This window comes from Camelus dromedarius, chromosome 21, assembly GCF_036321535.1.
Source record: "Camelus dromedarius isolate mCamDro1 chromosome 21, mCamDro1.pat, whole genome shotgun sequence".
Classification (NCBI taxonomy): Eukaryota; Metazoa; Chordata; class Mammalia; order Artiodactyla; family Camelidae; genus Camelus; species Camelus dromedarius.
The window spans coordinates 2,582,323-2,654,411 of NC_087456.1; positions in this window are offsets into that span (position 1 = coordinate 2,582,323).

The following is a 72,089-nucleotide window of genomic DNA, read 5'->3' on the forward strand; positions in this document are numbered from 1 at the left end:
GCTAGATGAACGAACGTCTCTCCACATGCTCAGTTCTGAGAGATAAGTGTGTGTGAAAGCCGTCCTTCACCTAGCTTGTTGGGAACACAAAGTTTCTTTTCAGTTGCAAACTCCACTCCATACATATATATGGGGAGGTACTAGCTCCAACTCGGTTTTACAGTGAAAACTGCAGGAACTTCAAACCGGCACTAGGAAACAGACTGAGAAACCAGAGTAAAAGTTTCTCCTGCAACCCGTTCCATTCGTGCTAGATGAACGAAAGTCTCTCCACATGCTCATTTCTGAGAGATATGTATGTCTGAAAGCCGTCCTTCACCTAGCTTGTTGGGAACACAAAGTTTCTTTTCAGTTGCAAACTCCACTACATACATATTTAGGAGGAGGTACTAGCTCCAACTCGGTTTTACAGTGAAAACTGCAGGAACTTCAAACCGGCACTAGGAAACAGACTGAGAAACCAGAGTAAAAGTTTCTCCTGCAACCCGTTCCCTTTGTGCTAGACGAACGAAAGTCTCTCCACATGCTCATTTCAGAGAGATAAGTACGTGTGAAAGCCGTCCTTCACCTAGCTTGTTGGGAACACAAAGTTTCTTTTCAGTTGCAAACTACACTCCTTACATATATATGGGGAGGTACTAGCTCCAACTCGGTTTTACAGTGAAAACTGCAGGAACTTCAAACCGGCACTAGGAAACAGACTGAGAAACCAGAGTAAATGTTTCTCCTGCAACCTGTTCCCTTTGTGCTAGATGAACGAACGTCTCTCCAAATGCTCAGTTCTGAGAGATAAGTGTGTGTGAAAGCCGTCCTTCACCTAGCTTGTTGGGAACACAAAGTTTCTTTTCAGTTGCAAACTCCACTCCATACATATATATGGGGAGGTACTAGCTCCAACTCGGTTTTACAGTGAAAACTGCAGGAACTTCAAACCGGCACTAGGAAACAGACTGAGAAACAAGAGTAAATGTTTCTCCTGCAACCTGTTCCCTTTGTGCTAGATGAACGAACGTCTCTCCACATGGACATTTCTGAGAGATAAGTGTGTGTGAAAGCCGTCCTTCACCTAGCTTGTTGGGAATACAAAGTTTCTCTTCAGTTGCAAACTCCACTCCATACATATATATGGGGAGGAACTAGTTCCAACTCGGTTTAATAGTGAAAACTGCAGGAACGTCAAACCGGCACTAGGAAACAGACTGAGAAACCAGAGTAAAAGTTTCTCCTGCAACCCGTTCCCTTTGTGCTACATGAACGAACGTCTCTCCACATGCTCAGTTCTGAGAGATAAGTGTGTGTGAAAGCCGTCCTTCACCTAGCTTGTTGGGAACACAAAGTTTCTTTTCAGTTGCAAACTCCACTCCATACATATATATGGGGAGGTACTAGCTCCAACTCGGTTTTACAGTGAAAACTGCAGGAACTTCAAACCGGCACTAGGAAACAGACTGAGAAACCAGAGTAAATGTTTCTCCTGCAACCTCTTCCGTTTGTGCTAGATGAACGAACGTCTCTCCACATGCTCAGTTCTGAGAGATAAGTGGGTGTGAAAGCCGTCCTTCACCTAGCTTGTTGGGAACACAAAGTTTCTTTTCAGTTGCAAACTCCACTCCATACATATATATGGGGAGGAACTAGTTCCAACTCGGTTTTATAGTGAAAACTGCAGGAACTTCAAATCGGCACTAGGAAACAGACTGAGAAACCAGAGTAACAGTTTCTCCTGCAACCCGTTCCCTTTGTGCCACATGAACGAACGTCTCTCCACATGCTCACTTCTGAGAGATAAGTGTGTGTGAAAGCCGTCCTTCACCTAGCTTTTTGGGAATACAAAGTTTCTCTTCAGTTGCAAACTCCTTCCATAAATATATATGGGGAGGAACTAGGTCCAACTCGTTTTAATAGTGAAAACTGCAGGAACTTCAAACCGGCACTATGAAACAGAATGAGAAACCAGAGGAAAAGTTTCTCCTGCAACCCGTTCCCTTTGTGCTAGATGAACGAACGTCTCTCCACATGCTCAGTTCTGAGAGATAAGTGTGTGTGAAAGCCGTCCTTCACCTAGCTTGTTGGGAACACAAAGATTCTTTTCAGTTGAAAACTCCACTCCATACATATATATGGGGAGGAACTAGTTCCAACTCGGTTTAATAGTGAAAACTGCAGGAACTTCAAACCGGCACTAGGAAACAGAATGAGAAACCAGAGTAAAAGTTTCTCCTGCAACCCTTTCCCTTTGTACTAGATGAACGAACGTCTCTCCACATGCCCAGTTCTAAGAGATAAGTGTGTGTGAAAGCCATCCTACACCTAGATTGTTGGGAACACAAAGTTTCTCTTCAGTTGCAAAGTCCAATCCATACATATATATGGGGAGGTACTAGCTCCAACTCGGTTTTACAGTGAAAACTGCAGGAACTTCAAACCGGCAATAGGAAACAGACTGAGAAACCAGAGTAAAAGTTCCTCCTGCAACCCTTTCCCTTTGTACTACATGAACGAAAGTCTCTCCACATGCTCATTTCTGAGAGATATGTATGTCTGAAAGCCGTCCTTCACCTAGCTTGTTGGGAACACAAAGTTTCTTTTCAGTTGCAAACTCCACTCCATACATATATATGGGGAGGTACTAGCTCCAACTCGGTTTAATAGTGAAAACTGCAGGAACGTCAAACCGGCACTAGGAAACAGAATGAGAAACCAGAGTAAAAGTTTCTCCTGCAACCCGTTCCCTTTGTGCTAGATGAACGAACGTCTCTCCACATGCTCAGTTCTGAGAGATAAGTGTGTGTGAAAGCCGTCCTTCACATAGCTTGTTGGGAACACAAAGTTTCTTTTCAGTTGCAAACTCCACTCCATACATATATATGGGGAGGTACTAGCTCCAACTCGGTTTTACAGTGAAAACTGCAGGAACTTCAAACCGGCACTAGGAAACAGACTGAGAAACCAGAGTAAAAGTTTCTCCTGCAACCCGTTCCATTCGTGCAAGATGAACGAAAGTCTCTCCACATGCTCATTTCTGAGAGATATGTATGTCTGAAAGCCGTCCTTCACCTAGCTTGTTGGGAACACAAAGTTTCTTTTCAGTTGCAAACTCCACTACATACATATTTAGGAGGAGGTACTAGCTCCAACTCGGTTTTACAGTGAAAACTGCAGGAACTTCAAACCGGCACTAGGAAACAGACTGAGAAACCAGAGTAAAAGTTTCTCCTGCAACCCGTTCCCTTTGTGCTAGATGAACGAACGTCTCTCCACATGCTCATTTCAGAGAGATAAGTACGTGTGAAAGCCGTCCTTCACCTAGCTTGTTGGGAACACAAAGTTTCTTTTCAGTTGCAAACTACACTCCTTACATATATATGGGGAGGTACTAGCTCAAACTCGGTTTTACAGTGAAAACCGCAGGAACTTCAAACCGGCACTAGGAAACAGACTGAGAAACCAGAGTAAAAGTTTCTCCTGCAACCCGTTCCATTTGAGCTAGATGAACGAACGTCTCTGAACATGCTCAGTTCTGAGAGATAAGTGTGTGTGAAAGCCGTCCTTCACATAGCTTGTTGGGAACACAAAGTTTCTTTTCAGTTGCAAACTCCACTCCATACATATATATAGGGAGGTACTAGCTCCAACTCGATTTTACAGTGAAAACTGCAGGAACTTCAAACCGGGACTAGGAAACAGACAGAGAAACCAGAGTAAATGTTTCTCCTGCAACCCGTTCCCTTTGTGCTAGATGAACGAACGTCTCTCCACATGCTCAGTTTTGAGAGATAAGTGTGTGTGAAAGCCGTTCTTCACCTAGCTTGTTGGGAACACAAAGTTTCTCTTCATTTGCAAACTCCAATCCATACATATATATGGGGAGGTACTAGCTCCAACTCGGTTTTACAGTGAAAACTGCAGGAACGTCAAACCGGCACTAGGAAACAGAATGAGAAACCAGAGTAAAAGTTTCTCCTGCAACCCGTTCCCTTTGTGCTAGATGAACGAACGTCTCTCCACATGCTCAGTTCTGAGAGATAAGTGTGTGTGAAAGCCGTCCTTCACATAGCTTGTTGGGAACACAAAGTTTCTTTTCAGTTGCAAACTCCACTCCATACATATATATGGGGAGGTACTAGCTCCAACTCGGTTTTACAGTGAAAACTGCAGGAACTTCAAACCGGCACTAGGAAACAGACTGAGAAACCAGAGTAAAAGTTTCTCCTGCAACCCGTTCCATTCGTGCTAGATGAACGAAAGTCTCTCCACATGCTCATTTCTGAGAGATATGTATGTCTGAAAGCCGTCCTTCACCTAGCTTGTTGGGAACACAAAGTTTCTTTTCAGTTGCAAACTCCACTACATACATATTTAGGAGGAGGTACTAGCTCCAACTCGGTTTTACAGTGAAAACTGCAGGAACTTCAAACCGGCACTAGGAAACAGACTGAGAAACCAGAGTAAAAGTTTCTCCTGCAACCCGTTCCCTTTGTGCTAGATGAACGAACGTCTCTCCACATGCTCATTTCAGAGAGATAAGTACGTGTGAAAGCCGTCCTTCACCTAGCTTGTTGGGAACACAAAGTTTCTTTTCAGTTGCAAACTACACTCCTTACATATATATGGGGAGGTACTAGCTCCAACTCGGTTTTACAGTGAAAACTGCAGGAACTTCAAACCGGGACTAGGAAACAGACAGAGAAACCAGAGTAAATGTTTCTCCTGCAACCCGTTCCCTTTGTGCTAGATGAACGAACATCTCTCCACATGCTCAGTTTTGAGAGATAAGTGTGTGTGAAAGCCGTTCTTCACCTAGCTTGTTGGGAACACAAAGTTTCTCTTCATTTGCAAACTCCAATCCATACATATATATGGGGAGGTACTAGCTCCAACTCGGTTTTACAGTGAAAACTGCAGGAACGTCAAACCGGCACTAGGAAACAGAATGAGAAACCAGAGTAAAAGTTTCTCCTGCAACCCGTTCCCTTTGTGCTAGATGAACGAACGTCTCTACACATTCTCAGTTCTGAGAGATAAGTGTGTGTGAAAGCCGTCCTTCACATAGCTTGTTGGGAACACAAAGTTTCTTTTCAGTTGCAAACTCCACTCCATACATATATATGGGGAGGTACTAGCTCCAACTCGGTTTTACAGTGAAAACTGCAGGAACTTCAAACCGGCACTAGGAAACAGACTGAGAAACCAGAGTAAAAGTTTCTCCTGCAACCCGTTCCATTCGTGCTAGATGAACGAAAGTCTCTCCACATGCTCATTTCTGAGAGATATGTATGTCTGAAAGCCGTCCTTCACCTAGCTTGTTGGGAACACAAAGTTTCTTTTCAGTTGCAAACTCCACTACATACATATTTAGGAGGAGGTACTAGCTCCAACTCGGTTTTACAGTGAAAACTGCAGGAACTTCAAACCGGCACTAGGAAACAGACTGAGAAACCAGAGTAAAAGTTTCTCCTGCAACCCGTTCCCTTTGTGCTAGATGAACGAAGGTCTCTCCACATGCTCATTTCAGAGAGATAAGTACGTGTGAAAGCCGTCCTTCACCTAGCTTGTTGGGAACACAAAGTTTCTTTTCAGTTGCAAACTACACTCCTTACATATATATGGGGAGGTACTAGCTCAAACTCGGTTTTACAGTGAAAACCGCAGGAACTTCAAACCGGCACTAGGAAACAGAATGAGAAACCAGAGTAAAAGTTTCTCCTGCAACCCGTTCCATTTGAGCTAGATGAACGAACGTCTCTGAACATGCTCAGTTCTGAGAGATAAGTGTGTGTGAAAGCCGTCCTTCACATAGCTTGTTGGGAACACAAAGTTTCTTTTCAGTTGCAAACTCCACTCCATACATATATATAGGGAGGTACTAGCTCCAACTCGGTTTTACAGTGAAAACTGCAGGAACTTCAAACCGGGACTAGGAAACAGACAGAGAAACCAGAGTAAATGTTTCTCCTGCAACCCGTTCCCTTTGTGCTAGATGAACGAACGTCTCTCCACATGCTCAGTTTTGAGAGATAAGTGTGTGTGAAAGCCGTTCTTCACCTACCTTGTTGGGAACACAAAGTTTCTCTTCAGTTGCAAAGTCCAATCCATACATATATATGGGGAGGAACTAGTTCCAACTCGGTTTTATAGTGAAAACTGCAGGAACTTCAAACCGGAACTAGGAAACAGACTGAGAAATCAGAATAACAGTTTCTCCTGCAACCCGTTCCGTTTGTGCTAGATGAACGAACGTCTCTCCACTTGCTCAGTTCTGAGAGGTAAGTGTGTGTGAAAGCCATCCTTCACCTAGCTTGTTGGGAACACAAAGTTTCTCTTCATTTGCAAACTCCAATCCATACATATATATGGGGAGGTACTAGCTCCAACTCGGTTTTACAGTGAAAACTGCAGGAACGTCAAACCGGCACTAGGAAACAGAATGAGAAACCAGAGTAAAAGTTTCTCCTGCAACCCGTTCCCTTTGTGCTAGATGAACGAACGTCTCTCCACATGCTCAGTTCTGAGAGATAAGTGTGTGTGAAAGCCGTCCTTCACCTAGCTTGTTGGGAACACAAAGTTTCTTTTCAGTTGCAAACTCCACTCCATACATATATATGGGGAGGTACTAGCTCCAACTCGGTTTTACAGTGAAAACTGCAGGAACTTCAAACCGGCACTAGGAAACAGACTGAGAAACCAGAGTAAAAGTTTCTCCTGCAACCTGTTCCCTTTGTGCTAGATGAACGAACGTCTCTCCACATGCTCAGTTCTGAGAGATAAGTGTGTGTGAAAGCCGTCCTTCACCTAGCTTGTTGGGAATACAAAGTTTCTCTTCAGTTGCAAACTCCACTCCATACATATATATGGGGAGGTACTAGCTCCAACTCGGTTTTACAGTGAAAACTGCAGGAACTTCAAACCGGCACTAGGAAACAGACTGAGAAACCAGAGTAAATGTTTCTCCTGCAACCTGTTCCGTTTGTGCTAGATGAACGAACGTCTCTCCACATGCTCAGTTCTGAGAGATAAGTGTGTGTGAAAGCCGTCCTTCACCTAGCTTGTTGGGAACACAAAGTTTCTCTTCAGTTGCAAACTCCAATCCATACATATATATGGGGAGGAACAAGTTCCAACTCGGTTTTATAGTGAAAACTGCAGGAACTTCAAACCGGCACTAGGAAACAGACTGAGAAACCAGAGTAACGTTTTCTCCTGCAACCCGTTCCCTTTTTGCTAGATGAACGAAAGTCTCTCCACATGCTCAGTTCTGAGAGATAATTGTGTGTGCAAGCCGTCCTTCACCTAGCTTGTTGGGAATACAAAGTTTCTCTTCAGTTGCAAACTACAATCAATAAATATATATGGGGAGGTACTAGCTCCAACTCGGTTTTACAGTGAAAACTGCATGAACTTCAAACCGGCACTACGAAACAGAATGAGAAACCAGAGTAAAAGTTTCTCCTGCAACCCGTTCCCTTTGTGCCACATGAACGAACGTCTCTCCTCATGCTCAGTTCTGAGATATAAGTGTGTGTGAAAGCCGTCCTTCACCTAGCTTGTTGGGAACACAAAGTTTCTTTTCAGTTGCAAACTCCACTCCATACATATATATGGGGAGGTACTAGCTCCAACTCGGTTTTACAGTGAAAACTGCAGGAACTTCAAACCGGCACTAGGAAACAGACTGAGAAACCAGAGTAAATGTTTCTCCTGCAACCTGTTCCCTTTGTGCTAGATGAACGAACGTCTCTCCACATGCTCAGTTCTGAGAGATAAGTGTGTGTGAAAGCCGTCCTTCACCTAGCTTGTTGGGAATACAAAGTTTCTCTTCAGTTGCAAACTCCACTCCATACATATATATGGGGAGGAACTAGTTCCAACTCGGTTTAATAGTGAAAACTGCAGGAACGTCAAACCGGCACTAGGAAACAGACTGAGAAACCAGAGTAAAAGTTTCTCCTGCAACCTGTTCCCTTTGTGCTAGATGAACGAACGTCTCTCCACATGCTCAGTTCTGAGAGATAAGTGTGTGTGAAAGCCGTCCTTCACCTAGCTTGTTGGGAATACAAAGTTTCTCTTCAGTTGCAAACTCCACTCCATACATATATATGGGGAGGTACTAGCTCCAACTCGGTTTTACAGTGAAAACTGCAGGAACTTCAAACCGGCACTAGGAAACAGACTGAGAAACCAGAGTAAATGTTTCTCCTGCAACCTGTTCCGTTTGTGCTAGATGAACGAACGTCTCTCCACATGCTCAGTTCTGAGAGATAAGTGTGTGTGAAAGCCGTCCTTCACCTAGCTTGTTGGGAACACAAAGTTTCTCTTCAGTTGCAAACTCCAATCCATACATATATATGGGGAGGAACAAGTTCCAACTCGGTTTTATAGTGAAAACTGCAGGAACTTCAAACCGGCACTAGGAAACAGACTGAGAAACCAGAGTAACGTTTTCTCCTGCAACCCGTTCCCTTTTTGCTAGATGAACGAAAGTCTCTCCACATGCTCAGTTCTGAGATATAAGTGTGTGTGAAAGCCGTCCTTCACCTAGCTTGTTGGGAACACAAAGTTTCTTTTCAGTTGCAAACTCCACTCCATACATATATATGGGGAGGTACTAGCTCCAACTCGGTTTTACAGTGAAAACTGCAGGAACTTCAAACCGGCACTAGGAAACAGACTGAGAAACCAGAGTAAATGTTTCTCCTGCAACCTGTTCCCTTTGTGCTAGATGAACGAACGTCTCTCCACATGCTCAGTTCTGAGAGATAAGTGTGTGTGAAAGCCGTCCTTCACCTAGCTTGTTGGGAATACAAAGTTTCTCTTCAGTTGCAAACTCCACTCCATACATATATATGGGGAGGAACTAGTTCCAACTCGGTTTAATAGTGAAAACTGCAGGAACGTCAAACCGGCACTAGGAAACAGACTGAGAAACCAGAGTAAAAGTTTCTCCTGCAACCCGTTCCCTTTGTGCTACATGAACGAACGTCTCTCCACATGCTCAGTTCTGAGAGATAAGTGTGTGTGAAAGCCGTCCTTCACCTAGCTTGTTGGGAACACAAAGTATCTTTTCAGTTGCAAACTCCAATCCATACATATATATGGGGAGGAACTAGTTCCAACTCGGTTTTATAGTGAAAACTGCAGGAACTTCAAACCGGCACTAGGAAACAGACTGAGAATCCAGAGTAAAAGTTTCTCCTGCAACCCGTTCCATTCGTGCTAGATGAACGAAAGTCTCTCCACATGCTCATTTCTGAGAGATATGTATGTCTGAAAGCCGTCCTTCATCTAGCTTGTTGGGAACACAAAGTATCTTTTCAGTTGCAAACTCCACTCCATACATATATATGGGGAGGAACTAGTTCCAACTCGGTTTAATAGTGAAAACTGCAGGAACGTCAAACCGGCAATAGGAAACAGACTGAGAAACCAGAGTAAAAGTTTCTCCTGCAACCCGTTCCCTTTGTGCTACATGAACGAACGTCTCTCCACATGCTCAGTTCTGAGAGATAAGTGTGTGTGAAAGCCGTCCTTCACCTAGCTTGTTGGGAACACAAAGTTTCTTTTCAGTTGCAAACTCCAATCCATACATATATATGGGGAGGAACTAGTTCCAACTCGGTTTTATAGTGAAAACTGCAGGAACTTCAAACCGGCACTAGGAAACAGACTGAGAAACCAGAGTAAATGTTTCTCCTGCAACCTGTTCCGTTTGTGCTAGATGAACGAACGTCTCTCCACATGCTCAGTTCTGAGAGATAAGTGGGTGTGAAAGCCGTCCTTCACCTAGCTTGTTGGGAACACAAAGTTTCTCTTCAGTTGCAAACTCCAATCCATACATATATATGGGGAGGAACAAGTTCCAACTCGGTTTTATAGTGAAAACTGCAGGAACTTCAAACCGGCACTAGGAAACAGACTGAGAATCCAGAGTAACGTTTTCTCCTGCAACCCGTTCCCTTTTTGCTAGATGAACGAAAGTCTCACCACATGCTCAGTTCTGAGAGATAATTGTGTGTGCAAGCCGTCCTTCACCTAGCTTGTTGGGAATACAAAGTTTCTCTTCAGTTGCAAACTACAATCAATAAATATATATGGGGAGGTACTAGCTCCAACTCGGTTTTACAGTGAAAACTGCATGAACTTCAAACCGGCACTACGAAACAGAATGAGAAACCAGAGTAAAAGTTTCTCCTGCAACCCGTTCCCTTTGTGCTACATGAACGAAAGTCTCTCCACATGCTCAGTTCTGAGAGATAACTGTGTGTGAAAGCCGTCCTTCATATAGCTTGTTGGGAACACAAAGTTTCTTTTCAGTTGCAAACTCCACTCCATACATATATATGGGGAGGTACTAGCTCCAACTCGGTTTTACAGTGAAAACTGCAGGAACTTCAAACCGGCACTAGGAAACAGACTGAGAAACCAGAGAAAAAGTTTCTCCTGCAACCCGTTCCCTTTGTGCTAGATGAACGAACATCTCTCCACATGCTCAGTTCTGAGAGATAAGTGTGTGTGAAAGCCGTCCTTCACCTAGCTTGTTGGGAATACAAAGTGTCTCTTCAGTTGCAAACTCCAATTTATAAATATATATGGGGAGGTACTAGCTCCAACTCGGTTTTACACTGAAAACTGCAGGAACTTCAAACCGGCACTAGGAAACAGACTGAGAATCCAGAGTAAAAGTTTCTCCTGCAACCCGTTCCATTCGTGCTAGATGAACGAAAGTCTCTCCACATGCTCATTTCTGAGAGATATGTATGTCTGAAAGCCGTCCTTCACCTAGCTTGTTGGGAACACAAAGTTTCTTTTCAGTTGCAAACTCCACTACATACATATTTAGGAGGAGGTACTAGCTCCAACTCGGTTTTACAGTGAAAACTGCAGGAACTTCAAACCGGCACTAGGAAACAGACTGAGATACCAGAGTAAAAGTTTCTCCTGCAACCCGTTCCCTTTGTGCTAGATGAACGAACGTCTCTCCACATGCTCATTTCAGAGAGATAAGTACGTGTGAAAGCCGTCCTTCACCTAGCTTGTTGGGAACACAAAGTTTCTTTTCAGTTGCAAACTACACTCCTTACATATATATGGGGAGGTACTAGCTCAAACTCGGTTTTACAGTGAAAACCGCAGGAACTTCAAACCGGCACTAGGAAACAGACTGAGAAACCAGAGTAAAAGTTTCTCCTGCAACCCGTTCCATTTGAGCTAGATGAACGAACGTCTCTGAACATGCTCAGTTCTGAGAGATAAGTGTGTGTGAAAGCCGTCCTTCACATAGCTTGTTGGGAACACAAAGTTTCTTTTCTGTTGCAAACTCCACTCCATACATATATATAGGGAGGTACTAGCTCCAACTCGGTTTTACAGTGAAAACTGCAGGAACTTCAAACCGGGTCTAGGAAACAGACAGAGAAACCAGAGTAAATGTTTCTCCTGCAACCCGTTCCCTTTGTGCTAGATGAACGAACGTCTCTGGACATGCTCAGTTCTGAGAGATAAGTGGGTGTGAAAGCCGTCCTTCACCTAGCTTGTTGGGAACACAAAGTTTCTCTTCAGTTGCAAACTCCAATCCATACATATATATGGGGAGGAACAAGTTCCAACTCGGTTTTATAGTGAAAACTGCAGGAACTTCAAACCGGCACTAGGAAACAGACTGAGAAACCAGAGTAACGTTTTCTCCTGCAACCCGTTCCCTTTTTGCTAGATGAACGAAAGTCTCTCCACATGCTCAGTTCTGAGAGATAATTGTGTGTGCAAGCCGTCCTTCACCTAGCTTGTTGGGAATACAAAGTTTCTCTTCAGTTGCAAACTACAATCAATAAATATATATGGGGAGGTACTAGCTCCAACTCGGTTTTACAGTGAAAACTGCATGAACTTCAAACCGGCACTACGAAACAGAATGAGAAACCAGAGTAAAAGTTTCTCCTGCAACCCGTTCCCTTTGTGCCACATGAACGAACGTCTCTCCTCATGCTCAGTTCTGAGATATAAGTGTGTGTGAAAGCCGTCCTTCACCTAGCTTGTTGGGAACACAAAGTTTCTTTTCAGTTGCAAACTCCACTCCATACATATATATGGGGAGGTACTAGCTCCAACTCGGTTTTACAGTGAAAACTGCAGGAACTTCAAACCGGCACTAGGAAACAGACTGAGAAACCAGAGTAAATGTTTCTCCTGCAACCTGTTCCCTTTGTGCTAGATGAACGAACGTCTCTCCACATGCTCAGTTCTGAGAGATAAGTGTGTGTGAAAGCCGTCCTTCACCTAGCTTGTTGGGAATACAAAGTTTCTCTTCAGTTGCAAACTCCACTCCATACATATATATGGGGAGGAACTAGTTCCAACTCGGTTTAATAGTGAAAACTGCAGGAACGTCAAACCGGCACTAGGAAACAGACTGAGAAACCAGAGTAAAAGTTTCTCCTGCAACCTGTTCCCTTTGTGCTAGATGAACGAACGTCTCTCCACATGCTCAGTTCTGAGAGATAAGTGTGTGTGAAAGCCGTCCTTCACCTAGCTTGTTGGGAATACAAAGTTTCTCTTCAGTTGCAAACTCCACTCCATACATATATATGGGGAGGTACTAGCTCCAACTCGGTTTTACAGTGAAAACTGCAGGAACTTCAAACCGGCACTAGGAAACAGACTGAGAAACCAGAGTAAATGTTTCTCCTGCAACCTGTTCCGTTTGTGCTAGATGAACGAACGTCTCTCCACATGCTCAGTTCTGAGAGATAAGTGTGTGTGAAAGCCGTCCTTCACCTAGCTTGTTGGGAACACAAAGTTTCTCTTCAGTTGCAAACTCCAATCCATACATATATATGGGGAGGAACAAGTTCCAACTCGGTTTTATAGTGAAAACTGCAGGAACTTCAAACCGGCACTAGGAAACAGACTGAGAAACCAGAGTAACGTTTTCTCCTGCAACCCGTTCCCTTTTTGCTAGATGAACGAAAGTCTCTCCACATGCTCAGTTCTGAGATATAAGTGTGTGTGAAAGCCGTCCTTCACCTAGCTTGTTGGGAACACAAAGTTTCTTTTCAGTTGCAAACTCCACTCCATACATATATATGGGGAGGTACTAGCTCCAACTCGGTTTTACAGTGAAAACTGCAGGAACTTCAAACCGGCACTAGGAAACAGACTGAGAAACCAGAGTAAATGTTTCTCCTGCAACCTGTTCCCTTTGTGCTAGATGAACGAACGTCTCTCCACATGCTCAGTTCTGAGAGATAAGTGTGTGTGAAAGCCGTCCTTCACCTAGCTTGTTGGGAATACAAAGTTTCTCTTCAGTTGCAAACTCCACTCCATACATATATATGGGGAGGAACTAGTTCCAACTCGGTTTAATAGTGAAAACTGCAGGAACGTCAAACCGGCACTAGGAAACAGACTGAGAAACCAGAGTAAAAGTTTCTCCTGCAACCCGTTCCCTTTGTGCTACATGAACGAACGTCTCTCCACATGCTCAGTTCTGAGAGATAAGTGTGTGTGAAAGCCGTCCTTCACCTAGCTTGTTGGGAACACAAAGTATCTTTTCAGTTGCAAACCCCAATCCATACATATATATGGGGAGGAACTAGTTCCAACTCGGTTTTATAGTGAAAACTGCAGGAACTTCAAACCGGCACTAGGAAACAGACTGAGAATCCAGAGTAAAAGTTTCTCCTGCAACCCGTTCCATTCGTGCTAGATGAACGAAAGTCTCTCCACATGCTCATTTCTGAGAGATATGTATGTCTGAAAGCCGTCCTTCATCTAGCTTGTTGGGAACACAAAGTATCTTTTCAGTTGCAAACTCCACTCCATACATATATATGGGGAGGAACTAGTTCCAACTCGGTTTAATAGTGAAAACTGCAGGAACGTCAAACCGGCAATAGGAAACAGACTGAGAAACCAGAGTAAAAGTTTCTCCTGCAACCCGTTCCCTTTGTGCTACATGAACGAACGTCTCTCCACATGCTCAGTTCTGAGAGATAAGTGTGTGTGAAAGCCGTCCTTCACCTAGCTTGTTGGGAACACAAAGTTTCTTTTCAGTTGCAAACTCCAATCCATACATATATATGGGGAGGAACTAGTTCCAACTCGGTTTTATAGTGAAAACTGCAGGAACTTCAAACCGGCACTAGGAAACAGACTGAGAAACCAGAGTAAATGTTTCTCCTGCAACCTGTTCCGTTTGTGCTAGATGAACGAACGTCTCTCCACATGCTCAGTTCTGAGAGATAAGTGGGTGTGAAAGCCGTCCTTCACCTAGCTTGTTGGGAACACAAAGTTTCTCTTCAGTTGCAAACTCCAATCCATACATATATATGGGGAGGAACAAGTTCCAACTCGGTTTTATAGTGAAAACTGCAGGAACTTCAAACCGGCACTAGGAAACAGACTGAGAATCCAGAGTAACGTTTTCTCCTGCAACCCGTTCCCTTTTTGCTAGATGAACGAAAGTCTCACCACATGCTCAGTTCTGAGAGATAATTGTGTGTGCAAGCCGTCCTTCACCTAGCTTGTTGGGAATACAAAGTTTCTCTTCAGTTGCAAACTACAATCAATAAATATATATGGGGAGGTACTAGCTCCAACTCGGTTTTACAGTGAAAACTGCATGAACTTCAAACCGGCACTACGAAACAGAATGAGAAACCAGAGTAAAAGTTTCTCCTGCAACCCGTTCCCTTTGTGCTACATGAACGAAAGTCTCTCCACATGCTCAGTTCTGAGAGATAACTGTGTGTGAAAGCCGTCCTTCATATAGCTTGTTGGGAACACAAAGTTTCTTTTCAGTTGCAAACTCCACTCCATACATATATATGGGGAGGTACTAGCTCCAACTCGGTTTTACAGTGAAAACTGCAGGAACTTCAAACCGGCACTAGGAAACAGACTGAGAAACCAGAGAAAAAGTTTCTCCTGCAACCCGTTCCGTTTGTGCTAGATGAACGAACATCTCTCCACATGCTCAGTTCTGAGAGATAAGTGTGTGTGAAAGCCGTCCTTCACCTAGCTTGTTGGGAATACAAAGTGTCTCTTCAGTTGCAAACTCCAATTTATAAATATATATGGGGAGGTACTAGCTCCAACTCGGTTTTACACTGAAAACTGCAGGAACTTCAAACCGGCACTAGGAAACAGACTGAGAATCCAGAGTAAAAGTTTCTCCTGCAACCCGTTCCATTCGTGCTAGATGAACGAAAGTCTCTCCACATGCTCATTTCTGAGAGATATGTATGTCTGAAAGCCGTCCTTCACCTAGCTTGTTGGGAACACAAAGTTTCTTTTCAGTTGCAAACTCCACTACATACATATTTAGGAGGAGGTACTAGCTCCAACTCGGTTTTACAGTGAAAACTGCAGGAACTTCAAACCGGCACTAGGAAACAGACTGAGATACCAGAGTAAAAGTTTCTCCTGCAACCCGTTCCCTTTGTGCTAGATGAACGAACGTCTCTCCACATGCTCATTTCAGAGAGATAAGTACGTGTGAAAGCCGTCCTTCACCTAGCTTGTTGGGAACACAAAGTTTCTTTTCAGTTGCAAACTACACTCCTTACATATATATGGGGAGGTACTAGCTCAAACTCGGTTTTACAGTGAAAACCGCAGGAACTTCAAACCGGCACTAGGAAACAGACTGAGAAACCAGAGTAAAAGTTTCTCCTGCAACCCGTTCCATTTGAGCTAGATGAACGAACGTCTCTGAACATGCTCAGTTCTGAGAGATAAGTGTGTGTGAAAGCCGTCCTTCACATAGCTTGTTGGGAACACAAAGTTTCTTTTCTGTTGCAAACTCCACTCCATACATATATATAGGGAGGTACTAGCTCCAACTCGGTTTTACAGTGAAAACTGCAGGAACTTCAAACCGGGACTAGGAAACAGACAGAGAAACCAGAGTAAATGTTTCTCCTGCAACCCGTTCCCTTTGTGCTAGATGAACGAACGTCTCTGAACATGCTCAGTTCTGAGAGATAAGTGGGTGTGAAAGCCGTCCTTCACCTAGCTTGTTGGGAACACAAAGTTTCTCTTCAGTTGCAAACTCCAATCCATACATATATATGGGGAGGAACAAGTTCCAACTCGGTTTTATAGTGAAAACTGCAGGAACTTCAAACCGGCACTAGGAAACAGACTGAGAATCCAGAGTAACGTTTTCTCCTGCAACCCGTTCCCTTTTTGCTAGATGAACGAAAGTCTCTCCACATGCTCAGTTCTGAGAGATAATTGTGTGTGCAAGCCGTCCTTCACCTAGCTTGTTGGGAATACAAAGTTTCTCTTCAGTTGCAAACTACAATCAATAAATATATATGGGGAGGTACTAGCTCCAACTCGGTTTTACAGTGAAAACTGCATGAACTTCAAACCGGCACTACGAAACAGAATGAGAAACCAGAGTAAAAGTTTCTCCTGCAACCCGTTCCCTTTGTGCTACATGAACGAAAGTCTCTCCACATGCTCAGTTCTGAGAGATAACTGTGTGTGAAAGCCGTCCTTCATATAGCTTGTTGGGAACACAAAGTTTCTTTTCAGTTGCAAACTCCACTCCATACATATATATGGGGAGGTACTAGCTCCAACTCGGTTTTACAGTGAAAACTGCAGGAACTTCAAACCGGCACTAGGAAACAGACTGAGAAACCAGAGAAAAAGTTTCTCCTGCAACCCGTTCCGTTTGTGCTAGATGAACGAACATCTCTCCACATGCTCAGTTCTGAGAGATAAGTGTGTGTGAAAGCCGTCCTTCACCTAGCTTGTTGGGAATACAAAGTGTCTCTTCAGTTGCAAACTCCAATTTATAAATATATATGGGGAGGTACTAGCTCCAACTCGGTTTTACACTGAAAACTGCAGGAACTTCAAACCGGCACTAGGAAACAGACTGAGAATCCAGAGTAAAAGTTTCTCCTGCAACCCGTTCCATTCGTGCTAGATGAACGAAAGTCTCTCCACATGCTCATTTCTGAGAGATATGTATGTCTGAAAGCCGTCCTTCACCTAGCTTGTTGGGAACACAAAGTTTCTTTTCAGTTGCAAACTCCACTACATACATATTTAGGAGGAGGTACTAGCTCCAACTCGGTTTTACAGTGAAAACTGCAGGAACTTCAAACCGGCACTAGGAAACAGACTGAGATACCAGAGTAAAAGTTTCTCCTGCAACCCGTTCCCTTTGTGCTAGATGAACGAACGTCTCTCCACATGCTCATTTCAGAGAGATAAGTACGTGTGAAAGCCGTCCTTCACCTAGCTTGTTGGGAACACAAAGTTTCTTTTCAGTTGCAAACTACACTCCTTACATATATATGGGGAGGTACTAGCTCAAACTCGGTTTTACAGTGAAAACCGCAGGAACTTCAAACCGGCACTAGGAAACAGACTGAGAAACCAGAGTAAAAGTTTCTCCTGCAACCCGTTCCATTTGAGCTAGATGAACGAACGTCTCTGAACATGCTCAGTTCTGAGAGATAAGTGTGTGTGAAAGCCGTCCTTCACATAGCTTGTTGGGAACACAAAGTTTCTTTTCTGTTGCAAACTCCACTCCATACATATATATAGGGAGGTACTAGCTCCAACTCGGTTTTACAGTGAAAACTGCAGGAACTTCAAACCGGGACTAGGAAACAGACAGAGAAACCAGAGTAAATGTTTCTCCTGCAACCCGTTCCCTTTGTGCTAGATGAACGAACGTCTCTGAACATGCTCAGTTCTGAGAGATAAGTGTGTGTGAAAGCCGTCCTTCACATAGCTTGTTGGGAACACAAAGTTTCTTTTCAGTTGCAAACTCCACTCCATAAATATATATAGGGAGGTACTAGCTCCAACTCGGTTTTACAGTGAAAACTGCAGGAACTTCAAACCGGGACTAGGAAACAGACAGAGAAACCAGAGTAAATGTTTCTCCTGCAACCCGTTCCCTTTGTGCTAGATGAACGAACGTCTCTCCACATGCTCAGTTTTGAGAGATAATTGTGTGTGAAAGCCGTTCTTCACCTAGCTTGTTGGGAACACAAAGTTTCTCTTCAGTTGCAAAGTCCAATCCATACATATATATGGGGAGGAACTAGTTCCAACTCGGTTTTATAGTGAAAACTGCAGGAACTTCAAACCGGGACTAGGAAATAGACAGAGAAACCAGAGTAAATGTTTCTCCTGCAACCCGTTCCCTTTGTGCTAGATGAACGAACGTCTCTGAACATGCTCAGTTCTGAGAGTTAAGTGTGTGTGAAAGCCGTCCTTCACCTAGCTTGTTGGGAACACAAAGTTTCTCTTCAGTTGCAAACTCCAATCCATACATATATATGGGGAGGAACAAGTTCCAACTCGGTTTTATAGTGAAAACTGCAGGAACTTCAAACCGGCACTAGGAAACAGACTGAGAATCCAGAGTAACGTTTTCTCCTGCAACCCGTTCCCTTTTTGCTAGATGAACGAAAGTCTCTCCACATGCTCAGTTCTGAGAGATAATTGTGTGTGCAAGCCGTCCTTCACCTAGCTTGTTGGGAATACAAAGTTTCTCTTCAGTTGCAAACTACAATCAATAAATATATATGGGGAGGTAATAGCTCCAACTCGGTTTTACAGTGAAAACTGCATGAACTTCAAACCGGCACTACGAAACAGAATGAGAATCCAGAGTAAAAGTTTCTCCTGCAACCCGTTCCCTTTGTGCTACATGAACGAAAGTCTCTCCACATGCTCAGTTCTGAGAGATAACTGTGTGTGAAAGCCGTCCTTCATATAGCTTGTTGGGAACACAAAGTTTCTTTTCAGTTGCAAACTCCACTGCATACATATATATGGGGAGGTACTAGCTCCAACTCGGTTTTACAGTGAAAACTGCAGGAACTTCAAACCGGCACTAGGAAACAGACTGAGAAACCAGAGAAAAAGTTTCTCCTGCAACCCGTTTCCTTTGTGCTAGATGAACGAACATCTCTCCACATGCTCAGTTCTGAGAGATAAGTGTGTGTGAAAGCCGTCCTTCACCTAGCTTGTTGGGAATACAAAGTGTCTCTTCAGTTGCAAACTCCAATTTATAAATATATATGGGGAGGTACTAGCTCCAACTCGGTTTTACACTGAAAACTGCAGGAACTTCAAACCGGCACTAGGAAACAGACTGAGAATCCAGAGTAAAAGTTTCTCCTGCAACCCGTTCCATTCGTGCTAGATGAACGAAAGTCTCTCCACATGCTCATTTCTGAGAGATATGTATGTCTGAAAGCCGTCCTTCACCTAGCTTGTTGGGAACACAAAGTTTCTTTTCAGTTGCAAACTCCACTACATACATATTTAGGAGGAGGTACTAGCTCCAACTCGGTTTTACAGTGAAAACTGCAGGAACTTCAAACCGGCACTAGGAAACAGACTGAGATACCAGAGTAAAAGTTTCTCCTGCAACCCGTTCCCTTTGTGCTAGATGAACGAACGTCTCTCCACATGCTCATTTCAGAGAGATAAGTACGTGTGAAAGCCGTCCTTCACCTAGCTTGTTGGGAACACAAAGTTTCTTTTCAGTTGCAAACTACACTCCTTACATATATATGGGGAGGTACTAGCTCAAACTCGGTTTTACAGTGAAAACCGCAGGAACTTCAAACCGGCACTAGGAAACAGACTGAGAAACCAGAGTAAAAGTTTCTCCTGCAACCCGTTCCATTTGAGCTAGATGAACGAACGTCTCTGAACATGCTCAGTTCTGAGAGATAAGTGTGTGTGAAAGCCGTCCTTCACATAGCTTGTTGGGAACACAAAGTTTCTTTTCTGTTGCAAACTCCACTCCATACATATATATAGGGAGGTACTAGCTCCAACTCGGTTTTACAGTGAAAACTGCAGGAACTTCAAACCGGGACTAGGAAACAGACAGAGAAACCAGAGTAAATGTTTCTCCTGCAACCCGTTCCCTTTGTGCTAGATGAACGAACGTCTCTGAACATGCTCAGTTCTGAGAGATAAGTGGGTGTGAAAGCCGTCCTTCACCTAGCTTGTTGGGAACACAAAGTTTCTCTTCAGTTGCAAACTCCAATCCATACATATATATGGGGAGGAACAAGTTCCAACTCGGTTTTATAGTGAAAACTGCAGGAACTTCAAACCGGCACTAGGAAACAGACTGAGAATCCAGAGTAACGTTTTCTCCTGCAACCCGTTCCCTTTTTGCTAGATGAACGAAAGTCTCTCCACATGCTCAGTTCTGAGAGATAATTGTGTGTGCAAGCCGTCCTTCACCTAGCTTGTTGGGAATACAAAGTTTCTCTTCAGTTGCAAACTACAATCAATAAATATATATGGGGAGGTACTAGCTCCAACTCGGTTTTACAGTGAAAACTGCATGAACTTCAAACCGGCACTACGAAACAGAATGAGAAACCAGAGTAAAAGTTTCTCCTGCAACCCGTTCCCTTTGTGCTACATGAACGAAAGTCTCTCCACATGCTCAGTTCTGAGAGATAACTGTGTGTGAAAGCCGTCCTTCATATAGCTTGTTGGGAACACAAAGTTTCTTTTCAGTTGCAAACTCCACTCCATACATATATATGGGGAGGTACTAGCTCCAACTCGGTTTTACAGTGAAAACTGCAGGAACTTCAAACCGGCACTAGGAAACAGACTGAGAAACCAGAGAAAAAGTTTCTCCTGCAACCCGTTCCGTTTGTGCTAGATGAACGAACATCTCTCCACATGCTCAGTTCTGAGAGATAAGTGTGTGTGAAAGCCGTCCTTCACCTAGCTTGTTGGGAATACAAAGTGTCTCTTCAGTTGCAAACTCCAATTTATAAATATATATGGGGAGGTACTAGCTCCAACTCGGTTTTACACTGAAAACTGCAGGAACTTCAAACCGGCACTAGGAAACAGACTGAGAATCCAGAGTAAAAGTTTCTCCTGCAACCCGTTCCATTCGTGCTAGATGAACGAAAGTCTCTCCACATGCTCATTTCTGAGAGATATGTATGTCTGAAAGCCGTCCTTCACCTAGCTTGTTGGGAACACAAAGTTTCTTTTCAGTTGCAAACTCCACTACATACATATTTAGGAGGAGGTACTAGCTCCAACTCGGTTTTACAGTGAAAACTGCAGGAACTTCAAACCGGCACTAGGAAACAGACTGAGATACCAGAGTAAAAGTTTCTCCTGCAACCCGTTCCCTTTGTGCTAGATGAACGAACGTCTCTCCACATGCTCATTTCAGAGAGATAAGTACGTGTGAAAGCCGTCCTTCACCTAGCTTGTTGGGAACACAAAGTTTCTTTTCAGTTGCAAACTACACTCCTTACATATATATGGGGAGGTACTAGCTCAAACTCGGTTTTACAGTGAAAACCGCAGGAACTTCAAACCGGCACTAGGAAACAGACTGAGAAACCAGAGTAAAAGTTTCTCCTGCAACCCGTTCCATTTGAGCTAGATGAACGAACGTCTCTGAACATGCTCAGTTCTGAGAGATAAGTGTGTGTGAAAGCCGTCCTTCACATAGCTTGTTGGGAACACAAAGTTTCTTTTCTGTTGCAAACTCCACTCCATACATATATATAGGGAGGTACTAGCTCCAACTCGGTTTTACAGTGAAAACTGCAGGAACTTCAAACCGGGACTAGGAAACAGACAGAGAAACCAGAGTAAATGTTTCTCCTGCAACCCGTTCCCTTTGTGCTAGATGAACGAACGTCTCTGAACATGCTCAGTTCTGAGAGTTAAGTGTGTGTGAAAGCCGTCCTTCACCTAGCTTGTTGGGAACACAAAGTTTCTCTTCAGTTGCAAACTCCAATCCATACATATATATGGGGAGGAACAAGTTCCAACTCGGTTTTATAGTGAAAACTGCAGGAACTTCAAACCGGCACTAGGAAACAGACTGAGAATCCAGAGTAACGTTTTCTCCTGCAACCCGTTCCCTTTTTGCTAGATGAACGAAAGTCTCTCCACATGCTCAGTTCTGAGAGATAATTGTGTGTGCAAGCCGTCCTTCACCTAGCTTGTTGGGAATACAAAGTTTCTCTTCAGTTGCAAACTACAATCAATAAATATATATGGGGAGGTAATAGCTCCAACTCGGTTTTACAGTGAAAACTGCATGAACTTCAAACCGGCACTACGAAACAGAATGAGAATCCAGAGTAAAAGTTTCTCCTGCAACCCGTTCCCTTTGTGCTACATGAACGAAAGTCTCTCCACATGCTCAGTTCTGAGAGATAACTGTGTGTGAAAGCCGTCCTTCATATAGCTTGTTGGGAACACAAAGTTTCTTTTCAGTTGCAAACTCCACTGCATACATATATATGGGGAGGTACTAGCTCCAACTCGGTTTTACAGTGAAAACTGCAGGAACTTCAAACCGGCACTAGGAAACAGACTGAGAAACCAGAGAAAAAGTTTCTCCTGCAACCCGTTTCCTTTGTGCTAGATGAACGAACATCTCTCCACATGCTCAGTTCTGAGAGATAAGTGTGTGTGAAAGCCGTCCTTCACCTAGCTTGTTGGGAATACAAAGTGTCTCTTCAGTTGCAAACTCCAATTTATAAATATATATGGGGAGGTACTAGCTCCAACTCGGTTTTACACTGAAAACTGCAGGAACTTCAAACCGGCACTAGGAAACAGACTGAGAATCCAGAGTAAAAGTTTCTCCTGCAACCCGTTCCATTCGTGCTAGATGAACGAAAGTCTCTCCACATGCTCATTTCTGAGAGATATGTATGTCTGAAAGCCGTCCTTCACCTAGCTTGTTGGGAACACAAAGTTTCTTTTCAGTTGCAAACTCCACTACATACATATTTAGGAGGAGGTACTAGCTCCAACTCGGTTTTACAGTGAAAACTGCAGGAACTTCAAACCGGCACTAGGAAACAGACTGAGATACCAGAGTAAAAGTTTCTCCTGCAACCCGTTCCCTTTGTGCTAGATGAACGAACGTCTCTCCACATGCTCATTTCAGAGAGATAAGTACGTGTGAAAGCCGTCCTTCACCTAGCTTGTTGGGAACACAAAGTTTCTTTTCAGTTGCAAACTACACTCCTTACATATATATGGGGAGGTACTAGCTCAAACTCGGTTTTACAGTGAAAACCGCAGGAACTTCAAACCGGCACTAGGAAACAGACTGAGAAACCAGAGTAAAAGTTTCTCCTGCAACCCGTTCCATTTGAGCTAGATGAACGAACGTCTCTGAACATGCTCAGTTCTGAGAGATAAGTGTGTGTGAAAGCCGTCCTTCACATAGCTTGTTGGGAACACAAAGTTTCTTTTCTGTTGCAAACTCCACTCCATACATATATATAGGAAGGTACTAGCTCCAACTCGGTTTTACAGTGAAAACTGCAGGAACTTCAAACCGGGACTAGGAAACAGACAGAGAAACCAGAGTAAATGTTTCTCCTGCAACCCGTTCCCTTTGTGCTAGATGAACGAACGTCTCTGAACATGCTCAGTTCTGAGAGATAAGTGTGTGTGAAAGCCGTCCTTCACATAGCTTGTTGGGAACACAAAGTTTCTTTTCAGTTGCAAACTCCACTCCATAAATATATATAGGGAGGTACTAGCTCCAACTCGGTTTTACAGTGAAAACTGCAGGAACTTCAAACCGGGACTAGGAAACAGACAGAGAAACCAGAGTAAATGTTTCTCCTGCAACCCGTTCCCTTTGTGCTAGATGAACGAACGTCTCTCCACATGCTCAGTTTTGAGAGATAAGTGTGTGTGAAAGCCGTTCTTCACCTAGCTTGTTGGGAACACAAAGTTTCTCTTCAGTTGCAAAGTCCAATCCATACATATATATGGGGAGGAACTAGTTCCAACTCGGTTTTATAGTGAAAACTGCAGGAACTTCAAACCGGAACTAGGAAACAGACTGAGAAATCAGAATAACAGTTTCTCCTGCAACCCGTTCCGTTTGTGCTAGATGAACGAACGTCTCTCCACTTGCTCAGTTCTGAGAGATAAGTGTGTGTGAAAGCCATCCTTCACCTAGCTTGTTGGGAACACAAAGTTTCTCTTCATTTGCAAACTCCAATCCATACATATATATGGGGAGGTACTAGCTCCAACTCGGTTTTACAGTGAAAACTGCAGGAACGTCAAACCGGCACTAGGAAACAGAATGAGAAACCAGAGTAAAAGTTTCTCCTGCAACCCGTTCCATTTGAGCTAGATGAACGAACGTCTCTGAACATGCTCAGTTCTGAGAGATAAGTGTGTGTGAAAGCCGTCCTTCACATAGCTTGTTGGGAACACAAAGTTTCTTTTCAGTTGCAAACTCCACTCCATACATATATATAGGGAGGTACTAGCTCCAACTCGGTTTTACAGTGAAAACTGCAGGAACTTCAAACCGGGACTAGGAAACAGACAGAGAAACCAGAGTAAATGTTTCTCCTGCAACCCGTTCCCTTTGTGCTAGATGAACGAACGTCTCTCCACATGCTCAGTTTTGAGAGATAAGTGTGTGTGAAAGCCGTTCTTCACCTAGCTTGTTGGGAACACAAAGTTTCTTTTCAGTTGCAAAGTCCAATCCATACATATATATGGGGAGGAACTAGTTCCAACTCGGTTTTATAGTGAAAACTGCAGGAACTTCAAACCGGAACTAGGAAACAGACTGAGAAATCAGAATAACAGTTTCTCCTGCAACCCGTTCCGTTTGTGCTAGATGAACGAACGTCTCTCCACTTGCTCAGTTCTGAGAGATAAGTGTGTGTGAAAGCCATCCTTCACTTAGCTTGTTGGGAACACAAAGTTTCTCTTCATTTGCAAACTCCAATCCATACATATATATGGGGAGGTACTAGCTCCAACTCGGTTTTACAGTGAAAACTGCAGGAACGTCAAACCGGCACTAGGAAACAGAATGAGAAACCAGAGTAAAAGTTTCTCCTGCAACCCGTTCCCTTTGTGCTAGATGAACGAACGTCTCTCCACATGCTCAGTTCTGAGAGATAAGTGTGTGTGAAAGCCGTCCTTCACCTAGCTTGTTGGGAACACAAAGTTTCTTTTCAGTTGCAAACTCCACTCCATACATATATATGGGGAGGTACTAGCTCCAACTCGGTTTTACAGTGAAAACTGCAGGAACTTCAAACCGGCACTAGGAAACAGACTGAGAAACCAGAGAAAAAGTTTCTCCTGCAACCCGTTCCCTTTGTGCTAGATGAACGAACATCTCTCCACATGCTCAGTTCTGAGAGATAAGTGTGTGTGAAAGCCGTCCTTCACCTAGCTTGTTGGGAATACAAAGTGTCTCTTCAGTTGCAAACTCCAATTTATAAATATATATGGGGAGGTACTAGCTCCAACTCGGTTTTACACTGAAAACTGCAGGAACTTCAAACCGGCACTAGGAAACAGACTGAGAATCCAGAGTAAAAGTTTCTCCTGCAACCCGTTCCATTCGTGCTAGATGAACGAAAGTCTCTCCACATGCTCATTTCTGAGAGATATGTATGTCTGAAAGCCGTCCTTCACCTAGCTTGTTGGGAACACAAAGTTTCTTTTCAGTTGCAAACTCCACTACATACATATTTAGGAGGAGGTACTAGCTCCAACTCGGTTTTACAGTGAAAACTGCAGGAACTTCAAACCGGCACTAGGAAACAGACTGAGATACCAGAGTAAAAGTTTCTCCTGCAACCCGTTCCCTTTGTGCTAGATGAACGAACGTCTCTCCACATGCTCATTTCAGAGAGATAAGTACGTGTGAAAGCCGTCCTTCACCTAGCTTGTTGGGAACACAAAGTTTCTTTTCAGTTGCAAACTACACTCCTTACATATATATGGGGAGGTACTAGCTCAAACTCGGTTTTACAGTGAAAACCGCAGGAACTTCAAACCGGCACTAGGAAACAGACTGAGAAACCAGAGTAAAAGTTTCTCCTGCAACCCGTTCCATTTGAGCTAGATGAACGAACGTCTCTGAACATGCTCAGTTCTGAGAGATAAGTGTGTGTGAAAGCCGTCCTTCACATAGCTTGTTGGGAACACAAAGTTTCTTTTCAGTTGCAAACTCCACTCCATACATATATATAGGGAGGTACTAGCTCCAACTCGGTTTTACAGTGAAAACTGCAGGAACTTCAAACCGGCACTAGGAAACAGACAGAGAAACCAGAGTAAATGTTTCTCCTGCAACCCGTTCCCTTTGTGCTAGATGAACGAACGTCTCTGAACATGCTCAGTTCTGAGAGATAAGTGTGTGTGAAAGCCGTCCTTCACATAGCTTGTTGGGAACACAAAGTTTCTTTTCAGTTGCAAACTCCACTCCATAAATATATATAGGGAGGTACTAGCTCCAACTCGGTTTTACAGTGAAAACTGCAGGAACTTCAAACCGGGACTAGGAAACAGACAGAGAAACCAGAGTAAATGTTTCTCCTGCAACCCGTTCCCTTTGTGCTAGATGAACGAACGTCTCTCCACATGCTCAGTTTTGAGAGATAAGTGTGTGTGAAAGCCGTTCTTCACCTAGCTTGTTGGGAACACAAAGTTTCTCTTCAGTTGCAAAGTCCAATCCATACATATATATGGGGAGGAACTAGTTCCAACTCGGTTTTATAGTGAAAACTGCAGGAACTTCAAACCGGAACTAGGAAACAGACTGAGAAATCAGAATAACAGTTTCTCCTGCAACCCGTTCCGTTTGTGCTAGATGAACGAACGTCTCTCCACTTGCTCAGTTCTGAGAGATAAGTGTGTGTGAAAGCCATCCTTCACCTAGCTTGTTGGGAACACAAAGTTTCTCTTCATTTGCAAACTCCAATCCATACATATATATGGGGAGGTACTAGCTCCAACTCGGTTTTACAGTGAAAACTGCAGGAACGTCAAACCGGCACTAGGAAACAGAATGAGAAACCAGAGTAAAAGTTTCTCCTGCAACCCGTTCCATTTGAGCTAGATGAACGAACGTCTCTGAACATGCTCAGTTCTGAGAGATAAGTGTGTGTGAAAGCCGTCCTTCACATAGCTTGTTGGGAACACAAAGTTTCTTTTCAGTTGCAAACTCCACTCCATACATATATATAGGGAGGTACTAGCTCCAACTCGGTTTTACAGTGAAAACTGCAGGAACTTCAAACCGGGACTAGGAAACAGACAGAGAAACCAGAGTAAATGTTTCTCCTGCAACCCGTTCCCTTTGTGCTAGATGAACGAACGTCTCTGAACATGCTCAGTTCTGAGAGATAAGTGTGTGTGAAAGCCGTCCTTCACATAGCTTGTTGGGAACACAAAGTTTCTTTTCAGTTGCAAACTCCACTCCATACATATATATAGGGAGGTACTAGCTCCAACTCGGTTTTACAGTGAAAACTGCAGGAACTTCAAACCGGGACTAGGAAACAGACAGAGAAACCAGAGTAAATGTTTCTCCTGCAACCCGTTCCCTTTGTGCTAGATGAACGAACGTCTCTCCACATGCTCAGTTTTGAGAGATAAGTGTGTGTGAAAGCCGTTCTTCACCTAGCTTGTTGGGAACACAAAGTTTCTTTTCAGTTGCAAAGTCCAATCCATACATATATATGGGGAGGAACTAGTTCCAACTCGGTTTTATAGTGAAAACTGCAGGAACTTCAAACCGGAACTAGGAAACAGACTGAGAAATCAGAATAACAGTTTCTCCTGCAACCCGTTCCGTTTGTGCTAGATGAACGAACGTCTCTCCACTTGCTCAGTTCTGAGAGATAAGTGTGTGTGAAAGCCATCCTTCACCTAGCTTGTTGGGAACACAAAGTTTCTCTTCATTTGCAAACTCCAATCCATACATATATATGGGGAGGTACTAGCTCCAACTCGGTTTTACAGTGAAAACTGCAGGAACGTCAAACCGGCACTAGGAAACAGAATGAGAAACCAGAGTAAAAGTTTCTCCTGCAACCCGTTCCCTTTGTGCTAGATGAACGAACGTCTCTCCACATGCTCAGTTCTGAGAGATAAGTGTGTGTGAAAGCCGTCCTTCACCTAGCTTGTTGGGAACACAAAGTTTCTTTTCAGTTGCAAACTCCACTCCATACATATATATGGGGAGGTACTAGCTCCAACTCGGTTTTACAGTGAAAACTGCAGGAACTTCAAACCGGCAGTAGGAAACAGACTGAGAAACCAGAGAAAAAGTTTCTCCTGCAACCCGTTCCCTTTGTGCTAGATGAACGAACATCTCTCCACATGCTCAGTTCTGAGAGATAAGTGTGTGTGAAAGCCGTCCTTCACCTAGCTTGTTGGGAATACAAAGTGTCTCTTCAGTTGCAAACTCCAATTTATAAATATATATGGGGAGGTACTAGCTCCAACTCGGTTTTACACTGAAAACTGCAGGAACTTCAAACCGGCACTAGGAAACAGACTGAGAATCCAGAGTAAAAGTTTCTCCTGCAACCCGTTCCATTCGTGCTAGATGAACGAAAGTCTCTCCACATGCTCATTTCTGAGAGATATGTATGTCTGAAAGCCGTCCTTCACCTAGCTTGTTGGGAACACAAAGTTTCTTTTCAGTTGCAAACTCCACTACATACATATTTAGGAGGAGGTACTAGCTCCAACTCGGTTTTACAGTGAAAACTGCAGGAACTTCAAACCGGCACTATGAAACAGACTGAGATACCAGAGTAAAAGTTTCTCCTGCAACCCGTTCCCTTTGTGCTAGATGAACGAACGTCTCTCCACATGCTCATTTCAGAGAGATAAGTACGTGTGAAAGCCGTCCTTCACCTAGCTTGTTGGGAACACAAAGTTTCTTTTCAGTTGCAAACTACACTCCTTACATATATATGGGGAGGTACTAGCTCAAACTCGGTTTTACAGTGAAAACCGCAGGAACTTCAAACCGGCACTAGGAAACAGACTGAGAAACCAGAGTAAAAGTTTCTCCTGCAACCCGTTCCATTTGAGCTAGATGAACGAACGTCTCTGAACATGCTCAGTTCTGAGAGATAAGTGTGTGTGAAAGCCGTCCTTCACATAGCTTGTTGGGAACACAAAGTTTCTTTTCAGTTGCAAACTCCACTCCATACATATATATAGGGAGGTACTAGCTCCAACTCGGTTTTACAGTGAAAACTGCAGGAACTTCAAACCGGGACTAGGAAACAGACAGAGAATCCAGAGTAAATGTTTCTCCTGCAACCCGTTCCCTTTGTGCTAGATGAACGAACGTCTCTCCACTTGCTCAGTTCTGAGAGATAAGTGTGTGTGAAAGCCATCCTTCACCTAGCTTGTTGGGAACACAAAGTTTCTCTTCATTTGCAAACTCCAATCCATACATATATATGGGGAGGTACTAGCTCCAACTCGGTTTTACAGTGAAAACTGCAGGAACGTCAAACCGGCACTAGGAAACAGAATGAGAAACCAGAGTAAAAGTTTCTCCTGCAACCCGTTCCATTTGAGCTAGATGAACGAACGTCTCTGAACATGCTCAGTTCTGAGAGATAAGTGTGTGTGAAAGCCGTCCTTCACATAGCTTGTTAGGAACACAAAGTTTCTTTTCAGTTGCAAACTCCACTCCATACATATATATAGGGAGGTACTAGCTCCAACTCGGTTTTACAGTGAAAACTGCAGGAACTTCAAACCGGGACTAGGAAACAGACAGAGAAACCAGAGTAAAAGTTTCTCCTGCAACCCGTTCCCTTTGTGCTAGATGAACGAACGTCTCTCCACATGCTCATTTCAGAGAGATAAGTACGTGTGAAAGCCGTCCTTCACCTAGCTTGTTGGGAACACAAAGTTTCTTTTCAGTTGCAAACTACACTCCTTACATATATATGGGGAGGTACTAGCTCAAACTCGGTTTTACAGTGAAAACCGCAGGAACTTCAAACCGGCACTAGGAAACAGACTGAGAAACCAGAGTAAAAGTTTCTCCTGCAACCCGTTCCATTTGAGCTAGATGAACGAACGTCTCTGAACATGCTCAGTTCTGAGAGATAAGTGTGTGTGAAAGCCGTCCTTCACATAGCTTGTTGGGAACACAAAGTTTCTTTTCTGTTGCAAACTCCACTCCATACATATATATAGGAAGGTACTAGCTCCAACTCGGTTTTACAGTGAAAACTGCAGGAACTTCAAACCGGGACTAGGAAACAGACAGAGAAACCAGAGTAAATGTTTCTCCTGCAACCCGTTCCCTTTGTGCTAGATGAACGAACGTCTCTGAACATGCTCAGTTCTGAGAGATAAGTGTGTGTGAAAGCCGTCCTTCACATAGCTTGTTGGGAACACAAAGTTTCTTTTCAGTTGCAAACTCCACTCCATAAATATATATAGGGAGGTACTAGCTCCAACTCGGTTTTACAGTGAAAACTGCAGGAACTTCAAACCGGGACTAGGAAACAGACAGAGAAACCAGAGTAAATGTTTCTCCTGCAACCCGTTCCCTTTGTGCTAGATGAACGAACGTCTCTCCACATGCTCAGTTTTGAGAGATAAGTGTGTGTGAAAGCCGTTCTTCACCTAGCTTGTTGGGAACACAAAGTTTCTCTTCAGTTGCAAAGTCCAATCCATACATATATATGGGGAGGAACTAGTTCCAACTCGGTTTTATAGTGAAAACTGCAGGAACTTCAAACCGGAACTAGGAAACAGACTGAGAAATCAGAATAACAGTTTCTCCTGCAACCCGTTCCGTTTGTGCTAGATGAACGAACGTCTCTCCACTTGCTCAGTTCTGAGAGATAAGTGTGTGTGAAAGCCATCCTTCACCTAGCTTGTTGGGAACACAAAGTTTCTCTTCATTTGCAAACTCCAATCCATACATATATATGGGGAGGTACTAGCTCCAACTCGGTTTTACAGTGAAAACTGCAGGAACGTCAAACCGGCACTAGGAAACAGAATGAGAAACCAGAGTAAAAGTTTCTCCTGCAACCCGTTCCCTTTGTGCTAGATGAACGAACGTCTCTCCACATGCTCAGTTCTGAGAGATAAGTGTGTGTGAAAGCCGTCCTTCACCTAGCTTGTTGGGAACACAAAGTTTCTTTTCAGTTGCAAACTCCACTCCATACATATATATGGGGAGGTACTAGCTCCAACTCGGTTTTACAGTGAAAACTGCAGGAACTTCAAACCGGCACTAGGAAACAGACTGAGAAACCAGAGAAAAAGTTTCTCCTGCAACCCGTTCCCTTTGTGCTAGATGAACGAACATCTCTCCACATGCTCAGTTCTGAGAGATAAGTGTGTGTGAAAGCCGTCCTTCACCTAGCTTGTTGGGAATACAAAGTGTCTCTTCAGTTGCAAACTCCAATTTATAAATATATATGGGGAGGTACTAGCTCCAACTCGGTTTTACACTGAAAACTGCAGGAACTTCAAACCGGCACTAGGAAACAGACTGAGAATCCAGAGTAAAAGTTTCTCCTGCAACCCGTTCCATTCGTGCTAGATGAACGAAAGTCTCTCCACATGCTCATTTCTGAGAGATATGTATGTCTGAAAGCCGTCCTTCACCTAGCTTGTTGGGAACACAAAGTTTCTTTTCAGTTGCAAACTCCACTACATACATATTTAGGAGGAGGTACTAGCTCCAACTCGGTTTTACAGTGAAAACTGCAGGAACTTCAAACCGGCACTATGAAACAGACTGAGATACCAGAGTAAAAGTTTCTCCTGCAACCCGTTCCCTTTGTGCTAGATGAACGAACGTCTCTCCACATGCTCATTTCAGAGAGATAAGTACGTGTGAAAGCCGTCCTTCACCTAGCTTGTTGGGAACACAAAGTTTCTTTTCAGTTGCAAACTACACTCCTTACATATATATGGGGAGGTACTAGCTCAAACTCGGTTTTACAGTGAAAACCGCAGGAACTTCAAACCGGCACTAGGAAACAGACTGAGAAACCAGAGTAAAAGTTTCTCCTGCAACCCGTTCCATTTGAGCTAGATGAACGAACGTCTCTGAACATGCTCAGTTCTGAGAGATAAGTGTGTGTGAAAGCCGTCCTTCACATAGCTTGTTGGGAACACAAAGTTTCTTTTCAGTTGCAAACTCCACTCCATACATATATATAGGGAGGTACTAGCTCCAACTCGGTTTTACAGTGAAAACTGCAGGAACTTCAAACCGGCACTAGGAAACAGACAGAGAAACCAGAGTAAATGTTTCTCCTGCAACCCGTTCCCTTTGTGCTAGATGAACGAACGTCTCTGAACATGCTCAGTTCTGAGAGATAAGTGTGTGTGAAAGCCGTCCTTCACATAGCTTGTTGGGAACACAAAGTTTCTTTTCAGTTGCAAACTCCACTCCATAAATATATATAGGGAGGTACTAGCTCCAACTCGGTTTTACAGTGAAAACTGCAGGAACTTCAAACCGGGACTAGGAAACAGACAGAGAAACCAGAGTAAATGTTTCTCCTGCAACCCGTTCCCTTTGTGCTAGATGAACGAACGTCTCTCCACATGCTCAGTTTTGAGAGATAAGTGTGTGTGAAAGCCGTTCTTCACCTAGCTTGTTGGGAACACAAAGTTTCTCTTCAGTTGCAAAGTCCAATCCATACATATATATGGGGAGGAACTAGTTCCAACTCGGTTTTATAGTGAAAACTGCAGGAACTTCAAACCGGAACTAGGAAACAGACTGAGAAATCAGAATAACAGTTTCTCCTGCAACCCGTTCCGTTTGTGCTAGATGAACGAACGTCTCTCCACTTGCTCAGTTCTGAGAGATAAGTGTGTGTGAAAGCCATCCTTCACCTAGCTTGTTGGGAACACAAAGTTTCTCTTCATTTGCAAACTCCAATCCATACATATATATGGGGAGGTACTAGCTCCAACTCGGTTTTACAGTGAAAACTGCAGGAACGTCAAACCGGCACTAGGAAACAGAATGAGAAACCAGAGTAAAAGTTTCTCCTGCAACCCGTTCCATTTGAGCTAGATGAACGAACGTCTCTGAACATGCTCAGTTCTGAGAGATAAGTGTGTGTGAAAGCCGTCCTTCACATAGCTTGTTGGGAACACAAAGTTTCTTTTCAGTTACAAACTCCACTCCATACATATATATAGGGAGGTACTAGCTCCAACTCGGTTTTACAGTGAAAACTGCAGGAACTTCAAACCGGGACTAGGAAACAGACAGAGAAACCAGAGTAAATGTTTCTCCTGCAACCCGTTCCCTTTGTGCTAGATGAACGAACGTCTCTGAACATGCTCAGTTCTGAGAGATAAGTGTGTGTGAAAGCCGTCCTTCACATAGCTTGTTGGGAACACAAAGTTTCTTTTCAGTTGCAAACTCCACTCCATACATATATATAGGGAGGTACTAGCTCCAACTCGGTTTTACAGTGAAAACTGCAGGAACTTCAAACCGGGACTAGGAAACAGACAGAGAAACCAGAGTAAATGTTTCTCCTGCAACCCGTTCCCTTTGTGCTAGATGAACGAACGTCTCTCCACATGCTCAGTTTTGAGAGATAAGTGTGTGTGAAAGCCGTTCTTCACCTAGCTTGTTGGGAACACAAAGTTTCTTTTCAGTTGCAAAGTCCAATCCATACATATATATGGGGAGGAACTAGTTCCAACTCGGTTTTATAGTGAAAACTGCAGGAACTTCAAACCGGAACTAGGAAACAGACTGAGAAATCAGAATAACAGTTTCTCCTGCAACCCGTTCCGTTTGTGCTAGATGAACGAACGTCTCTCCACTTGCTCAGTTCTGAGAGATAAGTGTGTGTGAAAGCCATCCTTCACCTAGCTTGTTGGGAACACAAAGTTTCTCTTCATTTGCAAACTCCAATCCATACATATATATGGGGAGGTACTAGCTCCAACTCGGTTTTACAGTGAAAACTGCAGGAACGTCAAACCGGCACTAGGAAACAGAATGAGAAACCAGAGTAAAAGTTTCTCCTGCAACCCGTTCCCTTTGTGCTAGATGAACGAACGTCTCTCCACATGCTCAGTTCTGAGAGATAAGTGTGTGTGAAAGCCGTCCTTCACCTAGCTTGTTGGGAACACAAAGTTTCTTTTCAGTTGCAAACTCCACTCCATACATATATATGGGGAGGTACTAGCTCCAACTCGGTTTTACAGTGAAAACTGCAGGAACTTCAAACCGGCAGTAGGAAACAGACTGAGAAACCAGAGAAAAAGTTTCTCCTGCAACCCGTTCCCTTTGTGCTAGATGAACGAACATCTCTCCACATGCTCAGTTCTGAGAGATAAGTGTGTGTGAAAGCCGTCCTTCACCTAGCTTGTTGGGAATACAAAGTGTCTCTTCAGTTGCAAACTCCAATTTATAAATATATATGGGGAGGTACTAGCTCCAACTCGGTTTTACACTGAAAACTGCAGGAACTTCAAACCGGCACTAGGAAACAGACTGAGAATCCAGAGTAAAAGTTTCTCCTGCAACCCGTTCCATTCGTGCTAGATGAACGAAAGTCTCTCCACATGCTCATTTCTGAGAGATATGTATGTCTGAAAGCCGTCCTTCACCTAGCTTGTTGGGAACACAAAGTTTCTTTTCAGTTGCAAACTCCACTACATACATATTTAGGAGGAGGTACTAGCTCCAACTCGGTTTTACAGTGAAAACTGCAGGAACTTCAAACCGGCACTATGAAACAGACTGAGATACCAGAGTAAAAGTTTCTCCTGCAACCCGTTCCCTTTGTGCTAGATGAACGAACGTCTCTCCACATGCTCATTTCAGAGAGATAAGTACGTGTGAAAGCCGTCCTTCACCTAGCTTGTTGGGAACACAAAGTTTCTTTTCAGTTGCAAACTCCACTCCATACATATATATAGGGAGGTACTAGCTCCAACTCGGTTTTACAGTGAAAACTGCAGGAACTTCAAACCGGGACTAGGAAACAGACAGAGAATCCAGAGTAAATGTTTCTCCTGCAACCCGTTCCCTTTGTGCTAGATGAACGAACGTCTCTCCACTTGCTCAGTTCTGAGAGATAAGTGTGTGTGAAAGCCATCCTTCACCTAGCTTGTTGGGAACACAAAGTTTCTCTTCATTTGCAAACTCCAATCCATACATATATATGGGGAGGTACTAGCTCCAACTCGGTTTTACAGTGAAAACTGCAGGAACGTCAAACCGGCACTAGGAAACAGAATGAGAAACCAGAGTAAAAGTTTCTCCTGCAACCCGTTCCATTTGAGCTAGATGAACGAACGTCTCTGAACATGCTCAGTTCTGAGAGATAAGTGTGTGTGAAAGCCGTCCTTCACATAGCTTGTTGGGAACACAAAGTTTCTTTTCAGTTGCAAACTCCACTCCATACATATATATAGGGAGGTACTAGCTCCAACTCGGTTTTACAGTGAAAACTGCAGGAACTTCAAACCGGGACTAGGAAACAGACAGAGAAACCAGAGTAAATGTTTCTCCTGCAACCCGTTCCCTTTGTGCTAGATGAACGAACGTCTCTGAACATGCTCAGTTCTGAGAGATAAGTGTGTGTGAAAGCCGTCCTTCACATAGCTTGTTGGGAACACAAAGTTTCTTTTCAGTTGCAAACTCCACTCCATACATATATATAGGGAGGTACTAGCTCCAACTCGGTTTTACAGTGAAAACTGCAGGAACTTCAAACCGGGACTAGGAAACAGACAGAGAAACCAGAGTAAATGTTTCTCCTGCAACCCGTTCCCTTTGTGCTAGATGAACGAACGTCTCTCCACATGCTCAGTTTTGAGAGATAAGTGTGTGTGAAAGCCGTTCTTCACCTAGCTTGTTGGGAACACAAAGTTTCTTTTCAGTTGCAAAGTCCAATCCATACATATATATGGGGAGGAACTAGTTCCAACTCGGTTTTATAGTGAAAACTGCAGGAACTTCAAACCGGAACTAGGAAACAGACTGAGAAATCAGAATAACAGTTTCTCCTGCAACCCGTTCCGTTTGTGCTAGATGAACGAACGTCTCTCCACTTGCTCAGTTCTGAGAGATAAGTGTGTGTGAAAGCCATCCTTCACCTAGCTTGTTGGGAACACAAAGTTTCTCTTCATTTGCAAACTCCAATCCATACATATATATGGGGAGGTACTAGCTCCAACTCGGTTTTACAGTGAAAACTGCAGGAACGTCAAACCGGCACTAGGAAACAGAATGAGAAACCAGAGTAAAAGTTTCTCCTGCAACCCGTTCCCTTTGTGCTAGATGAACGAACGTCTCTCCACATGCTCAGTTCTGAGAGATAAGTGTGTGTGAAAGCCGTCCTTCACCTAGCTTGTTGGGAACACAAAGTTTCTTTTCAGTTGCAAACTCCACTCCATACATATATATGGGGAGGTACTAGCTCCAACTCGGTTTTACAGTGAAAACTGCAGGAACTTCAAACCGGCAGTAGGAAACAGACTGAGAAACCAGAGAAAAAGTTTCTCCTGCAACCCGTTCCCTTTGTGCTAGATGAACGAACATCTCTCCACATGCTCAGTTCTGAGAGATAAGTGTGTGTGAAAGCCGTCCTTCACCTAGCTTGTTGGGAATACAAAGTGTCTCTTCAGTTGCAAACTCCAATTTATAAATATATATGGGGAGGTACTAGCTCCAACTCGGTTTTACACTGAAAACTGCAGGAACTTCAAACCGGCACTAGGAAACAGACTGAGAATCCAGAGTAAAAGTTTCTCCTGCAACCCGTTCCATTCGTGCTAGATGAACGAAAGTCTCTCCACATGCTCATTTCTGAGAGATATGTATGTCTGAAAGCCGTCCTTCACCTAGCTTGTTGGGAACACAAAGTTTCTTTTCAGTTGCAAACTCCACTACATACATATTTAGGAGGAGGTACTAGCTCCAACTCGGTTTTACAGTGAAAACTGCAGGAACTTCAAACCGGCACTAGGAAACAGACTGAGATACCAGAGTAAAAGTTTCTCCTGCAACCCGTTCCCTTTGTGCTAGATGAACGAACGTCTCTCCACATGCTCATTTCAGAGAGATAAGTACGTGTGAAAGCCGTCCTTCACCTAGCTTGTTGGGAACACAAAGTTTCTTTTCAGTTGCAAACTACACTCCTTACATATATATGGGGAGGTACTAGCTCAAACTCGGTTTTACAGTGAAAACCGCAGGAACTTCAAACCGGCACTAGGAAACAGACTGAGAAACCAGAGTAAAAGTTTCTCCTGCAACCCGTTCCATTTGAGCTAGATGAACGAACGTCTCTGAACATGCTCAGTTCTGAGAGATAAGTGTGTGTGAAAGCCGTCCTTCACATAGCTTGTTGGGAACACAAAGTTTCTTTTCAGTTGCAAACTCCACTCCATACATATATATAGGGAGGTACTAGCTCCAACTCGGTTTTACAGTGAAAACTGCAGGAACTTCAAACCGGCACTAGGAAACAGACAGAGAAACCAGAGTAAATGTTTCTCCTGCAACCCGTTCCCTTTGTGCTAGATGAACGAACGTCTCTGAACATGCTCAGTTCTGAGAGATAAGTGTGTGTGAAAGCCGTCCTTCACATAGCTTGTTGGGAACACAAAGTTTCTTTTCAGTTGCAAACTCCACTCCATAAATATATATAGGGAGGTACTAGCTCCAACTCGGTTTTACAGTGAAAACTGCAGGAACTTCAAACCGGGACTAGGAAACAGACAGAGAAACCAGAGTAAATGTTTCTCCTGCAACCCGTTCCCTTTGTGCTAGATGAACGAACGTCTCTCCACATGCTCAGTTTTGAGAGATAAGTGTGTGTGAAAGCCGTTCTTCACCTAGCTTGTTGGGAACACAAAGTTTCTCTTCAGTTGCAAAGTCCAATCCATACATATATATGGGGAGGAACTAGTTCCAACTCGGTTTTATAGTGAAAACTGCAGGAACTTCAAACCGGAACTAGGAAACAGACTGAGAAATCAGAATAACAGTTTCTCCTGCAACCCGTTCCGTTTGTGCTAGATGAACGAACGTCTCTCCACTTGCTCAGTTCTGAGAGATAAGTGTGTGTGAAAGCCATCCTTCACCTAGCTTGTTGGGAACACAAAGTTTCTCTTCATTTGCAAACTCCAATCCATACATATATATGGGGAGGTACTAGCTCCAACTCGGTTTTACAGTGAAAACTGCAGGAACGTCAAACCGGCACTAGGAAACAGAATGAGAAACCAGAGTAAAAGTTTCTCCTGCAACCCGTTCCATTTGAGCTAGATGAACGAACGTCTCTGAACATGCTCAGTTCTGAGAGATAAGTGTGTGTGAAAGCCGTCCTTCACATAGCTTGTTGGGAACACAAAGTTTCTTTTCAGTTACAAACTCCACTCCATACATATATATAGGGAGGTACTAGCTCCAACTCGGTTTTACAGTGAAAACTGCAGGAACTTCAAACCGGGACTAGGAAACAGACAGAGAAACCAGAGTAAATGTTTCTCCTGCAACCCGTTCCCTTTGTGCTAGATGAACGAACGTCTCTGAACATGCTCAGTTTTGAGAGATAAGTGTGTGTGAAAGCCGTTCTTCACCTAGCTTGTTGGGAACACAAAGTTTCTTTTCAGTTGCAAAGTCCAATCCATACATATATATGGGGAGGAACTAGTTCCAACTCGGTTTTATAGTGAAAACTGCAGGAACTTCAAACCGGAACTAGGAAACAGACTGAGAAATCAGAATAACAGTTTCTCCTGCAACCCGTTCCGTTTGTGCTAGATGAACGAACGTCTCTCCACTTGCTCAGTTCTGAGAGATAAGTGTGTGTGAAAGCCATCCTTCACCTAGCTTGTTGGGAACACAAAGTTTCTCTTCATTTGCAAACTCCAATCCATACATATATATGGGGAGGTACTAGCTCCAACTCGGTTTTACAGTGAAAACTGCAGGAACGTCAAACCGGCACTAGGAAACAGAATGAGAAACCAGAGTAAAAGTTTCTCCTGCAACCCGTTCCCTTTGTGCTAGATGAACGAACGTCTCTCCACATGCTCAGTTCTGAGAGATAAGTGTGTGTGAAAGCCGTCCTTCACCTAGCTTGTTGGGAACACAAAGTTTCTTTTCAGTTGCAAACTCCACTCCATACATATATATGGGGAGGTACTAGCTCCAACTCGGTTTTACAGTGAAAACTGCAGGAACTTCAAACCGGCAGTAGGAAACAGACTGAGAAACCAGAGAAAAAGTTTCTCCTGCAACCCGTTCCCTTTGTGCTAGATGAACGAACATCTCTCCACATGCTCAGTTCTGAGAGATAAGTGTGTGTGAAAGCCGTCCTTCACCTAGCTTGTTGGGAATACAAAGTGTCTCTTCAGTTGCAAACTCCAATTTATAAATATATATGGGGAGGTACTAGCTCCAACTCGGTTTTACACTGAAAACTGCAGGAACTTCAAACCGGCACTAGGAAACAGACTGAGAATCCAGAGTAAAAGTTTCTCCTGCAACCCGTTCCATTCGTGCTAGATGAACGAAAGTCTCTCCACATGCTCATTTCTGAGAGATATGTATGTCTGAAAGCCGTCCTTCACCTAGCTTGTTGGGAACACAAAGTTTCTTTTCAGTTGCAAACTCCACTACATACATATTTAGGAGGAGGTACTAGCTCCAACTCGGTTTTACAGTGAAAACTGCAGGAACTTCAAACCGGCACTATGAAACAGACTGAGATACCAGAGTAAAAGTTTCTCCTGCAACCCGTTCCCTTTGTGCTAGATGAACGAACGTCTCTCCACATGCTCATTTCAGAGAGATAAGTACGTGTGAAAGCCGTCCTTCACCTAGCTTGTTGGGAACACAAAGTTTCTTTTCAGTTGCAAACTCCACTCCATACATATATATAGGGAGGTACTAGCTCCAACTCGGTTTTACAGTGAAAACTGCAGGAACTTCAAACCGGGACTAGGAAACAGACAGAGAAACCAGAGTAAATGTTTCTCCTGCAACCCGTTCCCTTTGTGCTAGATGAACGAACGTCTCTGAACATGCTCAGTTCTGAGAGATAAGTGTGTGTGAAAGCCGTCCTTCACATAGCTTGTTGGGAACACAAAGTTTCTTTTCAGTTGCAAACTCCACTCCATACATATATATAGGGAGGTACTAGCTCCAACTCGGTTTTACAGTGAAAACTGCAGGAACTTCAAACCGGGACTAGGAAACAGACAGAGAAACCAGAGTAAATGTTTCTCCTGCAACCCGTTCCCTTTGTGCTAGATGAACGAACGTCTCTCCACATGCTCAGTTTTGAGAGATAAGTGTGTGTGAAAGCCGTTCTTCACCTAGCTTGTTGGGAACACAAAGTTTCTTTTCAGTTGCAAAGTCCAATCCATACATATATATGGGGAGGAACTAGTTCCAACTCGGTTTTATAGTGAAAACTGCAGGAACTTCAAACCGGAACTAGGAAACAGACTGAGAAATCAGAATAACAGTTTCTCCTGCAACCCGTTCCGTTTGTGCTAGATGAACGAACGTCTCTCCACTTGCTCAGTTCTGAGAGATAAGTGTGTGTGAAAGCCATCCTTCACCTAGCTTGTTGGGAACACAAAGTTTCTCTTCATTTGCAAACTCCAATCCATACATATATATGGGGAGGTACTAGCTCCAACTCGGTTTTACAGTGAAAACTGCAGGAACGTCAAACCGGCACTAGGAAACAGAATGAGAAACCAGAGTAAAAGTTTCTCCTGCAACCCGTTCCCTTTGTGCTAGATGAACGAACGTCTCTCCACATGCTCAGTTCTGAGAGATAAGTGTGTGTGAAAGCCGTCCTTCACCTAGCTTGTTGGGAACACAAAGTTTCTTTTCAGTTGCAAACTCCACTCCATACATATATATGGGGAGGTACTAGCTCCAACTCGGTTTTACAGTGAAAACTGCAGGAACTTCAAACCGGCAGTAGGAAACAGACTGAGAAACCAGAGAAAAAGTTTCTCCTGCAACCCGTTCCCTTTGTGCTAGATGAACGAACATCTCTCCACATGCTCAGTTCTGAGAGATAAGTGTGTGTGAAAGCCGTCCTTCACCTAGCTTGTTGGGAATACAAAGTGTCTCTTCAGTTGCAAACTCCAATTTATAAATATATATGGGGAGGTACTAGCTCCAACTCGGTTTTACACTGAAAACTGCAGGAACTTCAAACCGGCACTAGGAAACAGACTGAGAATCCAGAGTAAAAGTTTCTCCTGCAACCCGTTCCATTCGTGCTAGATGAACGAAAGTCTCTCCACATGCTCATTTCTGAGAGATATGTATGTCTGAAAGCCGTCCTTCACCTAGCTTGTTGGGAACACAAAGTTTCTTTTCAGTTGCAAACTCCACTACATACATATTTAGGAGGAGGTACTAGCTCCAACTCGGTTTTACAGTGAAAACTGCAGGAACTTCAAACCGGCACTATGAAACAGACTGAGATACCAGAGTAAAAGTTTCTCCTGCAACCCGTTCCCTTTGTGCTAGATGAACGAACGTCTCTCCACATGCTCATTTCAGAGAGATAAGTACGTGTGAAAGCCGTCCTTCACCTAGCTTGTTGGGAACACAAAGTTTCTTTTCAGTTGCAAACTACACTCCTTACATATATATGGGGAGGTACTAGCTCAAACTCGGTTTTACAGTGAAAACCGCAGGAACTTCAAACCGGCACTAGGAAACAGACTGAGAAACCAGAGTAAAAGTTTCTCCTGCAACCCGTTCCATTTGAGCTAGATGAATGAACGTCTCTGAACATGCTCAGTTCTGAGAGATAAGTGTGTGTGAAAGCCGTCCTTCACATAGCTTGTTGGGAACACAAAGTTTCTTTTCAGTTGCAAACTCCACTCCATACATATATATAGGGAGGTACTAGCTCCAACTCGGTTTTACAGTGAAAACTGCAGGAACTTCAAACCGGGACTAGGAAACAGACAGAGAATCCAGAGTAAATGTTTCTCCTGCAACCCGTTCCCTTTGTGCTAGATGAACGAACGTCTCTCCACTTGCTCAGTTCTGAGAGATAAGTGTGTGTGAAAGCCATCCTTCACCTAGCTTGTTGGGAACACAAAGTTTCTCTTCATTTGCAAACTCCAATCCATACATATATATGGGGAGGTACTAGCTCCAACTCGGTTTTACAGTGAAAACTGCAGGAACGTCAAACCGGCACTAGGAAACAGAATGAGAAACCAGAGTAAAAGTTTCTCCTGCAACCCGTTCCATTTGAGCTAGATGAACGAACGTCTCTGAACATGCTCAGTTCTGAGAGATAAGTGTGTGTGAAAGCCGTCCTTCACATAGCTTGTTGGGAACACAAAGTTTCTTTTCAGTTGCAAACTCCACTCCATACATATATATAGGGAGGTACTAGCTCCAACTCGGTTTTACAGTGAAAACTGCAGGAACTTCAAACCGGGACTAGGAAACAGACAGAGAAACCAGAGTAAAAGTTTCTCCTGCAACCCGTTCCCTTTGTGCTAGATGAACGAACGTCTCTCCACATGCTCATTTCAGAGAGATAAGTACGTGTGAAAGCCGTCCTTCACCTAGCTTGTTGGGAACACAAAGTTTCTTTTCAGTTGCAAACTACACTCCTTACATATATATGGGGAGGTACTAGCTCAAACTCGGTTTTACAGTGAAAACCGCAGGAACTTCAAACCGGCACTAGGAAACAGACTGAGAAACCAGAGTAAAAGTTTCTCCTGCAACCCGTTCCATTTGAGCTAGATGAACGAACGTCTCTGAACATGCTCAGTTCTGAGAGATAAGTGTGTGTGAAAGCCGTCCTTCACATAGCTTGTTGGGAACACAAAGTTTCTTTTCTGTTGCAAACTCCACTCCATACATATATATAGGAAGGTACTAGCTCCAACTCGGTTTTACAGTGAAAACTGCAGGAACTTCAAACCGGGACTAGGAAACAGACAGAGAAACCAGAGTAAATGTTTCTCCTGCAACCCGTTCCCTTTGTGCTAGATGAACGAACGTCTCTGAACATGCTCAGTTCTGAGAGATAAGTGTGTGTGAAAGCCGTCCTTCACATAGCTTGTTGGGAACACAAAGTTTCTTTTCAGTTGCAAACTCCACTCCATAAATATATATAGGGAGGTACTAGCTCCAACTCGGTTTTACAGTGAAAACTGCAGGAACTTCAAACCGGGACTAGGAAACAGACAGAGAAACCAGAGTAAATGTTTCTCCTGCAACCCGTTCCCTTTGTGCTAGATGAACGAACGTCTCTCCACATGCTCAGTTTTGAGAGATAAGTGTGTGTGAAAGCCGTTCTTCACCTAGCTTGTTGGGAACACAAAGTTTCTCTTCAGTTGCAAAGTCCAATCCATACATATATATGGGGAGGAACTAGTTCCAACTCGGTTTTATAGTGAAAACTGCAGGAACTTCAAACCGGAACTAGGAAACAGACTGAGAAATCAGAATAACAGTTTCTCCTGCAACCCGTTCCGTTTGTGCTAGATGAACGAACGTCTCTCCACTTGCTCAGTTCTGAGAGATAAGTGTGTGTGAAAGCCATCCTTCACCTAGCTTGTTGGGAACACAAAGTTTCTCTTCATTTGCAAACTCCAATCCATACATATATATGGGGAGGTACTAGCTCCAACTCGGTTTTACAGTGAAAACTGCAGGAACGTCAAACCGGCACTAGGAAACAGAATGAGAAACCAGAGTAAAAGTTTCTCCTGCAACCCGTTCCCTTTGTGCTAGATGAACGAACGTCTCTCCACATGCTCAGTTCTGAGAGATAAGTGTGTGTGAAAGCCGTCCTTCACCTAGCTTGTTGGGAACACAAAGTTTCTTTTCAGTTGCAAACTCCACTCCATACATATATATGGGGAGGTACTAGCTCCAACTCGGTTTTACAGTGAAAACTGCAGGAACTTCAAACCGGCACTAGGAAACAGACTGAGAAACCAGAGAAAAAGTTTCTCCTGCAACCCGTTCCCTTTGTGCTAGATGAACGAACATCTCTCCACATGCTCAGTTCTGAGAGATAAGTGTGTGTGAAAGCCGTCCTTCACCTAGCTTGTTGGGAATACAAAGTGTCTCTTCAGTTGCAAACTCCAATTTATAAATATATATGGGGAGGTACTAGCTCCAACTCGGTTTTACACTGAAAACTGCAGGAACTTCAAACCGGCACTAGGAAACAGACTGAGAATCCAGAGTAAAAGTTTCTCCTGCAACCCGTTCCATTCGTGCTAGATGAACGAAAGTCTCTCCACATGCTCATTTCTGAGAGATATGTATGTCTGAAAGCCGTCCTTCACCTAGCTTGTTGGGAACACAAAGTTTCTTTTCAGTTGCAAACTCCACTACATACATATTTAGGAGGAGGTACTAGCTCCAACTCGGTTTTACAGTGAAAACTGCAGGAACTTCAAACCGGCACTAGGAAACAGACTGAGATACCAGAGTAAAAGTTTCTCCTGCAACCCGTTCCCTTTGTGCTAGATGAACGAACGTCTCTCCACATGCTCATTTCAGAGAGATAAGTACGTGTGAAAGCCGTCCTTCACCTAGCTTGTTGGGAACACAAAGTTTCTTTTCAGTTGCAAACTACACTCCTTACATATATATGGGGAGGTACTAGCTCAAACTCGGTTTTACAGTGAAAACCGCAGGAACTTCAAACCGGCACTAGGAAACAGACTGAGAAACCAGAGTAAAAGTTTCTCCTGCAACCCGTTCCATTTGAGCTAGATGAACGAACGTCTCTGAACATGCTCAGTTCTGAGAGATAAGTGTGTGTGAAAGCCGTCCTTCACATAGCTTGTTGGGAACACAAAGTTTCTTTTCAGTTGCAAACTCCACTCCATACATATATATAGGGAGGTACTAGCTCCAACTCGGTTTTACAGTGAAAACTGCAGGAACTTCAAACCGGCACTAGGAAACAGACAGAGAAACCAGAGTAAATGTTTCTCCTGCAACCCGTTCCCTTTGTGCTAGATGAACGAACGTCTCTGAACATGCTCAGTTCTGAGAGATAAGTGTGTGTGAAAGCCGTCCTTCACATAGCTTGTTGGGAACACAAAGTTTCTTTTCAGTTGCAAACTCCACTCCATAAATATATATAGGGAGGTACTAGCTCCAACTCGGTTTTACAGTGAAAACTGCAGGAACTTCAAACCGGGACTAGGAAACAGACAGAGAAACCAGAGTAAATGTTTCTCCTGCAACCCGTTCCCTTTGTGCTAGATGAACGAACGTCTCTCCACATGCTCAGTTCTGAGAGATAAGTGTGTGTGAAAGCCGTTCTTCACCTAGCTTGTTGGGAACACAAAGTTTCTCTTCAGTTGCAAAGTCCAATCCATACATATATATGGGGAGGAACTAGTTCCAACTCGGTTTTATAGTGAAAACTGCAGGAACTTCAAACCGGAACTAGGAAACAGACTGAGAAATCAGAATAACAGTTTCTCCTGCAACCCGTTCCGTTTGTGCTAGATGAACGAACGTCTCTCCACTTGCTCAGTTCTGAGAGATAAGTGTGTGTGAAAGCCATCCTTCACCTAGCTTGTTGGGAACACAAAGTTTCTCTTCATTTGCAAACTCCAATCCATACATATATATGGGGAGGTACTAGCTCCAACTCGGTTTTACAGTGAAAACTGCAGGAACGTCAAACCGGCACTAGGAAACAGAATGAGAAACCAGAGTAAAAGTTTCTCCTGCAACCCGTTCCATTTGAGCTAGATGAACGAACGTCTCTGAACATGCTCAGTTCTGAGAGATAAGTGTGTGTGAAAGCCGTCCTTCACATAGCTTGTTGGGAACACAAAGTTTCTTTTCAGTTGCAAACTCCACTCCATACATATATATAGGGAGGTACTAGCTCCAACTCGGTTTTACAGTGAAAACTGCAGGAACTTCAAACCGGGACTAGGAAACAGACAGAGAAACCAGAGTAAATGTTTCTCCTGCAACCCGTTCCCTTTGTGCTAGATGAACGAACGTCTCTGAACATGCTCAGTTCTGAGAGATAAGTGTGTGTGAAAGCCGTCCTTCACATAGCTTGTTGGGAACACAAAGTTTCTTTTCAGTTGCAAACTCCACTCCATACATATATATAGGGAGGTACTAGCTCCAACTCGGTTTTACAGTGAAAACTGCAGGAACTTCAAACCGGGACTAGGAAACAGACAGAGAAACCAGAGTAAATGTTTCTCCTGCAACCCGTTCCCTTTGTGCTAGATGAACGAACGTCTCTCCACATGCTCAGTTTTGAGAGATAAGTGTGTGTGAAAGCCGTTCTTCACCTAGCTTGTTGGGAACACAAAGTTTCTTTTCAGTTGCAAAGTCCAATCCATACATATATATGGGGAGGAACTAGTTCCAACTCGGTTTTATAGTGAAAACTGCAGGAACTTCAAACCGGAACTAGGAAACAGACTGAGAAATCAGAATAACAGTTTCTCCTGCAACCCGTTCCGTTTGTGCTAGATGAACGAACGTCTCTCCACTTGCTCAGTTCTGAGAGATAAGTGTGTGTGAAAGCCATCCTTCACCTAGCTTGTTGGGAACACAAAGTTTCTCTTCATTTGCAAACTCCAATCCATACATATATATGGGGAGGTACTAGCTCCAACTCGGTTTTACAGTGAAAACTGCAGGAACGTCAAACCGGCACTAGGAAACAGAATGAGAAACCAGAGTAAAAGTTTCTCCTGCAACCCGTTCCCTTTGTGCTAGATGAACGAACGTCTCTCCACATGCTCAGTTCTGAGAGATAAGTGTGTGTGAAAGCCGTCCTTCACCTAGCTTGTTGGGAACACAAAGTTTCTTTTCAGTTGCAAACTCCACTCCATACATATATATGGGGAGGTACTAGCTCCAACTCGGTTTTACAGTGAAAACTGCAGGAACTTCAAACCGGCAGTAGGAAACAGACTGAGAAACCAGAGAAAAAGTTTCTCCTGCAACCCGTTCCCTTTGTGCTAGATGAACGAACATCTCTCCACATGCTCAGTTCTGAGAGATAAGTGTGTGTGAAAGCCGTCCTTCACCTAGCTTGTTGGGAATACAAAGTGTCTCTTCAGTTGCAAACTCCAATTTATAAATATATATGGGGAGGTACTAGCTCCAACTCGGTTTTACACTGAAAACTGCAGGAACTTCAAACCGGCACTAGGAAACAGACTGAGAATCCAGAGTAAAAGTTTCTCCTGCAACCCGTTCCATTCGTGCTAGATGAACGAAAGTCTCTCCACATGCTCATTTCTGAGAGATATGTATGTCTGAAAGCCGTCCTTCACCTAGCTTGTTGGGAACACAAAGTTTCTTTTCAGTTGCAAACTCCACTACATACATATTTAGGAGGAGGTACTAGCTCCAACTCGGTTTTACAGTGAAAACTGCAGGAACTTCAAACCGGCACTATGAAACAGACTGAGATACCAGAGTAAAAGTTTCTCCTGCAACCCGTTCCCTTTGTGCTAGATGAACGAACGTCTCTCCACATGCTCATTTCAGAGAGATAAGTACGTGTGAAAGCCGTCCTTCACCTAGCTTGTTGGGAACACAAAGTTTCTTTTCAGTTGCAAACTACACTCCTTACATATATATGGGGAGGTACTAGCTCAAACTCGGTTTTACAGTGAAAACCGCAGGAACTTCAAACCGGCACTAGGAAACAGACTGAGAAACCAGAGTAAAAGTTTCTCCTGCAACCCGTTCCATTTGAGCTAGATGAACGAACGTCTCTGAACATGCTCAGTTCTGAGAGATAAGTGTGTGTGAAAGCCGTCCTTCACATAGCTTGTTGGGAACACAAAGTTTCTTTTCAGTTGCAAACTCCACTCCATACATATATATAGGGAGGTACTAGCTCCAACTCGGTTTTACAGTGAAAACTGCAGGAACTTCAAACCGGGACTAGGAAACAGACAGAGAATCCAGAGTAAATGTTTCTCCTGCAACCCGTTCCCTTTGTGCTAGATGAACGAACGTCTCTCCACTTGCTCAGTTCTGAGAGATAAGTGTGTGTGAAAGCCATCCTTCACCTAGCTTGTTGGGAACACAAAGTTTCTCTTCATTTGCAAACTCCAATCCATACATATATATGGGGAGGTACTAGCTCCAACTCGGTTTTACAGTGAAAACTGCAGGAACGTCAAACCGGCACTAGGAAACAGAATGAGAAACCAGAGTAAAAGTTTCTCCTGCAACCCGTTCCATTTGAGCTAGATGAACGAACGTCTCTGAACATGCTCAGTTCTGAGAGATAAGTGTGTGTGAAAGCCGTCCTTCACATAGCTTGTTGGGAACACAAAGTTTCTTTTCAGTTGCAAACTCCACTCCATACATATATATAGGGAGGTACTAGCTCCAACTCGGTTTTACAGTGAAAACTGCAGGAACTTCAAACCGGGACTAGGAAACAGACAGAGAAACCAGAGTAAATGTTTCTCCTGCAACCCGTTCCCTTTGTGCTAGATGAACGAACGTCTCTGAACATGCTCAGTTCTGAGAGATAAGTGTGTGTGAAAGCCGTCCTTCACATAGCTTGTTGGGAACACAAAGTTTCTTTTCAGTTGCAAACTCCACTCCATACATATATATAGGGAGGTACTAGCTCCAACTCGGTTTTACAGTGAAAACTGCAGGAACTTCAAACCGGGACTAGGAAACAGACAGAGAAACCAGAGTAAATGTTTCTCCTGCAACCCGTTCCCTTTGTGCTAGATGAACGAACGTCTCTCCACATGCTCAGTTTTGAGAGATAAGTGTGTGTGAAAGCCGTTCTTCACCTAGCTTGTTGGGAACACAAAGTTTCTTTTCAGTTGCAAAGTCCAATCCATACATATATATGGGGAGGAACTAGTTCCAACTCGGTTTTATAGTGAAAACTGCAGGAACTTCAAACCGGAACTAGGAAACAGACTGAGAAATCAGAATAACAGTTTCTCCTTCAACCCGTTCCGTTTGTGCTAGATGAACGAACGTCTCTCCACTTGCTCAGTTCTGAGAGATAAGTGTGTGTGAAAGCCATCCTTCACCTAGCTTGTTGGGAACACAAAGTTTCTTTTCAGTTGCAAACTCCACTCCATACATATATATGGGGAGGTACTAGCTCCAACTCGGTTTTACAGTGAAAACTGCAGGAACTTCAAACCGGCAGTAGGAAACAGACTGAGAAACCAGAGAAAAAGTTTCTCCTGCAACCCGTTCCCTTTGTGCTAGATGAACGAACATCTCTCCACATGCTCAGTTCTGAGAGATAAGTGTGTGTGAAAGCCGTCCTTCACCTAGCTTGTTGGGAATACAAAGTGTCTCTTCAGTTGCAAACTCCAATTTATAAATATATATGGGGAGGTACTAGCTCCAACTCGGTTTTACACTGAAAACTGCAGGAACTTCAAACCGGCACTAGGAAACAGACTGAGAATCCAGAGTAAAAGTTTCTCCTGCAACCCGTTCCATTCGTGCTAGATGAACGAAAGTCTCTCCACATGCTCATTTCTGAGAGATATGTATGTCTGAAAGCCGTCCTTCACCTAGCTTGTTGGGAACACAAAGTTTGTTTTCAGTTGCAAACTCCACTACATACATATTTAGGAGGAGGTACTAGCTCCAACTCGGTTTTACAGTGAAAACTGCAGGAACTTCAAACCGGCACTAGGAAACAGACTGAGATACCAGAGTAAAAGTTTCTCCTGCAACCCGTTCCCTTTGTGCTAGATGAACGAACGTCTCTCCACATGCTCATTTCAGAGAGAGAAGTACGTGTGAAAGCCGTCCTTCACCTAGCTTGTTGGGAATACAAAGTTTCTTTTCAGTTGCAAACTACACTCCTTACATATATATGGGGAGGTACTAGCTCAAACTCGGTTTTACAGTGAAAACCGCAGGAACTTCAAACCGGCACTAGGAAACAGACTGAGAAACCAGAGTAAAAGTTTCTCCTGCAACCCGTTCCATTTGAGCTAGATGAACGAACGTCTCTGAACATGCTCAGTTCTGAGAGATAAGTGTGTGTGAAAGCCGTCCTTCACATAGCTTGTTGGGAACACAAAGTTTCTTTTCAGTTGCAAACTCCACTCCATACATATATATAGGGAGGTACTATCTCCAACTCGGTTTTACAGTGAAAACTGCAGGAACTTCAAACCGGCACTAGGAAACAGACAGAGAAACCAGAGTAAATGTTTCTCCTGCAACCCGTTCCCTTTGTGCTAGATGAACGAACGTCTCTGAACATGCTCAGTTCTGAGAGATAAGTGTGTGTGAAAGCCGTCCTTCACATAGCTTGTTGGGAACACAAAGTTTCTTTTCAGTTGCAAACTCCACTCCATAAATATATATAGGGAGGTACTAGCTCCAACTCGGTTTTACAGTGAAAACTGCAGGAACTTCAAACCGGGACTAGGAAACAGACAGAGAAACCAGAGTAAATGTTTCTCCTGCAACCCGTTCCCTTTGTGCTAGATGAACGAACGTCTCTCCACATGCTCAGTTTTGAGAGATAAGTGTGTGTGAAAGCCGTTCTTCACCTAGCTTGTTGGGAACACAAAGTTTCTCTTCAGTTGCAAAGTCCAATCCATACATATATATGGGGAGGAACTAGTTCCAACTCGGTTTTATAGTGAAAACTGCAGGAACTTCAAACCGGAACTAGGAAACAGACTGAGAAATCAGAATAACAGTTTCTCCTGCAACCCGTTCCGTTTGTGCTAGATGAACGAACGTCTCTCCACTTGCTCAGTTCTGAGAGATAAGTGTGTGTGAAAGCCATCCTTCACCTAGCTTGTTGGGAACACAAAGTTTCTCTTCATTTGCAAACTCCAATCCATACATATATATGGGGAGGTACTAGCTCCAACTCGGTTTTACACTGAAAACTGCAGGAACTTCAAACCGGCACTAGGAAACAGACTGAGAATCCAGAGTAAAAGTTTCTCCTGCAACCCGTTCCATTCGTGCTAGATGAACGAAAGTCTCTCCACATGCTCATTTCTGAGAGTTATGTATGTCTGAAAGCCGTCCTTCACCTAGCTTGTTGGGAACACAAAGTTTCTTTTCAGTTGCAAACTCCACTACATACATATTTAGGAGGAGGTACTAGCTCCAACTCGGTTTTACAGTGAAAACTGCAGGAACTTCAAACCGGCACTAGGAAACAGACTGAGATACCAGAGTAAAAGTTTCTCCTGCAACCCGTTCCCTTTGTGCTAGATGAACGAACGTCTCTCCACATGCTCATTTCAGAGAGATAAGTACGTGTGAAAGCCGTCCTTCACCTAGCTTGTTGGGAACACAAAGTTTCTTTTCAGTTGCAAACTACACTCCTTACATATATATGGGGAGGTACTAGCTCAAACTCGGTTTTACAGTGAAAACCGCAGGAACTTCAAACCGGCACTAGGAAACAGACTGAGAAACCAGAGTAAAAGTTTCTCCTGCAACCCGTTCCATTTGAGCTAGATGAACGAACGTCTCTGAACATGCTCAGTTCTGAGAGATAAGTGTGTGTGAAAGCCGTCCTTCACATAGCTTGTTGGGAACACAAAGTTTCTTTTCAGTTGCAAACTCCACTCCATACATATATATAGGGAGGTACTAGCTCCAACTCGGTTTTACAGTGAAAACTGCAGGAACTTCAAACCGGGACTAGGAAACAGACAGAGAAACCAGAGTAAATGTTTCTCCTGCAACCCGTTCCCTTTGTGCTAGATGAACGAACGTCTCTGAACATGCTCAGTTCTGAGAGATAAGTGTGTGTGAAAGCCGTCCTTCACATAGCTTGTTGGGAACACAAAGTTTCTTTTCAGTTGCAAACTCCACTCCATAAATATATATAGGGAGGTACTAGCTCCAACTCGGTTTTACAGTGAAAACTGCAGGAACTTCAAACCGGGACTAGGAAACAGACAGAGAAACCAGAGTAAATGTTTCTCCTGCAACCCGTTCCCTTTGTGCTAGATGAACGAACGTCTCTCCACATGCTCAGTTTTGAGAGATAAGTGTGTGTGAAAGCCGTTCTTCACCTAGCTTGTTGGGAACACAAAGTTTCTCTTCAGTTGCAAAGTCCAATCCATACATATATATGGGGAGGAACTAGTTCCAACTCGGTTTTATAGTGAAAACTGCAGGAACTTCAAACCGGAACTAGGAAACAGACTGAGAAATCAGAATAACAGTTTCTCCTGCAACCCGTTCCGTTTGTGCTAGATGAACGAACGTCTCTCCACTTGCTCAGTTCTGAGAGATAAGTGTGTGTGAAAGCCATCCTTCACCTAGCTTGTTGGGAACACAAAGTTTCTCTTCATTTGCAAACTCCAATCCATACATATATATGGGGAGGTACTAGCTCCAACTCGGTTTTACAGTGAAAACTGCCGGAACGTCAAACCGGCACTAGGAAACAGAATGAGAAACCAGAGTAAAAGTTTCTCCTGCAACCCGTTCCATTTGAGCTAGATGAACGAACGTCTCTGAACATGCTCAGTTCTGAGAGATAAGTGTGTGTGAAAGCCATCCTTCACCTAGCTTGTTGGGAACACAAAGTTTCTCTTCATTTGCAAACTCCAATCCATACATATATATGGGGAGGTACTAGCTCCAACTCGGTTTTACAGTGAAAACTGCAGGAACGTCAAACCGGCACTAGGAAACAGAATGAGAAACCAGAGTAAAAGTTTCTCCTGCAACCCGTTCCCTTTGTGCTAGATGAACGAACGTCTCTCCACATGCTCAGTTCTGAGAGATAAGTGTGTGTGAAAGCCGTCCTTCACCTAGCTTTTTGGGAAACAAAGTTTCTTTTCAGTTGCAAACTCCACTCCATACATATATATAGGGAGGTACTAGCTCCAACTCGGTTTTACAGTGAAAACTGCAGGAACTTCAAACCGGGACTAGGAAACAGACAGAGAAACCAGAGTAAATGTTTCTCCTGCAACCCGTTCCCTTTGTGCTAGATGAACGAACGTCTCTCCACATGCTCAGTTTTGAGAGATAAGTGTGTGTGAAAGCCGTTCTTCACCTAGCTTGTTGGGAACACAAAGTTTCTCTTCAGTTGCAAAGTCCAATCCATACATATATATGGGGAGGAACTAGTTCCAACTCGGTTTTATAGTGAAAACTGCAGGAACTTCAAACCGGAACTAGGAAACAGACTGAGAAATCAGAATAACAGTTTCTCCTGCAACCCGTTCCGTTTGTGCTAGATGAACGAACGTCTCTCCACTTGCTCAGTTCTGAGAGATAAGTGTGTGTGAAAGCCATCCTTCACCTAGCTTGTTGGGAACACAAAGTTTCTCTTCATTTGCAAACTCCAATCCATACATATATATGGGGAGGTACTAGCTCCAACTCGGTTTTACAGTGAAAACTGCAGGAACGTCAAACCGGCACTAGGAAACAGAATGAGAAACCAGAGTAAAAGTTTCTCCTGCAACCCGTTCCCTTTGTGCTAGATGAACGAACGTCTCTCCACATGCTCAGTTCTGAGAGATAAGTGTGTGTGAAAGCCGTCCTTCACATAGCTTGTTGGGAACACAAAGTTTCTTTTCAGTTGCAAACTCCACTCCATACATATATATGGGGAGGTACTAGCTCCAACTCGGTTTTACAGTGAAAACTGCAGGAACTTCAAACCGGCACTAGGAAACAGACTGAGAAACCAGAGTAAATGTTTCTCCTGCAACCTGTTCCCTTTGTGCTAGATGAACGAACGTCTCTCCACATGCTCAGTTCTGAGAGATAAGTGTGTGTGAAAGCCGTCCTTCACCTAGCTTGTTGGGAATACAAAGTTTCTCTTCAGTTGCAAACTCCACTCCATACATATATATGGGGAGGAACTAGTTCCAACTCGGTTTAATAGTGAAAACTGCAGGAACGTCAAACCGGCACTAGGAAACAGAATGAGAAACCAGAGTAAAAGTTTCTCCTGCAACCCGTTCCCTTGTGCTACATGAACGAACGTCTCTCCACATGCTCAGTTCTGAGAGATAAGTGTGTGTGAAAGCCGTCCTTCACCTAGCTTGTTGGGAACACAAAGTTTCTTTTCAGTTGCAAACTCCAGTCCTTACATATATATGGGGAGGTACTAGCTCCAACTCGGTTTTACAGTGAAAACTGCAGGAACTTCAAACCGGCACTAGGAAACAGACTGAGAAACCAGAGTAAATGTTTCTCCTGCCACCTGTTCCGTTTGTGCTAGATGAACGAACGTCTCTCCACATGCTCAGTTCTGAGATATAAGTGTGTGTGAAAGCCGTCCTTCACCTAGCTTGTTGGGAACACAAAGTTTCTTTTCAGTTGCAAACTCCACTCCATACATATATATGGGGAGGAACTAGTTCCAACTCGGTTTTATAGTGAAAACTGCAGGAACTTCAAATCGGCACTAGGAAACAGACTGAGAAACCAGAGTAACAGTTTCTCCTGCAACCCGTTCCCTTTGTGCTACATGAACGAAAGTCTCTCCACATGCTCAGTACTGAGAGATAAGTGTGTGTGAAAGCCGTCCTTCACCTAGCTTGTTGGGAACACAAAGTTTCTTTTCAGTTGCAAACTCCACTCCATACATATATATGGGGAGGTACTAGCTCCAACTCGGTTTTACAGTGAAAACTGCAGGAACTTCAAACCGGCACTAGGAAACAGACTGAGAAACCAGAGAAAAAGTTTCTCCTGCAACCCGTTCCCTTTGTGCTAGATGAACGAACATCTCTCCACATGCTCAGTTCTGAGAGATAAGTGTGTGTGAAAGCCGTCCTTCACCTAGCTTGTTGGGAATACAAAGTGTCTCTTCAGTTGCAAACTCCAATTTATAAATATATATGGGGAGGTACTAGCTCCAACTCGGTTTTACACTGAAAACTGCAGGAACTTCAAACCGGCACTAGGAAACAGACTGAGAAACCAGAGTAAAAGTTTCTCCTGCAACCCGTTCCATTCGTGCTAGATGAACGAAAGTCTCTCCACATGCTCATTTCTGAGAGAAATGTATGTCTGAAAGCCGTCCTTCACCTAGCTTGTTGGGAACACAAAGTTTCTTTTCAGTTGCAAACTCCACTACATTCATATTTAGGAGGAGGTACTAGCTCCAACTCGGTTTTACAGTGAAAACTGCAGGAACTTCAAACCGGCACTAGGAAACAGACTGAGAAACCAGAGTAAAAGTTTCTCCTGCAACCCGTTCCATTCGTGCTAGATGAACGAAAGTCTCTCCACATGCTCATTTCTGAGAGAAATGTATGTCTGAAAGCCGTCCTTCACCTAGCTTGTTGGGAACACAAAGTTTCTTTTCAGTTGCAAACTCCACTACATACATATTTAGGAGGAGGTACTAGCTCCAACTCGGTTTTACAGTGAAAACTGCAGGAACTTCAAACCGGCACTAGGAAACAGACTGAGAAACCAGAGTAAAAGTTTCTCCTGCAACCCGTTCCCTTTGTGCTAGATGAACGAACATCTCTCCACATGCTCAGTTCTGAGAGATAAGTGTGTGTGAAAGCCGTCCTTCACCTAGCTTGTTGGGAATACAAAGTGTCTCTTCAGTTGCAAACTCCAATTTATAAATATATATGGGGAGGTACTAGCTCCAACTCGGTTTTACACTGAAAACTGCAGGAACTTCAAACCGGCACTAGGAAACAGACTGAGAATCCAGAGTAAAAGTTTCTCCTGCAACCCGTTCCATTCGTGCTAGATGAACGAAAGTCTCTCCACATGCTCATTTCTGAGAGATATGTATGTCTGAAAGCCGTCCTTCACCTAGCTTGTTGGGAACACAAAGTTTCTTTTCAGTTGCAAACTCCACTACATACATATTTAGGAGGAGGTACTAGCTCCAACTCGGTTTTACAGTGAAAACCGCAGGAACTTCAAACCGGCACTAGGAAACAGACTGAGAAACCAGAGTAAAAGTTTCTCCTGCAACCCGTTCCATTTGAGCTAGATGAACGAACGTCTCTGAACATGCTCAGTTCTGAGAGATAAGTGGGTGTGAAAGCCGTCCTTCACATAGCTTGTTGGGAACACAAAGTTTCTTTTCAGTTGCAAACTCCACTCCATACATATATATAGGGAGGTACTAGCTCCAACTCGGTTTTACAGTGAAAACTGCAGGAACTTCAAACCGGGACTAGGAAACAGACAGAGAAACCAGAGTAAATGTTTCTCCTGCAACCCGTTCCCTTTGTGCTAGATGAACGAACGTCTCTCCACATGCTCAGTTCTGAGAGATAAGTGTGTGTGAAAGCCGTCCTTCACATAGCTTGTTGGGAACACAAAGTTTCTCTTCATTTGCAAACTCCAATCCATACATATATATGGGGAGGTACTAGCTCCAACTCGGTTTTACAGTGAAAACTGCAGGAACTTCAAACCGGAACTAGGAAACAGACTGAGAAATCAGAATAACAGTTTCTCCTGCAACCCGTTCCGTTTGTGCTAGATGAACGAACGTCTCTCCACTTGCTCAGTTCTGAGAGATAAGTGTGTGTGAAAGCCATCCTTCACCTAGCTTGTTGGGAACACAAAGTTTCTCTTCATTTGCAAACTCCAATCCATACATATATATGGGGAGGTACTAGCTCCAACTCGGTTTTACAGTGAAAACTGCAGGAACGTCAAACCGGCACTAGGAAACAGAATGAGAAACCAGAGTAAAAGTTTCTCCTGCAACCCGTTCCCTTTGTGCTAGATGAACGAACGTCTCTCCACATGCTCAGTTCTGAGAGATAAGTGTGTGTGAAAGCCGTCCTTCACCTAGCTTGTTGGGAATACAAAGTTTCTCTTCAGTTGCAAACTCCACTCCATACATATATATGGGGAGGAACTAGTTCCAACTCGGTTTAATAGTGAAAACTGCAGGAACGTCAAACCGGCACTAGGAAACAGACTGAGAAACCAGAGTAAAAGTTTCTCCTGCAACCCGTTCCCTTTGTGCTACATGAACGAACGTCTCTCCACATGCTCAGTTCTGAGAGATAAGTGTGTGTGAAAGCCGTCCTTCACCTAGCTTGTTGGGAACACAAAGTTTCTTTTCAGTTGCAAACTCCACTGCATACATATATATGGGGAGGTACTAGCTCCAACTCGGTTTTAAGGTGAAAACTGCAGGAACTTCAAACCGGCACTAGGAAACAGACTGAGAAACCAGAGTAAATGTTTCTCCTGCAACCTGTTCCGTTTGTGCTAGATGAACGAACGTCTCTCCACATGCTCAGTTCTGAGAGATAAGTGTGTGTGAAAGCCGTCCTTCACCTAGCTTGTTGGGAACACAAAGTTTCTTTTCAGTTGCAAACTCCACTCCATACATATATATGGGGAGGTACTAGCTCCAACTCGGTTTTACAGTGAAAACTGCAGGAACTTCAAACCGGCACTAGGAAACAGACTGAGAAACCAGAGAAAAAGTTTCTCCTGCAACCCGTTCCCTTTGTGCTAGATGAACGAACATCTCTCCACATGCTCAGTTCTGAGAGATAAGTGTGTGTGAAAGCCGTCCTTCACCTAGCTTGTTGGGAATACAAAGTGTCTCTTCAGTTGCAAACTCCAATTTATAAATATATATGGGGAGGTACTAGCTCCAACTCGGTTTTACACTGAAAACTGCAGGAACTTCAAACCGGCACTAGGAAACAGACTGAGAATCCAGAGTAAAAGTTTCTCCTGCAACCTGTTCCATTCGTGCTAGATGAACGAAAGTCTCTCCACGTGCTCATTTCTGAGAGATATGTATGTCTGAAAGCCGTCCTTCACCTAGCTTGTTGGGAATACAAAGTTTCTTTTCAGTTGCAAACTCCACTACATTCATATTTAGGAGGAGGTAATAGCTCCAACTCGGTTTTACAGTGAAAACTGCAGGAACTTCAAACCGGCACTAGGAAACAGACTGAGAAACCAGAGTAAAAGTTTCTCCTGCAAACCGTTCCATTCGTGCTAGATGAACGAAAGTCTCTCCACATGCTCATTTCTGAGAGATATGTATGTCTGAAAGCCGTCCTTCACCTAGCTTGTTGGGAACACAAAGTTTCTTTTCAGTTGCAAACTCCACTACATACATATTTAGGAGGAGGTACTAGCTCCAACTCGGTTTTACAGTGAAAACTGCAGGAACTTCAAACCGGCACTAGGAAACAGACTGAGAAACCAGAGTAAAAGTTTCTCCTGCAACCCGTTCCCTTTGTGCTAGATGAACGAACATCTCTCCACATGCTCAGTTCTGAGAGATAAGTGTGTGTGAAAGCCGTCCTTCACCTAGCTTGTTGGGAATACAAAGTGTCTCTTCAGTTGCAAACTCCAATTTATAAATATATATGGAGAGGTACTAGCTCCAACTCGGTTTTACACTGAAAACTGCAGGAACTTCAAACCGGCACTAGGAAACAGACTGAGAATCCAGAGTAAAAGTTTCTCCTGCAACCCGTTCCATTCGTGCTAGATGAACGAAAGTCTCTCCACATGCTCATTTCTGAGAGATATGTATGTCTGAAAGCCGTCCTTCACCTAGCTTGTTGGGAACACAAAGTTTCTTTTCAGTTGCAAACTCCACTACATACATATTTAGGAGGAGGTACTAGCTCCAACTCGGTTTTACAGTGAAAACCGCAGGAACTTCAAACCGGCACTAGGAAACAGACTGAGAAACCAGAGTAAAAGTTTCTCCTGCAACCCGTTCCATTTGAGCTAGATGAACGAACGTCTCTGAACATGCTCAGTTCTGAGAGATAAGTGTGTGTGAAAGCCGTCCTTCACATAGCTTGTTGGGAACACAAAGTTTCTTTTCAGTTGCAAACTCCACTCCATACATATATATAATGAGGTACTAGCTCCAACTCGGTTTTACAGTGAAAACTGCAGGAACTTCAAACCGGGACTAGGAAACAGACAGAGAAACCAGAGTAAATGTTTCTCCTGCAACCCGTTCCCTTTGTGCTAGATGAACGAACGTCTCTCCACATGCTCAGTTCTGAGAGATAAGTGTGTGTGAAAGCCGTCCTTCACCTAGCTTGTTGGGAATACAAAGTGTCTCTTCAGTTGCAAACTCCAATTTATAAATATATATGGGGAGGTACTAGCTCCAACTCGGTTTTACACTGAAAACTGCAGGAACTTCAAACCGGAACTAGGAAACAGACTGAGAAATCAGAATAACAGTTTCTCCTGCAACCCGTTCCGTTTGTGCTAGATGAACGAACGTCTCTCCACTTGCTCAGTTCTGAGAGATAAGTGTGTGTGAAAGCCATCCTTCACCTAGCTTGTTGGGAACACAAAGTTTCTCTTCATTTGCAAACTCCAATCCATACATATATATGGGGAGGTACTAGCTCCAACTCGGTTTTACAGTGAAAACTGCAGGAACGTCAAACCGGCACTAGGAAACAGAATGAGAAACCAGAGTAAAAGTTTCTCCTGCAACCCGTTCCCTTTGTGCTAGATGAACGAACGTCTCTCCACATGCTCAGTTCTGAGAGATAAGTGTGTGTGAAAGCCGTCCTTCACCTAGCTTGTTGGGAATACAAAGTTTCTCTTCAGTTGCAAACTCCACTCCATACATATATATGGGGAGGAACTAGTTCCAACTCGGTTTAATAGTGAAAACTGCAGGAACGTCAAACCGGCACTAGGAAACAGACTGAGAAACCAGAGTAAAAGTTTCTCCTGCAACCCGTTCCCTTTGTGCTACATGAACGAACGTCTCTCCACATGCTCAGTTCTGAGAGATAAGTGTGTGTGAAAGCCGTCCTTCACCTAGCTTGTTGGGAACACAAAGTTTCTTTTCAGTTGCAAACTCCACTGCATACATATATATGGGGAGGTACTAGCTCCAACTCGGTTTTACAGTGAAAACTGCAGGAACTTCAAACCGGGACTAGGAAACAGACAGAGAAACCAGAGTAAATGTTTCTCCTGCAACCCGTTCCCTTTGTGCTAGATGAACGAACGTCTCTCCACATGCTCAGTTCTGAGAGATAAGTGTGTGTGAAAGCCGTCCTTCACCTAGCTTGTTGGGAATACAAAGTGTCTCTTAAGTTGCAAACTCCAATTTATAAATATATATGGGGAGGTACTAGCTCCAACTCGGTTTTACACTGAAAACTGCAGGAACTTCAAACCGGCACTAGGAAACAGACTGAGAATCCAGAGTAAAAGTTTCTCCTGCAACCCGTTCCATTCGTGCTAGATGAACGAAAGTCTCTCCACGTGCTCATTTCTGAGAGATATGTATGTCTGAAAGCCGTCCTTCACCTAGCTTGTTGGGAACACAAAGTTTCTTTTCAGTTGCAAACTCCACTACATTCATATTTAGGAGGAGGTACTAGCTCCAACTCGGTTTTACAGTGAAAACTGCAGGAACTTCAAACCGGCACTAGGAAACAGACTGAGAAACCAGAGTAAATGTTTCTCCTGCAACCCGTTCCCTTTGTGCTAGATGAACGAACGTCTCTCCACATGCTCAGTTCTGAGAGATAAGTGTGTGTGAAAGCCGTCCTTCACCTAGCTTGTTGGGAATACAAAGTGTCTCTTCAGTTGCAAACTCCAATTTATAAATATATATGGGGAGGTACTAGCTCCAACTCGGTTTTACACTAAAAACTGCAGGAACTTCAAACCGGCACTAGGAAACAGACTGAGAATCCAGAGTAAAAGTTTCTCCTGCAACCCGTTCCATTCGTGCTAGATGAACGAAAGTGTCTCCACGTGCTCATTTCTGAGAGATATGTATGTCTGAAAGCCGTCCTTCACCTAGCTTGTTGGGAACACAAAGTTTCTTTTCAGTTGCAAACTCCACTACATTCATATTTAGGAGGAGGTACTAGCTCCAACTCGGTTTTACAGTGAAAACTGCAGGAACTTCAAACCGGCACTAGGAAACAGACTGAGAAACCAGAGTAAAAGTTTCTCCTGCAACCCGTTCCATTCGTGCTAGATGAACGAAAGTCTCTCCACATGCTCATTTCTGAGAGATATGTATGTCTGAAAGCCGTCCTTCACCTAGCTTGTTGGGAACACAAAGTTTCTTTTCAGTTGCAAACTCCACTACATACATATTTAGGAGGAGGTACTAGCTCCAACTCGGTTTTACAGTGAAAACTGCAGGAACTTCAAACCGGCACTAGGAAACAGACTGAGAAACCAGAGTAAAAGTTTCTCCTGCAACCCGTTCCCTTTGTGCTAGATGAACGAACATCTCTCCACATGCTCAGTTCTGAGAGATAAGTGTGTGTGAAAGCCGTCCTTCACCTAGCTTGTTGGGAATACAAAGTGTCTCTTCAGTTGCAAACTCCAATTTATAAATATATATGGAGAGGTACTAGCTCCAACTCGGTTTTACACTGAAAACTGCAGGAACTTCAAACCGGCACTAGGAAACAGACTGAGAAACCAGAGTAAAAGTTTCTCCTGCAACCCGTTCCATTCGTGCTAGATGAACGAAAGTCTCTCCACATGCTCATTTCTGAGAGATATGTATGTCTGAAAGCCGTCCTTCACCTAGCTTGTTGGGAATACAAAGTTTCTCTTCAGTTGCAAACTCCACTCCATACATATATATGGGGAGGAACTAGTTCCAACTCGGTTTAATAGTGAAAACTGCAGGAACGTCAAACCGGCACTAGGAAACAGACTGAGAAACCAGAGTAAAAGTTTCTCCTGCAACCCGTTCCCTTTGTGGTACATGAACGAACGTCTCTCCACATGCTCAGTTCTGAGAGATAAGTGTGTGTGAAAGCCGTCCTTCACCTAGCTTGTTGGGAACACAAAGTTTCTTTTCAGTTGCAAACTCCACTGCATACATATATATGGGGAGGTACTAGCTGCAACTCGGTTTTACAGTGAAAACTGCAGGAACTTCAAACCGGGACTAGGAAACAGACAGAGAAACCAGAGTAAATGTTTCTCCTGCAACCCGTTCCCTTTGTGCTAGATGAACGAACGTCTCTCCACATGCTCAGTTCTGAGAGATAAGTGTGTGTGAAAGCCGTCCTTCACCTAGCTTGTTGGGAATACAAAGTGTCTCTTCAGTTGCAAACTCCAATTTATAAATATATATGGGGAGGTACTAGCTCCAACTCGGTTTTACACTGAAAACTGCAGGAACTTCAAACCGGAACTAGGAAACACACTGAGAAATCAGAATAACAGTTTCTCCTGCAACCCGTTCCGTTTGTGCTAGATGAACGAACGTCTCTCCACTTGCTCAGTTCTGAGAGATAAGTGTGTGTGAAAGCCATCCTTCACCTAGCTTGTTGGGAACACAAAGTTTCTCTTCATTTGCAAACTCCAATCCATACATATATATGGGGAGGTACTAGCTCCAACTCGGTTTTACAGTGAAAACTGCAGGAACGTCAAACCGGCACTAGGAAACAGAATGAGAAACCAGAGTAAAAGTTTCTCCTGCAACCAGTTCCCTTTGTGCTAGATGAACGAACGTCTCTCCACATGCTCAGTTCTGAGAGATAAGTGTGTGTGAAAGCCGTCCTTCACCTAGCTTGTTGGGAATACAAAGTTTCTCTTCAGTTGCAAACTCCACTCCATACATATATATGGGGAGGAACTAGTTCCAACTCGGTTTAATAGTGAAAACTGCAGGAACGTCAAACCGGCACTAGGAAACAGACTGAGAAACCAGAGTAAAAGTTTCTCCTGCAACCCGTTCCCTTTGTGGTACATGAACGAACGTCTCTCCACATGCTCAGTTCTGAGAGATAAGTGTGTGTGAAAGCCGTCCTTCACCTAGCTTGTTGGGAACACAAAGTTTCTTTTCAGTTGCAAACTCCACTGCATACATATATATGGGGAGGTACTAGCTGCAACTCGGTTTTACAGTGAAAACTGCAGGAACTTCAAACCGGGACTAGGAAACAGACAGAGAAACCAGAGTAAATGTTTCTCCTGCAACCCGTTCCCTTTGTGCTAGATGAACGAACGTCTCTCCACATGCTCAGTTCTGAGAGATAAGTGTGTGTGAAAGCCGTCCTTCACCTAGCTTGTTGGGAATACAAAGTGTCTCTTCAGTTGCAAACTCCAATTTATAAATATATATGGGGAGGTACTAGCTCCAACTCGGTTTTACACTGAAAACTGCAGGAACTTCAAACCGGAACTAGGAAACACACTGAGAAATCAGAATAACAGTTTCTCCTGCAACCCGTTCCGTTTGTGCTAGATGAACGAACGTCTCTCCACTTGCTCAGTTCTGAGAGATAAGTGTGTGTGAAAGCCATCCTTCACCTAGCTTGTTGGGAACACAAAGTTTCTCTTCATTTGCAAACTCCAATCCATACATATATATGGGGAGGTACTAGCTCCAACTCGGTTTTACAGTGAAAACTGCAGGAACGTCAAACCGGCACTAGGAAACAGAATGAGAAACCAGAGTAAAAGTTTCTCCTGCAACCAGTTCCCTTTGTGCTAGATGAACGAACGTCTCTCCACATGCTCAGTTCTGAGAGATAAGTGTGTGTGAAAGCCGTCCTTCACCTAGCTTGTTGGGAATACAAAGTTTCTCTTCAGTTGCAAACTCCACTCCATACATATATATGGGGAGGAACTAGTTCCAACTCGGTTTAATAGTGAAAACTGCAGGAACGTCAAACCGGCACTAGGAAACAGACTGAGAAACCAGAGTAAAAGTTTCTCCTGCAACCCGTTCCCTTTGTGCTACATGAACGAACGTCTCTCCACATGCTCAGTTCTGAGAGATAAGTGTGTGTGAAAGCCGTACTTCACCTAGCTTGTTGGGAACACAAAGTTTCTTTTCAGTTGCAAACTCCACTGCATACATATATATGGGGAGGTACTAGCTCCAACTCGGTTTTACAGTGAAAACTGCAGGAACTTCAAACCGGCACTAGGAAACAGACTGAGAAACCAGAGTAAATGTTTCTCCTGCAACCTGTTCCGTTTGTGCTAGATGAACGAACGTCTCTCCACATGCTCAGTTCTGAGAGATAAGTGTGTGTGAAAGCCGTCCTTCACCTAGCTTGTTGGGAACACAAAGTTTCTTTTCAGTTGCAAACTCCACTCCATACATATGTATGGGGAGGAACTAGTTCCAACTCGGTTTTATAGTGAAAACTGCAGGAACTTCAAATCGGCACTAGGAAACAGACTGAGAAACCAGAGTAACAGTTTCTCCTGCAACCCGTTCCCTTTGTGCTACATGAACGAAAGTCTCTCCACATGCTCAGTTCTGAGAGATAAGTGTGTGTGAAAGCCGTCCTTCACCTAGCTTGTTGGGAACACAAAGTTTCTCTTCAGTTGCAAACTACAATCAATAAATATATATGGGGAGGTACTAGCTCCAACTCGGTTTTACAGTGAAAACTGCATGAACTTCAAACCGGCACTACGAAACAGAATGAGAAACCAGAGTAAAAGTTTCTCCTGCAACCCGTTCCCTTTGTGCTACATGAACGAAAGTCTCTCCACATGCTCAGTTCTGAGAGATAACTGTGTGTGAAAGCCGTCCTTCATATAGCTTGTTGGGAACACAAAGTTTCTTTTCAGTAGCAAACTCCACTCCATACATATATATGGGGAGGTACTAGCTCCAACTCGGTTTTACAGTGAAAACTGCAGGAACTTCAAACCGGCACTAGGAAACAGACTGAGAAACCAGAGAAAAAGTTTCTCCTGCAACCCGTTCCCTTTGTGCTAGATGAACGAACATCTCTCCACATGCTCAGTTCTGAGAGATAAGTGTGTGTGAAAGCCGTCCTTCACCTAGCTTGTTGGGAATACAAAGTGTCTCTTCAGTTGCAAACTCCAATTTATAAATATATATGGGGAGGTACTAGCTCCAACTCGGTTTTACACTGAAAACTGCAGGAACTTCAAACCGGCACTAGGAAACAGACTGAGAATCCAGAGTAAAAGTTTCTCCTGCAACCCGTTCCATTCGTGCTAGATGAACGAAAGTCTCTCCACATGCTCATTTCTGAGAGATATGTATGTCTGAAAGCCGTCCTTCACCTAGCTTGTTGGGAACACAAAGTTTCTTTTCAGTTGCAAACTCCACTACATACATATTTAGGAGGAGGTACTAGCTCCAACTCGGTTTTACAGTGAAAATCGCAGGAACTTCAAACCGGCACTAGGAAACAGACTGAGAAACCAGAGTAAAAGTTTCTCCTGCAACCCGTTCCATTTGAGCTAGATGAACGAACGTCTCTGAACATGCTCAGTTCTGAGAGATAAGTGGGTGTGAAAGCCGTCCTTCACATAGCTTGTTGGGAACACAAAGTTTCTTTTCAGTTGCAAACTCCACTCCATACATATATATAGGGAGGTACTAGCTCCAACTCGGTTTTACAGTGAAAACTGCAGGAACTTCAAACCGGGACTAGGAAACAGACAGAGAAACCAGAGTAAATGTTTCTCCTGCAACCCGTTCCCTTTGTGCTAGATGAACGAACGTCTCTCCACATGCTCAGTTCTGAGAGATAAGTGTGTGTGAAAGCCGTCCTTCACCTAGCTTGTTGGGAATACAAAGTGTCTCTTCAGTTGCAAACTCCAATTTATAAATATATATGGGGAGGTACTAGCTCCAACTCGGTTTTACACTGAAAACTGCAGGAACTTCAAACCGGAACTAGGAAACAGACTGAGAAATCAGAATAACAGTTTCTCCTGCAACCCGTTCCGTTTGTGCTAGATGAACGAACGTCTCTCCACTTGCTCAGTTCTGAGAGATAAGTGTGTGTGAAAGCCATCCTTCACCTAGCTTGTTGGGAACACAAAGTTTCTCTTCATTTGCAAACTCCAATCCATACATATATATGGGGAGGTACTAGCTCCAACTCGGTTTTACAGTGAAAACTGCAGGAACGTCAAACCGGCACTAGGAAACAGAATGAGAAACCAGAGTAAAAGTTTCTCCTGCAACCCGTTCCCTTTGTGCTAGATGAACGAACGTCTCTCCACATGCTCAGTTCTGAGAGATAAGTGTGTGTGAAAGCCGTCCTTCACCTAGCTTGTTGGGAATACAAAGTTTCTCTTCAGTTGCAAACTCCACTCCATACATATATATGGGGAGGAACTAGTTCCAACTCGGTTTAATAGTGAAAACTGCAGGAACGTCAAACCGGCACTAGGAAACAGACTGAGAAACCAGAGTAAAAGTTTCTCCTGCAACCCGTTCCCTTTGTGCTACATGAACGAACGTCTCTCCACATGCTCAGTTCTGAGAGATAAGTGTGTGTGAAAGCCGTCCTTCACCTAGCTTGTTGGGAACACAAAGTTTCTTTTCAGTTGCAAACTCCACTGCATACATATATATGGGGAGGTACTAGCTCCAACTCGGTTTTAAGGTGAAAACTGCAGGAACTTCAAACCGGCACTAGGAAACAGACTGAGAAACCAGAGTAAATGTTTCTCCTGCAACCTGTTCCGTTTGTGCTAGATGAACGAACGTCTCTCCACATGCTCAGTTCTGAGAGATAAGTGTGTGTGAAAGCCGTCCTTCACGTAGCTGGTTGGGAACACAAAGTTTCTTTTCAGTTGCAAACTCCACTCCATACATATATATGGGGAGGTACTAGCTCCAACTCGGTTTTACAGTGAAAACTGCAGGAACTTCAAACCGGCACTAGGAAACAGACTGAGAAACCAGAGAAAAAGTTTCTCCTGCAACCCGTTCCCTTTGTGCTAGATGAACGAACATCTCTCCACATGCTCAGTTCTGAGAGATAAGTGTGTGTGAAAGCCGTCCTTCACCTAGCTTGTTGGGAATACAAAGTGTCTCTTCAGTTGCAAACTCCAATTTATAAATATATATGGGGAGGTACTAGCTCCAACTCGGTTTTACACTGAAAACTGCAGGAACTTCAAACCGGCACTAGGAAACAGACTGAGAATCCAGAGTAAAAGTTTCTCCTGCAACCCGTTCCATTCGTGCTAGATGAACGAAAGTCTCTCCACGTGCTCATTTCTGAGAGATATGTATGTCTGAAAGCCGTCCTTCACCTAGCTTGTTGGGAATACAAAGTTTCTTTTCAGTTGCAAACTCCACTACATTCATATTTAGGAGGAGGTACTAGCTCCAACTCGGTTTTACAGTGAAAACTGCAGGAACTTCAAACCGGCACTAGGAAACAGACTGAGAAACCAGAGTAAAAGTTTCTCCTGCAACCCGTTCCCTTTGTGCTAGATGAACGAACATCTCTCCACATGCTCAGTTCTGAGAGATAAGTGTGTGTGAAAGCCGTCCTTCACCTAGCTTGTTGGGAATACAAAGTGTCTCTTCAGTTGCAAACTCCAATTTATAAATATATATGGAGAGGTACTAGCTCCAACTCGGTTTTACACTGAAAACTGCAGGAACTTCAAACCGGCACTAGGAAACAGACTGAGAATCCAGAGTAAAAGTTTCTCCTGCAACCCGTTCCATTCGTGCTAGATGAACGAAAGTCTCTCCACATGCTCATTTCTGAGAGATATGTATGTCTGAAAGCCGTCCTTCACCTAGCTTGTTGGGAACACAAAGTTTCTTTTCAGTTGCAAACTCCACTACATACATATTTAGGAGGAGGTACTAGCTCCAACTCGGTTTTACAGTGAAAACCGCAGGAACTTCAAACCGGCACTAGGAAACAGACTGAGAAACCAGAGTAAAAGTTTCTCCTGCAACCCGTTCCATTTGAGCTAGATGAACGAACGTCTCTGAACATGCTCAGTTCTGAGAGATAAGTGTGTGTGAAAGCCGTCCTTCACATAGCTTGTTGGGAACACAAAGTTTCTTTTCAGTTGCAAACTCCACTCCATACATATATATAATGAGGTACTAGCTCCAACTCGGTTTTACAGTGAAAACTGCAGGATCTTCAAACCGGGACTAGGAAACAGACAGAGAAACCAGAGTAAATGTTTCTCCTGCAACCCGTTCCCTTTGTGCTAGATGAACGAACGTCTCTCCACATGCTCAGTTCTGAGAGATAAGTGTGTGTGAAAGCCGTCCTTCACCTAGCTTGTTGGGAATACAAAGTGTCTCATCAGTTGCAAACTCCAATTTATAAATATATATGGGGAGGTACTAGCTCCAACTCGGTTTTACACTGAAAACTGCAGGAACTTCAAACCGGCACTAGGAAACAGACTGAGAATCCAGAGTAAAAGTTTCTCCTGCAACCCGTTCCATTCGTGCTAGATGAACGAAAGTCTCTCCACGTGCTCATTTCTGAGAGATATGTATGTCTGAAAGCCGTCCTTCACCTAGCTTGTTGGGAACACAAAGTTTCTTTTCAGTTGCAAACTCCACTACATTCATATTTAGGAGGAGGTACTAGCTCCAACTCGGTTTTACAGTGAAAACTGCAGGAACTTCAAACCGGCACTAGGAAACAGACTGAGAAACCAGAGTAAAAGTTTCTCCTGCAACCCGTTCCATTCGTGCTAGATGAACGAAAGTCTCTCCACATGCTCATTTCTGAGAGATATGTATGTCTGAAAGCCGTCCTTCACCTAGCTTGTTGGGAACACAAAGTTTCTTTTCAGTTGCAAACTCCACTACATACATATTTAGGAGGAGGTACTAGCTCCAACTCGGTTTTACAGTGAAAACTGCAGGAACTTCAAACCGGCACTAGGAAACAGACTGAGAAACCAGAGTAAAAGTTTCTCCTGCAACCCGTTCCCTTTGTGCTAGATGAACGAACATCTCTCCACATGCTCAGTTCTGAGAGATAAGTGTGTGTGAAAGCCGTCCTTCACCTAGCTTGTTGGGAATACAAAGTGTCTCTTCAGTTGCAAACTCCAATTTATAAATATATATGGAGAGGTACTAGCTCCAACTCGGTTTTACACTGAAAACTGCAGGAACTTCAAACCGGCACTAGGAAACAGACTGAGAAACCAGAGTAAAAGTTTCTCCTGCAACCCGTTCCATTCGTGCTAGATGAACGAAAGTCTCTCCACATGCTCATTTCTGAGAGATATGTATGTCTGAAAGCCGTCCTTCACCTAGCTTGTTGGGAATACAAAGTTTCTCTTCAGTTGCAAACTCCACTCCATACATATATATGGGGAGGAACTAGTTCCAACTCGGTTTAATAGTGAAAACTGCAGGAACGTCAAACCGGCACTAGGAAACAGACTGAGAAACCAGAGTAAAAGTTTCTCCTGCAACCCGTTCCCTTTGTGCTACATGAACGAACGTCTCTCCACATGCTCAGTTCTGAGAGATAAGTGTGTGTGAAAGCCGTCCTTCACCTAGCTTGTTGGGAACACAAAGTTTCTTTTCAGTTGCAAACTCCACTGCATACATATATATGGGGAGGTACTAGCTCCAACTCGGTTTTACAGTGAAAACTGCAGGAACTTCAAACCGGGACTAGGAAACAGACAGAGAAACCAGAGTAAATGTTTCTCCTGCAACCCGTTCCCTTTGTGCTAGATGAACGAACGTCTCTCCACATGCTCAGTTCTGAGAGATAAGTGTGTGTGAAAGCCGTCCTTCACCTAGCTTGTTGGGAATACAAAGTGTCTCTTCAGTTGCAAACTCCAATTTATAAATATATATGGGGAGGTACTAGCTCCAACTCGGTTTTACACTGAAAACTGCAGGAACTTCAAACCGGAACTAGGAAACAGACTGAGAAATCAGAATAACAGTTTCTCCTGCAACCCGTTCCGTTTGTGCTAGATGAACGAACGTCTCTCCACTTGCTCAGTTCTGAGAGATAAGTGTGTGTGAAAGCCATCCTTCACCTAGCTTGTTGGGAACACAAAGTTTCTCTTCATTTGCAAACTCCAATCCATACATATATATGGGGAGGTACTAGCTCCAACTCGGTTTTACAGTGAAAACTGCAGGAACGTCAAACCGGCACTAGGAAACAGAATGAGAAACCAGAGTAAAAGTTTCTCCTGCAACCCGTTCCCTTTGTGCTAGATGAACGAACGTCTCTCCACATGCTCAGTTCTGAGAGATAAGTGTGTGTGAAAGCCGTCCTTCACCTAGCTTGTTGGGAATACAAAGTTTCTCTTCAGTTGCAAACTCCACTCCATACATATATATGGGGAGGAACTAGTTCCAACTCGGTTTAATAGTGAAAACTGCAGGAACGTCAAACCGGCACTAGGAAACAGACTGAGAAACCAGAGTAAAAGTTTCTCCTGCAACCCGTTCCCTTTGTGCTACATGAACGAACGTCTCTCCACATGCTCAGTTCTGAGAGATAAGTGTGTGTGAAAGCCGTCCTTCACCTAGCTTGTTGGGAACACAAAGTTTCTTTTCAGTTGCAAACTCCACTGCATACATATATATGGGGAGGTACTAGCTCCAACTCGGTTTTACAGTGAAAACTGCAGGAACTTCAAACCGGCACTAGGAAACAGACTGAGAAACCAGAGTAAATGTTTCTCCTGCAACGTGTTCCGTTTGTGCTAGATGAACGAACGTCTCTCCACATGCTCAGTTCTGAGAGATAAGTGTGTGTGAAAGCCGTCCTTCACCTAGCTTGTTGGGAACACAAAGTTTCTTTTCAGTTGCAAACTCCACTCCATACATATGTATGGGGAGGAACTAGTTCCAACTCGGTTTTATAGTGAAAACTGCAGGAACTTCAAATCGGCACTAGGAAACAGACTGAGAAACCAGAGTAACAGTTTCTCCTGCAACCCGTTCCCTTTGTGCTACATGAACGAAAGTCTCTCCACATGCTCAGTTCTGAGAGATAAGTGTGTGTGAAAGCCGTCCTTCACCTAGCTTGTTGGGAACACAAAGTTTCTCTTCAGTTGCAAACTACAATCAATAAATATATATGGGGAGGTACTAGCTCCAACTCGGTTTTACAGTGAAAACTGCATGAACTTCAAACCGGCACTACGAAACAGACTGAGAAACCAGAGTAAAAGTTTCTCCTGCAACCCGTTCCCTTTGTGCTACATGAACGAAAGTCTCTCCACATGCTCAGTTCTGAGAGATAACTGTGTGTGAAAGCCGTCCTTCATATAGCTTGTTGGGAACACAAAGTTTCTTTTCAGTTGCAAACTCCACTCCATACATATATATGGGGAGGTACTAGCTCCAACTCGGTTTTACAGTGAAAACTGCAGGAACTTCAAACCGGCACTAGGAAACAGACTGAGAAACCAGAGAAAAAGTTTCTCCTGCAACCCGTTCCCTTTGTGCTAGATGAACGAACATCTCTCCACATGCTCAGTTCTGAGAGATAAGTGTGTGTGAAAGCCGTCCTTCACCTAGCTTGTTGGGAATACAAAGTTTCTCTTCAGTTGCAAACTCCAATTTATAAATATATATGGGGAGGTACTAGCTCCAACTCGGTTTTACACTGAAAACTGCAGGAACTTCAAACCGGCACTAGGAAACAGACTGAGAATCCAGAGTAAAAGTTTCTCCTGCAACCCGTTCCATTCGTGCTAGATGAACGAAAGTCTCTCCACATGCTCATTTCTGAGAGATATGTAAGTCTGAAAGCCGTCCTTCACCTAGCTTGTTGGGAACACAAAGTTTCTTTTCAGTTGCAAACTCCACTACATTCATATTTAGGAGGAGGTACTAGCTCCAACTCGGTTTTACAGTGAAAACTGCAGGAACTTCAAACCGGCACTAGGAAACAGACTGAGAAACCAGAGTAAAAGTTTCTCCTGCAACCCGTTCCATTCGTGCTAGATGAACGAAAGTCTCTCCACGTGCTCATTTCTGAGAGATATGTATGTCTGAAAGCCGTCCTTCACCTAGCTTGTTGGGAACACAAAGTTTCTTTTCAGTTGCAAACTCCACTACATTCATATTTAGGAGGAGGTACTAGCTCCAACTCGGTTTTACAGTGAAAACTGCAGGAACTTCAAACCGGCACTAGGAAACAGACTGAGAAACCAGAGTAAAAGTTTCTCCTGCAACCCGTTCCATTCGTGCTAGATGAACGAAAGTCTCTCCACATGCTCATTTCTGAGAGATATGTATGTCTGAAAGCCGTCCTTCACCTAGCTTGTTGGGAACACAAAGTTTCTTTTCAGTTGCAAACTCCACTACATACATATTTAGGAGGAGGTACTAGCTCCAACTCGGTTTTACAGTGAAAACTGCAGGAACTTCAAACCGGCACTAGGAAACAGACTGAGAAACCAGAGTAAAAGTTTCTCCTGCAACCCGTTCCCTTTGTGCTAGATGAACGAACATCTCTCCACATGCTCAGTTCTGAGAGATAAGTGTGTGTGAAAGCCGTCCTTCACCTAGCTTGTTGGGAATACAAAGTGTCTCTTCAGTTGCAAACTCCAATTTATAAATATATAT